Genomic DNA, 72089 nt, shown 5'->3' on the forward strand with positions numbered 1-72089 from the left:
GGGAATCAGAGGCGGGGAATCAGATATGGGGAATCAGAGGTGGGGAATCAGAGGCAGGGAATCAGAAACGGGGAATCAGAGGCGGGCAATCATAACTGGCGAATCAGAGGAGGGGAATCAGTGGTGGGGAATCAGAGGCAGGGAATCAGATATGGTGAATCAGAGGTGGGGAATCAGAGCGGGGAATCAGAGGCAGGGAATCAGACACGGGGAATCAGAGGCGGTGAATCAGGGATGGGGAATCAGAGGCCGGGAATCAGAGGTGGGGAATCAGAGACCGGGAATCAGAGATGGGGAATCAGAGGAGGGGAATCAGATATGGGGAATCAGAGGCGGGGAATCAGAGGCGGGGAAACAGAGGCGGTGAATCAGATATTGGGAATCAGAGGTGGCGAATCGGAGGTAGCGAATCAGAGATGGGGAAGCAGAGGTGGGGAATCAGATGTGATGAATTAGAGATGGGGAATCAGAGGCGTGGTATCAGAGGTGCCAATCAGAGGCGGGGAAACAGAGGCGGGGAATCAGATATGGGGAAACAGAGGCGAGGAATCAGAGGCAGGGAAACAGAGGCGGGGAATCAGATATGTGGAATCAGAGGTGGGGAATTAGAGGTTGCGAATCAGAGGCAGGGAATCAGAGGTGGGGTATCAGAGGCGGGGAATCAGAGGCAGGGAATCGGATGTGCGGAATCAGAGATGGGGAATCAGAGGTGGGGAATCAGAGGTGGTGAATAAGAGATGGGGAATCAAAGGCGGGGAATCAGAGGCACGGAATCAGACACGGGGAATCAGAGGCGGGGAATCATAGCTGCAGAATCAGAGGAGGGGAATCAGAGATGGGTAATCAGAGGCGGGAAATCAGATATGGGGAATCAGAGGCGGGGAATCAGAGGAGGGGAAACAAAGGCGGTGAATCAGATATGGGGAATCAGAGGCGGGGAATCAGATAATGGGAATCAGAGGTGGGGAATCTGAGCTGGGGAATCAGAGGCGGGGAATCAGAGTTTGGGAATCAGAGGAGGGGAATCAGAGTTTGGGAATCAGAGGAGGGGAATCAGATATGGGGAAACAGAGGCCGGGAATCAGAGGCAGGGAAACAGAGGCGGGGAATCAGATATGGGGAATCAGAGGTGGGGAATTAGAGGTTGCGAATCAGAGGCCGGGAATCAGAGGCGGGGAATCAGAGGCGGGGAATCAGAGGCAGGGAATCGGATGTGCGGAATCAGAGGCAGGGAATCAGATGCGGGGAATCAGAGGCGGGGAATCAGAGCTGGGGAATCAGAGGCGGGGAATCAGTGTTGGGGTATCAGAGGCATGGAATTAGATATGGGGAAACAGAGGCGGGGAATCAGAGGCGGGGAAACAGAGGCCGGGAATCAGATATGGGGAATCAGAGGTGGGGAATCAGAGGCAGGGAATCAGATGTGCGGAATCAGAGATGGGGAATCAGAGGCGGGGAATGAGATATGGGGAATCAGAGGCGGGGAATCAGAGGCGGGGATACAGACGTGGGGAATCTGATATGGGGAATCAGATGTGGCGAATCAATGGCGGTGAATCAGAGATGGAGAATCAGACGCGGGGAATCAGAGGCAGGGAATAAAACACGGGGAATCAGAGGCGGGGAATCAGAGCTGGGGAATCAGAGGCGGGGAATCAGAGTTGGGGAAGCAGAGGCGGGGAATCAGAGGCGGGGAAACAGAGGCAGGGAATCAGAGGCGGGAAAACATTGGCGGGGAATCAGATATGGGGAATCAGATGTGGGGAATCAGAGGTTGGGAATCAGAGGCAGGGAATCAGAGGCGGGGAGTCAAAGGCGGGGAATCAGAGGCGGGGTATCAGAGGTGGCGAATCAGAGGCAGGGAAACAGAGGCGGGGAATCAGATATGGGGAATCAGAGGTGGGGATTTAGGGGCGGGGAATCAGTGGCAGGGAATCAGAGGCCGGGAATCAGTGGCCTGGAATCAGATGCCGGGAATAAGAGGACTTGGAATCAGAGGTGGGGAATCAGAGTTCGGGAATCAGAGATGTGGAATCAGAGGCGGGGAATGAGATATGGGGAATCAGAGGCGGGGAATCAGAGGTGGGAAAACAGAGGCGGGGAATCAGAATTGGGGAATCAGAGATGTGGAATCAGAGATGGGGAATCAGAGGCGGGGAATCATACGCGGGGAATCAGAGGTGGTGAATCAGAGATGGGGAATCAGAGGGGGGGAATCAGAGGCAGGGAATCAGAATCGGGGAACCAGAGGATGGGAATCATAGCTGGCAAATCAGAGGCGGGGAATCAGAGGTGGGGAATTAGAGGCGGGGAATCAGATATGGGGAATCAGAGGTGGTGAATCAGAGATGGGGAAACAGAGGCGGGGAATCAGAGGCAGGGAATCAGATGCGTGGAACCAGAGGATGGGAATCATAGCTGGCAAATCAGAGGCGGGGAATCAGAGGTGGGTATCAGAGGCGGGGAATCAGATATGGGGAATCAGAGGTGGGGATTCAGAGGCGGGGAAACAGAGGCGGGGAATCAGATATGTTGGATCAGAGGTGGGGAATCAGAGGTGGGGAATCATAGCTGGGGAATCAGAGGCGGGGAATCAGAGTTGGGGAATCAGAGGCAGGGAATCAGATATGGGGAATCAGAGGTGGGGAATCAGAGGCGGGGAAAAAGAGGAGGGGAATCAGATATGGGGTATCAGAGGTGGGGAATCAGGGGCGGGGAATCAGTGGCAGGGAATCAGAGGAGGGGATTCAGAGGCGGGGAATCAGAGGCAGGGAATCAGACACTGGGAATCAGAGGCGGTGAATCAGGGATGGGGAATCAGAGGCCGGGAAACAGAGGTGGGGAATCAGAGACCGGGAATCAGAGATGGGGAATCAGAGGCGGGGAATCAGATATGGGGAATCAAAGGCGGGGAATCAGAGGCGGGGAAACAGAGGCGGTGAATCAGATATTGGGAATCAGAGGTGGCGAATCAGAGGTAGAGAATCAGAGATGGGGAAGCAGAGGTGGGGAATCAAATGTGATGAATTAGAGATGGGGAATCAGAGGCGGGGTATCAGAGGTGCCAATCAGAGGTGGGGAAACAGAGGCGGGGAATCAGAGGTTGTGAATCAGAGATGGGGAATCAGAGGGGGGGAATCAGAGGCAGGGAATCAGATGCGGGGAACCAGAGGATGGGAATGATAGCTGGCAAATCAGAGGCGGGGAATCAGATATGGCGAATCAGAGGTGGGGAATTAGAGGTTGCGAATCAGAGGCAGGGAATCAGAGGCGGGGAATCAGAGGCGGGGAATCAGAGGCAGGGAATCGGATGTGCGGAATCAGAGATGGGGAATCAGAGGTGGGGAATCAGATGTGGTGAATCAGAGATGGGGAATCAGAGGCGGGGAATCAGAGGCAGGGAATCAGACACGGGGAATCAGAGGCGGGGAATCTTAGTTGGCGAATCAGAGGAGGGGAATCAGAGGTGGGGAATCAGAGGCGGGGAATCAGATATGGGGAATCAGAGGTGGGGAATCAGAGGCGGAGAAACAGAGGCGGGGAATCAGATATGGGGTATCAGAGGTGGGGAATCAGGGGCGGGGAATCAGTGGCAGGGAATCAGAGGAGGGGATTCAGAGGCGGGGAATCAGAGGCAGGGAATCAGACACTGGGAATCAGAGGCGGTGAATAAGGGATGGGGAATGAGAGGCCGGGAAACAGAGGTGGGGAATCAGAGACCGGGAATCAGAGATGGGGAATCAGAGGCGGGGAATCAGATATGGGGAATCAGAGGCGGGGAATCAGAAGCGGGGAAACAGAGGCGGTGAATCAGATATTCGGAATCAGAGGTTGCGAATCAGAGGTAGAGAATCAGAGATGGGGAAGCAGAGGTGGGGAATCAGATGTGATGAATTAGAGATGGGGAATCAGAGGCGGGGTATCAGAGGTGCCAATCAGAGGCGGTGAAACAGAGGCGGCGAATCAGATATGGGGAAACAGAGGCGGGGAATCAGAGGCAGGGAAACAGAGGCGGGGAATCAGATATGGGGAATCAGAGGTGGGGAATAACAGGTTGCGAATCAGAGGCAGGGAATCAGAGGCGGGGAATCAGAGGCGGGGAATCAGAGGCAGGGAATCGGATGTGCAGAATCAGAGATGGGGAATCAGAGGTGGGGAATCAGAGGTGGTGAATCAGAGATGGGGAATCAAAGGCGTGGAATCAGAGGCAGGGTCATACACGGGGAATCAGAGGCGGGGAATCAGATGCGGGGAACCAGAGGAGGGGAATCATAGCTGGCGAATCAGAGGCGGGGAATCAGAGGTGGGGAATCATAGGCGGGGAATCAGATATGGGGAATCAGAGGTGGGGAATCAGAGGCGGGGAAACAGAGGCGGGGAATCAGATATGTTGGATCAGAGGTGGGGAATCAGAGGCGGGGAATCAGAGCTGGGGAATCAGAGGCGGGGAATCAGAGTTGGGGAATCAGAGGCAGGGAATCAGATATGGGGAATCAGAGGTGGGGAATCAGAGGCGGGGAAACAGAGGCGGGGAATCAGATATGGGGTATCAGAGGTGGGGAATCAGGGGCGGGGAATCAGTGGCAGGGAATCAGAGGAGGGGATTCAGAGGCGGGGAATCAGAGGCAGGGAATCAGACACTGGGAGTCAGAGGCGGTGAATCAGGGATTGGGAATCAGAGGCCGGGAAACAGAGGTGGGGAATCAGAGACCGGGAATCAGAGATGGGGAATCAGAGGCGGGGAATAAGATATGGGGAATCAGAGGCGGTGAATCAGATATTGGGAATCAGAGGTGGCGAATCAGAGGTAGAGAATCGGAGATGGGGAAGCAGAGGTGGGGAATCAGATGTGATGAATTAGAGATGGGGAATCAGAGGCGGGGTATCAGAGGTGCCAATCAGAGGCGGGGAAACAGAGGCGGGGAATCAGAGGCAGGGAATCAGAGGCGGGGAATCAGAGGCGGGGAATCAGAGGCAGGGAATCGGATGTGCGGAATCAGAGATGGGGTATCAGAGGTGGTGAATCAGAGGTGGTGAGTCAGAGATGGGGAATCAGAGGCGGGGAATCAGAGGCAGGGAATCAGAAACGGGGAATCAGAGGCGGGCAATCATAACTGGCGAATCAGAGGAGGGGAATCAGTGGTGGGGAATCAGAGGCGGGGAATCAGATATGGTGAATCAGAGGTGGGGAATCAGAGGCGGGGAAACAGAGGCCGGGAATCAGATATGTTGTATCAGAGGTGGGGAATCAGAGGCGGGAAATCAGAGCTGGGGAATCAGAGGCGGGGAAATCAGAGTTGGGGAATCAGAGTCCGGGAATCAGAGATGGGAAATCAGAGGAGGGGAATCAAATATGGGGAATCAGAGGCGGGGAATCAGAGTTTTTGGAATCAGAGTCCGGGAATCAGAGATGGGGAATCAGAGGCGGGGAATCAAATATGGGGAATCAGAGGCGGGGAATCAGAGGCGGGGAAACAGAGGCGATGAATCAGATATGGGCAATCAGAGGTGGCGAATCAGAGGTAGAGAATCAGAGATGGGGAAGCAGAGGTGGTGAATCAGAGGCGGGAAATCAGAGCTGGGGAATCAGAGGCGGGGAATCAGAGTTGGGGAATCAGAGTCCGGGAATCAGAGGCGGGGAAACAGAGGCGGTGAATCAGATATGGGGAATCAGAGGTGGCGAATCAGAGGTTGAGAATCAGAGATGGGGAAGCAGAGGTGGGGAATCAGATGTGATGAATTAGAGATGGGGAATCAGAGGCAGGGTATCAGAGGCGCCCAATCAGAGGCGGGGAATCAGAGGCGTGGAATCAGATATGGGAAATCAGAGGTGGGGAATCAGAGGCGGGGAATCAGAGGCGGGGAAACAGAGGCAGGGAATCAGATGCGGGGAACCAGAGGATGGGAATCATAGCTGGCAAATCAGAGGCGGGGAATCAGAGGTGGGGAATCAGAGGCGGGGAATCAGATATGGGGAATCAGAGGTGGGGAATCAGAGGCAGGGAATCAGAAACGGGGAATCAGAGGCGGGCAATCATAACTGGCGAATCAGAGGAGGGGAATCAGTGGTGGGGAATCAGAGGCAGGGAATCAGATATGGTGAATCAGAGGTGGGGAATCAGAGCGGGGAATCAGAGGCAGGGAATCAGACACGGGGAATCAGAGGCGGTGAATCAGGGATGGGGAATCAGAGGCCGGGAATCAGAGGTGGGGAATCAGAGACCGGGAATCAGAGATGGGGAATCAGAGGAGGGGAATCAGATATGGGGAATCAGAGGCGGGGAATCAGAGGCGGGGAAACAGAGGCGGTGAATCAGATATTGGGAATCAGAGGTGGCGAATCGGAGGTAGCGAATCAGAGATGGGGAAGCAGAGGTGGGGAATCAGATGTGATGAATTAGAGATGGGGAATCAGAGGCGTGGTATCAGAGGTGCCAATCAGAGGCGGGGAAACAGAGGCGGGGAATCAGATATGGGGAAACAGAGGCGAGGAATCAGAGGCAGGGAAACAGAGGCGGGGAATCAGATATGTGGAATCAGAGGTGGGGAATTAGAGGTTGCGAATCAGAGGCAGGGAATCAGAGGTGGGGTATCAGAGGCGGGGAATCAGAGGCAGGGAATCGGATGTGCGGAATCAGAGATGGGGAATCAGAGGTGGGGAATCAGAGGTGGTGAATAAGAGATGGGGAATCAAAGGCGGGGAATCAGAGGCACGGAATCAGACACGGGGAATCAGAGGCGGGGAATCATAGCTGCAGAATCAGAGGAGGGGAATCAGAGATGGGTAATCAGAGGCGGGAAATCAGATATGGGGAATCAGATGCGGGGAATCAGAGGCGGGGAAACAGAGGCGGTGAATCAGATATGGGGAATCAGAGGCGGGGAATCAGATAATGGGAATCAGAGGTGGGGAATCTGAGCTGGGGAATCAGAGGCGGGGAATCAGAGTTTGGGAATCAGAGGAGGGGAATCAGAGTTTGGGAATCAGAGGAGGGGAATCAGATATGGGGAAACAGAGGCCGGGAATCAGAGGCAGGGAAACAGAGGCGGGGAATCAGATATGGGGAATCAGAGGTGGGGAATTAGAGGTTGCGAATCAGAGGCCGGGAATCAGAGGCGGGGAATCAGAGGCGGGGAATCAGAGGCAGGGAATCGGATGTGCGGAATCAGAGGCAGGGAATCAGATGCGGGGAATCAGAGGCGGGGAATCAGAGCTGGGGAATCAGAGGCGGGGAATCAGTGTTGGGGTATCAGAGGCATGGAATTAGATATGGGGAAACAGAGGCGGGGAATCAGAGGCGGGGAAACAGAGGCCGGGAATCAGATATGGGGAATCAGAGGTGGGGAATCAGAGGCAGGGAATCAGATGTGCGGAATCAGAGATGGGGAATCAGAGGCGGGGAATGAGATATGGGGAATCAGAGGCGGGGAATCAGAGGCGGGGATACAGACGCGGGGAATCTGATATGGGGAATCAGATGTGGCGAATCAATGGCGGTGAATCAGAGATGGAGAATCAGACGCGGGGAATCAGAGGCAGGGAATAAAACACGGGGAATCAGAGGCGGGGAATCAGAGCTGGGGAATCAGAGGCGGGGAATCAGAGTTGGGGAAGCAGAGGCGGGGAATCAGAGGCGGGGAAACAGAGGCGGGGAATCAGAGGCGGGAAAACATTGGCGGGGAATCAGATATGGGGAATCAGATGTGGGGAATCAGAGGTTGGGAATCAGAGGCAGGGAATCAGAGGCGGGGAGTCAAAGGCGGGGAATCAGAGGCGGGGTATCAGAGGTGGCGAATCAGAGGCAGGGAAACAGAGGCGGGGAATCAGATATGGGGAATCAGAGGTGGGGATTTAGGGGCGGGGAATCAGTGGCAGGGAATCAGAGGCCGGGAATCAGTGGCCTGGAATCAGATGCCGGGAATAAGAGGACTTGGAATCAGAGGTGGGGAATCAGAGTTCGGGAATCAGAGATGGGGAATCAGAGGCGGGGAATGAGATATGGGGAATCAGAGGCGGGGAATCAGAGGTGGGGAAACAGAGGCGGGGAATCAGAATTGGGGAATCAGAGATGTGGAATCAGAGATGGGGAATCAGAGGCGGGGAATCAGACGCGGGGAATCAGAGGTGGTGAATCAGAGATGGGGAATCAGAGGGGGGGAATCAGAGGCAGGGAATCAGAATCGGGGAACCAGAGGATGGGAATCATAGCTGGCAAATCAGAGGCGGGGAATCAGAGGTGGGGAATTAGAGGCGGGGAATCAGATATGGGGAATCAGAGGTGGTGAATCAGAGATGGGGAAACAGAGGCGGGGAATCAGAGGCAGGGAATCAGATGCGTGGAACCAGAGGATGGGAATCATAGCTGGCAAATCAGAGGCGGGGAATCAGAGGTGGGTATCAGAGGCGGGGAATCAGATATGGGGAATCAGAGGTGGGGATTCAGAGGCGGGGAAACAGAGGCGGGGAATCAGATATGTTGGATCAGAGGTGGGGAATCAGAGGTGGGGAATCATAGCTGGGGAATCAGAGGCGGGGACTCAGAGTTGGGGAATCAGAGGCAGGGAATCAGATATGGGGAATCAGAGGTGGGGAATCAGAGGCGGGGAAAAAGAGGAGGGGAATCAGATATGGGGTATCAGAGGTGGGGAATCAGGGGCGGGGAATCAGTGGCAGGGAATCAGAGGAGGGGATTCAGAGGCGGGGAATCAGAGGCAGGGAATCAGACACTGGGAATCAGAGGCGGTGAATCAGGGATGGGGAATCAGAGGCCGGGAAACAGAGGTGGGGAATCAGAGACCGGGAATCAGAGATGGGGAATCAGAGGCGGGGAATCAGATATGGGGAATCAAAGGCGGGGAATCAGAGGCGGGGAAACAGAGGCGGTGAATCAGATATTGGGAATCAGAGGTGGCGAATCAGAGGTAGAGAATCAGAGATGGGGAAGCAGAGGTGGGGAATCAAATGTGATGAATTAGAGATGGGGAATCAGAGGCGGGGTATCAGAGGTGCCAATCAGAGGTGGGGAAACAGAGGCGGGGAATCAGAGGTTGTGAATCAGAGATGGGGAATCAGAGGGGGGGAATCAGAGGCAGGGAATCAGATGCGGGGAACCAGAGGATGGGAATGATAGCTGGCAAATCAGAGGCGGGGAATCAGATATGGCGAATCAGAGGTGGGGAATTAGAGGTTGCGAATCAGAGGCAGGGAATCAGAGGCGGGGAATCAGAGGCGGGGAATCAGAGGCAGGGAATCGGATGTGCGGAATCAGAGATGGGGAATCAGAGGTGGGGAATCAGATGTGGTGAATCAGAGATGGGGAATCAGAGGCGGGGAATCAGAGGCAGGGAATCAGACACGGGGAATCAGAGGCGGGGAATCTTAGTTGGCGAATCAGAGGAGGGGAATCAGAGGTGGGGAATCAGAGGCGGGGAATCAGATATGGGGAATCAGAGGTGGGGAATCAGAGGCGGAGAAACAGAGGCCGGGAATCAGATATGTTGTATCAGAGGTGGGGAATCAGAGGCGGGAAATAAGAGCTGGGGAATCAGAGGCGGGGAATCAGAGTTGGGGAATCAGAGTCCGGGAATCAGAGATGGGGAATCAGAGGCGGGGAATCAAATATGGGGAATCAGAGGCGGGGAATCAGAAGCGGGGAAACAGAGGCGGTGAATCAGATATTCGGAATCAGAAGTTGCGAATCAGAGGTAGAGAATCAGAGATGGGGAAGCAGAGGTGTGGAATCAGATGTGATGAATTAGAGATGGGGAATCAGAGGCGGGGTATCAGAGGTGCCAATCAGAGGCGGTGAAACAGAGGCGGGGAATCAGATATGGGGAAACAGAGGCGGGGAATCAGAGGCAGGGAAACAGAGGCGGGGAATCAGATATGGGGAATCAGAGGTGGGGAATAACAGGTTGCGAATCAGAGGCAGGGAATCAGAGGCGGGGAATCAGAGGCGGGGAATCAGAGGCAGGGAATCGGATGTGCAGAATCAGAGATGGGGAATCAGAGGTGGGGAATCAGAGGTGGTGAATCAGAGATGGGGAATCAAAGGCGTGGAATCAGAGGCAGGGTCAGACACGGGGAATCAGAGGCGGGGAATCAGATGCGGGGAACCAGAGGAGGGGAATCATAGCTGGCGAATCAGAGGCGGGGAATCAGAGGTGGGGAATCATAGGCGGGGAATCAGATATGGGGAATCAGAGGTGGGGAATCTGAGGCGGGGAAACAGAGGCGGGGAATCAGATATGTTGGATCAGAGGTGGGGAATCAGAGGCGGGGAATCAGAGCTGGGGAATCAGAGGCGGGGAATCAGAGTTGGGGAATCAGAGGCAGGGAATCAGATATGGGGAATCAGAGGTGGGGAATCAGAGGCGGGGAAACAGAGGCGGGGAATCAGATATGGGGTATCAGAGGTGGGGAATCAGGGGCGGGGAATCAGTGGCAGGGAATCAGAGGAGGGGATTCAGAGGCGGGGAATCAGAGGCAGGGAATCAGACACTGGGAGTTAGAGGCGGTGAATCAGGGATTGGGAATCAGAGGCCGGGAAACAGAGGTGGGGAATCAGAGACCGGGAATCAGAGATGGGGAATCAGAGGCGGGGAATCAGATATGGGGAATCAGAGGCGGGGAATCAGAGGCAGGGAAACAGAGGCGGTAAATCAGATATTGGGAAGCAGAGGTGGGGAATCAGATGTGATGAATTAGAGATGGGGAATCAGAGGCGGGGTATCAGAGGTGCCAATCAGAGGCGGGGAAACAGAGGCGGGGAATCAGATATGGGGAATCAGAGGTGGGGAATAAGAGGTTGCGAATCAGAGGCAGGGAATCAGAGGCGGGGAATCAGAGGCGGGGAATCAGAGGCAGGGAATCGGATGTGCGGAATCAGAGATGGGGTATCAGAGGTGGTGAATCAGAGGTGGTGAGTCAGAGATGGGGAATCAGAGGCGGGGAATCAGAGGCAGGGAATCAGAAACGGGGAATCAGAGGCGGGCAATCATAACTGGCGAATCAGAGGAGGGGAATCAGTGGTGGGGAATCAGAGGCGGGGAATCAGATATGGGGAATCAGAGGTGGGGATTCAGAGGCGGGGAAACAGAGGCGGGGAATCAGATATGTTGGATCAGAGGTGGGGAATCAGAGGTGGGGAATCAGAGCTGGGGAATCAGAGGCGGGGAATCAGAATTGGGGAATCAGAGATGGGGAATCAGAGATGGGGAATCAGAGGCGGGGAATCAGACGCGGGGAATCAGAGGTGGTGAATCAGAGATGGGGAATCAGAGGGGGGGAATCAGAGGCGGGGAATCAGATGCGGGGAACCAGAGGATGGGAATCATATCTGGCAAATCAGAGGCGGGGAATCAGAGGTGGGTATCAGAGGCGGGGAATCAGATATGGGGAATCAGAGGTGGGGATTCAGAGGCGGGGAAACAGAGGCGGGGAATCAGATATGTTGGATCAGAGGTGGGGAATCAGAGGTGGGGAATCATAGCTGGGGAATCAGAGGCGGGGAATCAGAGTTGGGGAATCAGAGGCAGGGAATCAGATATGGGGAAACAGAGGTGGGGAATCAGAGGCGGGGAAACAGAGGAGGGGAATCAGATATGGGGTATCAGAGGTGGGGAATCAGGGGCGGGGAATCAGTGGCAGGGAATCAGAGGAGGGGAATCAGAGGCGGGGAATCAGAGGCAGGGAATCGGATGTGCAGAATCAGAGATGGGGAATCAGAGGTGGGGAATCAGAGGTGGTGAATCAGAGATGGGGAATCAAAGGCGTGGAATCAGAGGCAGGGTCAGACACGGGGAATCAGAGGCGGGGAATCAGATGCGGGGAACCAGAGGAGGGGAATCATAGCTGGCGAATCAGAGGCGGGGAATCAGAGGTGGGGAATCATAGGCGGGGAATCAGATATGGGGAATCAGAGGTGGGGAATCTGAGGCGGGGAAACAGAGGCGGGGAATCAGATATGTTGGATCAGAGGTGGGGAATCAGAGGCGGGGAATCAGAGCTGGGGAATCAGAGGCGGGGAATCAGAGTTGGGGAATCAGAGGCAGGGAATCAGATATGGGGAATCAGAGGTGGGGAATCAGAGGCGGGGAAACAGAGGCGGGGAATCAGATATGGGGTATCAGAGGTGGGGAATCAGGGGCGGGGAATCAGTGGCAGGGAATCAGAGGAGGGGATTCAGAGGCGGGGAATCAGAGGCAGGGAATCAGACACTGGGAGTTAGAGGCGGTGAATCAGGGATTGGGAATCAGAGGCCGGGAAACAGAGGTGGGGAATCAGAGACCGGGAATCAGAGATGGGGAATCAGAGGCGGGGAATCAGATATGGGGAATCAGAGGCGGGGAATCAGAGGCAGGGAAACAGAGGCGGTAAATCAGATATTGGGAAGCAGAGGTGGGGAATCAGATGTGATGAATTAGAGATGGGGAATCAGAGGCGGGGTATCAGAGGTGCCAATCAGAGGCGGGGAAACAGAGGCGGGGAATCAGATATGGGGAATCAGAGGTGGGGAATAAGAGGTTGCGAATCAGAGGCAGGGAATCAGAGGCGGGGAATCAGAGGCGGGGAATCAGAGGCAGGGAATCGGATGTGCGGAATCAGAGATGGGGTATCAGAGGTGGTGAATCAGAGGTGGTGAGTCAGAGATGGGGAATCAGAGGCGGGGAATCAGAGGCAGGGAATCAGAAACGGGGAATCAGAGGCGGGCAATCATAACTGGCGAATCAGAGGAGGGGAATCAGTGGTGGGGAATCAGAGGCGGGGAATCAGATATGGGGAATCAGAGGTGGGGATTCAGAGGCGGGGAAACAGAGGCGGGGAATCAGATATGTTGGATCAGAGGTGGGGAATCAGAGGTGGGGAATCAGAGCTGGGGAATCAGAGGCGGGGAATCAGAATTGGGGAATCAGAGATGGGGAATCAGAGATGGGGAATCAGAGGCGGGGAATCAGACGCGGGGAATCAGAGGTGGTGAATCAGAGATGGGGAATCAGAGGGGGGGAATCAGAGGCGGGGAATCAGATGCGGGGAACCAGAGGATGGGAATCATATCTGGCAAATCAGAGGCGGGGAATCAGAGGTGGGTATCAGAGGCGGGGAATCAGATATGGGGAATCAGAGGTGGGGATTCAGAGGCGGGGAAACAGAGGCGGGGAATCAGATATGTTGGATCAGAGGTGGGGAATCAGAGGTGGGGAATCATAGCTGGGGAATCAGAGGCGGGGAATCAGAGTTGGGGAATCAGAGGCAGGGAATCAGATATGGGGAAACAGAGGTGGGGAATCAGAGGCGGGGAAACAGAGGAGGGGAATCAGATATGGGGTATCAGAGGTGGGGAATCAGGGGCGGGGAATCAGTGGCAGGGAATCAGAGGAGGGGATTCGGAGGCGGGGAATCAGAGGCAGGGAATCAGACACTGGGAATCAGAGGCGGTGAATCAGGGATGGGGAATCAGAGGCCGGGAAACAGAGGTGGGGAATCAGAGACCGGGAATCAGAGATGGGGAATCAGAGGCGGGGAATCAGATATGGGGAATCAGAGGCGTGGTATCAGAGGTGCCAATCAGAGGCGGGGAAACAGAGGCGGGGAATCAGATATGGGGAAACAGAGGCGAGGAATCAGAGGCAGGGAAACAGAGGCGGGGAATCAGATATGTGGAATCAGAGGTGGGGAATTAGAGGTTGCGAATCAGAGGCAGGGAATCAGAGGTGGGGTATCAGAGGCGGGGAATCAGAGGCAGGGAATCGGATGTGCGGAATCAGAGATGGGGAATCAGAGGTGGGGAATCAGAGGTGGTGAATAAGAGATGGGGTATCAAAGGCGGGGAATCAGAGGCACGGAATCAGACACGGGGAATCAGAGGCGGGGAATCATAGCTGCAGAATCAGAGGAGGGGAATCAGAGATGGGTAATCAGAGGCGGGAAATCAGATATGGGGAATCAGAGGCGGGGAATCAGAGGCGGGGAAACAAAGGCGGTGAATCAGATATGGGGAATCAGAGGCGGGGAATCAGATAATGGGAATCAGAGGTGGGGAATCTGAGCTGGGGAATCAGAGGCGGGGAATCAGAGTTTGGGAATCAGAGGAGGGGAATCAGAGTTTTGGAATCAGAGGAGGGGAATCAGATATGGGGAAACAGAGGCCGGGAATCAGAGGCAGGGAAACAGAGGCGGGGAATCAGATATGGGGAATCAGAGGTGGGGAATTAGAGGTTGCGAATCAGAGGCCGGGAATCAGAGGCGGGGAATCAGAGGCGTGGAATCAGAGGCAGGGAATCGGATGTGCGGAATCAGAGGCAGGGAATCAGATGCGGGGAATCAGAGGCGGGGAATCAGAGCTGGGGAATCAGAGGCGGGGAATCAGTGTTGGGGTATCAGAGGCATGGAATTAGATATGGGGAAACAGAGGCGGGGAATCAGAGGCGGGGAAACAGAGGCCGGGAATCAGATATGGGGAATCAGAGGTGGGGAATCAGAGGCAGGGAATCAGATGTGCGGAATCAGAGATGGGGAATCAGAGGCGGGGAATGAGATATGGGGAATCAGAGGCGGGGAATCAGAGGCGGGGATACAGACGCGGGGAATCTGATATGGGGAATCAGATGTGGCGAATCAATGGCGGTGAATCAGAGATGGAGAATCAGACGCGGGGAATCAGAGGCAGGGAATAAAACACGGGGAATCAGAGGCGGGGAATCAGAGCTGGGGAATCAGAGGCGGGGAATCAGAGTTGGGGAAGCAGAGGCGGGGAATCAGAGGCGGGGAAACAGAGGCGGGGAATCAGAGGCGGGAAAACATTGGCGGGGAATCAGATATGGGGAATCAGATGTGGGGAATCAGAGGTTGGGAATCAGAGGCAGGGAATCAGAGGCGGGGAGTCAAAGGCGGGGAATCAGAGGCGGGGTATCAGAGGTGGCGAATCAGAGGCAGGGAAACAGAGGCGGGGAATCAGATATGGGGAATCAGAGGTGGGGATTTAGGGGCGGGGAATCAGTGGCAGGGAATCAGAGGCCGGGAATCAGTGGCCTGGAATCAGATGCCGGGAATAAGAGAACTTGGAATCAGAGGTGGGGAATCAGAGTTCGGGAATCAGAGATGGGGAATCAGAGGCGGGGAATGAGATATGGGGAATCAGAGGCGGGGAATCAGAGGTGGGAAAACAGAGGCGGGGAATCAGAATTGGGGAATCAGAGATGTGGAATCAGAGATGGGGAATCAGAGGCGGGGAATCAGACGCGGGGAATCAGAGGTGGTGAATCAGAGATGGGGAATCAGAGGGGGGGAATCAGAGGCAGGGAATCAGAATCGGGGAACCAGAGGATGGGAATCATAGCTGGCAAATCAGAGGCGGGGAATCAGAGGTGGGGAATTAGAGGCGGGGAATCAGATATGGGGAATCAGAGGTGGTGAATCAGAGATGGGGAAACAGAGGCGGGGAATCAAAGGCAGGGAATCAGATGCGTGGAACCAGAGGATGGGAATCATAGCTGGCAAATCAGAGGCGGGGAATCAGAGGTGGGTATCAGAGGCGGGGAATCAGATATGGGGAATCAGAGGTGGGGATTCAGAGGCGGGGAAACAGAGGCGGGGAATCAGATATGTTGGATCAGAGGTGGGGAATCAGAGGTGGGGAATCATGGCTGGGGAATCAGAGGCGGGGAATCAGAGTTGGGGAATCAGAGGCAGGGAATCAGATATGGGGAATCAGAGGTGGGGAATCAGAGGCGGGGAAAAAGAGGAGGGGAATCAGATATGGGGTATCAGAGGTGGGGAATCAGGGGCGGGGAATCAGTGGCAGGGAATCAGAGGAGGGGATTCAGAGGCAGGGAATCAGAGGCAGGGAATCAGACACTGGGAATCAGAGGCGGTGAATCAGGGATGGGGAATCAGAGGCCGGGAAACAGAGGTGGGGAATCAGAGACCGGGAATCAGAGATGGGGAATCAGAGGCGGGGAATCAGATATGGGGAATCAAAGGCGGGGAATCAGAGGCGGGGAAACAGAGGCGGTGAATCAGATATTGGGAATCAGAGGTGGCGAATCAGAGGTAGAGAATCAGAGATGGGGAAGCAGAGGTGGGGAATCAAATGTGATGAATTAGAGATGGGGAATCAGAGGCGGGGTATCAGAGGTGCCAATCAGAGGTGGGGAAACAGAGGCGGGGAATCAGAGGTGGTGAATCAGAGATGGGGAATCAGAGGGGGGGAATCAGAGGCAGGGAATCAGATGCGGGGAACCAGAGGATGGGAATGATAGCTGGCAAATCAGAGGCGGGGAATCAGATATGGCGAATCAGAGGTGGGGAATTAGACGTTGCGAATCAGAGGCAGGGAATCAGAGGCGGGGAATCAGAGGCGGGGAATCAGAGGCAGGGAATCGGATGTGCGGAATCAGAGATGAGGAATCAGAGGTGGGGAATCAGATGTGGTGAATCAGAGATGGGGAATCAGAGGCGGGGAATCAGAGGCAGGGAATCAGACACGGGGAATCAGAGGCGGGGAATCTTAGCTGGCGAATCAGAGGAGGGGAATCAGAGGTGGGGAATCAGAGGCGGGGAATCAGATATGGGGAATCAGAGGTGGGGAATCAGAGGCGGAGAAACAGAGGCCGGGAATCAGATATGTTGTATCAGAGGTGGGGAATCAGAGGTAGAGATTCAGAGATGGGGAAGCAGAGGTGGGGAATCAAATGTGATGAATTAGAGATGGGGAATCAGAGGCGGGGTATCAGAGGTGCCAATCAGAGGCGGGGAAACAGAGGCGGGGAATCAGAGGTGGTGAATCAGAGATGGGGAATCAGAGGGGGGGAATCAGAGGCAGGGAATCAGATGCGGGAAACCAGAGGATGGGAATGATAGCTGGCAAATCAGAGGAGGGGAATCAGATATGGCGAATCAGAGGTGGGGAATTAGAGGTTGCGAATCAGAGGCAGGGAATCAGAGGCGGGGAATCAGAGGCGGGGAATCATAGGCAGGGAATCGGATGTGCGGAATCAGAGATGGGGAATCAGAGGCGGGGAATCAGAGGCAGGGAATCAGACACGGGGAATCAGAGGCGGGGAATCTTAGCTGGCGAATCAGAGGAGGGGAATCAGAGGTGGGGAATCAGAGGCGGGGAATCAGATATGGGGAATCAGAGGTGGGGAATCAGAGGCGGAGAAACAGAGGCCGGGAATCAGATATGTTGTATCAGAGGTGGGGAATCAGAGGTAGAGATTCAGAGATGGGGAAGCAGAGGTGGGGAATCAAATGTGATGAATTAGAGATGGGGAATCAGAGGCGGGGTATCAGAGGTGCCAATCAGAGGCGGGGAAACAGAGGCGGGGAATCAGAGGTGGTGAATCAGAGATGGGGAATCAGAGGGGGGGAATCAGAGGCAGGGAATCAGATGCGGGAAACCAGAGGATGGGAATGATAGCTGGCAAATCAGAGGAGGGGAATCAGATATGGCGAATCAGAGGTGGGGAATTAGAGGTTGCGAATCAGAGGCAGGGAATCAGAGGCGGGGAATCAGAGGCGGGGAATCATAGGCAGGGAATCGGATGTGCGGAATCAGAGATGGGGAATCAGAGGTGGGGAATCAGATGTGGTGAATCAGAGATGGGGAATCAGAGGCGGGGAATCAGAGGCAGGGAATCAGACACGGGGAATCAGAGGCGGGGAATCTTAGCTGGCGAATCAGTGGAGGGGAATCAGAGGTGCGGAATCAGAGGCGGGGAATCAGATATGGGGAATCAGAGGTGGGGAATCAGAGGCGGAGAAACAGAGGCCGGGAATCAGATATGTTGTATCAGAGGTGGGGAATCAGATGCGGGAAATCAGAGCTGGGGAATCAGAGGCGGGGAATCAGAGGCGGTGAATAAGGGATGGGGAATGAGAGGCCGGGAAACAGAGGTGGGGAATCAGAGACCGGGAATCAGAGATGGGGAATCAGAGGCGGGGAATCAGATATGGGGAATCAGAGGCGGGGAATCAGAAGCGGGGAAACAGAGGCGGTGAATCAGATATTCGGAATCAGAGGTTGCGAATCAGAGGTAGAGAATCAGAGATGGGGAAGCAGAGGTGGGGAATCAGATGTGATGAATTAGAGATGGGGAATCAGAGGCGGGGTATCAGAGGTGCCAATCAGAGGCGGTGAAACAGAGGCGGGGAATCAGAGGCAGGGAAACAGAGGCGGGGAATCAGATATGGGGAATCAGAGGTGGGGAATAACAGGTTGCGAATCAGAGGCAGGGAATCAGAGGCGGGGAATCAGAGGCGGGGAATCAGAGGCAGGGAATCGGATGTGCAGAATCAGAGATGGGGAATCAGAGGTGGGGAATCAGAGGTGGTGAATCAGAGATGGGGAATCAAAGGCGTGGAATCAGAGGCAGGGTCAGACACGGGGAATCAGAGGCGGGGAATCAGATGCGGGGAACCAGAGGAGGGGAATCATAGCTGGCGAATCAGAGGCGGGGAATCAGAGGTGGGGAATCATAGGCGGGGAATCAGATATGGGGAATCAGAGGTGGGGAATCAGAGGCGGGGAAACAGAGGCGGGGAATCAGATATGTTGGATCAGAGGTGGGGAATCAGAGGCGGGGAATTAGAGCTGGGGAATCAGAGGCGGGGAATCAGAGTTGGGGAATCAGAGGCAGGGAATCAGATATGGGGAATCAGAGGTGGGGAATCAGAGGCGGGGAAACAGAGGCGGGGAATCAGATATGGGGTATCAGAGGTGGGGAATCAGGGGCGGGGAATCAGTGGCAGGGAATCAGAGGAGGGGATTCAGAGGCGGGGAATCAGAGGCAGGGAATCAGACACTGGGAGTCAGAGGCGGTGAATCAGGGATTGGGAATCAGAGGCCGGGAAACAGAGGTGGGGAATCAGAGACCGGGAATCAGAGATGGGGAATCAGAGGCGGGGAATAAGATATGGGGAATCAGAGGCGGTGAATCAGATATTGGGAATCAGAGGTGGCGAATCAGAGGTAGAGAATCGGAGATGGGGAAGCAGAGGTGGGGAATCAGATGTGATGAATTAGAGATGGGGAATCAGGGGCGGGGTATCAGAGGTGCCAATCAGAGGCGGGGAAACAGAGGCGGGGAATCAGAGGCAGGGAATCAGAGGCGGGGAATCAGAGGCGGGGAATCAGAGGCAGGGAATCGGATGTGCGGAATCAGAGATGGGGTATCAGAGGTGGTGAATCAGAGGTGGTGAGTCAGAGATGGGGAATCAGAGGCGGGGAATCAGAGGCAGGGAATCAGAAACGGGGAATCAGAGGCGGGCAATCATAACTGGCGAATCAGAGGAGGGGAATCAGTGGTGGGGAATCAGAGGCGGGGAATCAGATATGGTGAATCAGAGGTGGGGAATCAGAGGCGGGGAAACAGAGGCCGGGAATCAGATATGTTGTATCAGAGGTGGGGAATCAGAGGCGGGAAATCAGAGCTGGGGAATCAGAGGCGGGGAAATCAGAGTTGGGGAATCAGAGTCCGGGAATCAGAGATGGGAAATCAGAGGAGGGGAATCAAATATGGGGAATCAGAGGCGGGGAATCAGAGTTTTTGGAATCAGAGTCCGGGAATCAGAGATGGGGAATCAGAGGCGGGGAATCAAATATGGGGAATCAGAGGCGGGGAATCAGAGGCGGGGAAACAGAGGCGATGAATCAGATATGGGCAATCAGAGGTGGCGAATCAGAGGTAGAGAATCAGAGATGGGGAAGCAGAGGTGGTGAATCAGAGGCGGGAAATCAGAGCTGGGGAATCAGAGGCGGGGAATCAGAGTTGGGGAATCAGAGTCCGGGAATCAGAGATGAGGAATCAGAGGCGGGGAATCAAATATGGGGAATCAGAGGCGGGGAATCAGAGGCGGGGAAACAGAGGCGGTGAATCAGATATGGGGAATCAGAGGTGGCGAATCAGAGGTTGAGAATCAGAGATGGGGAAGCAGAGGTGGGGAATCAGATGTGATGAATTAGAGATGGGGAATCAGAGGCAGGGTATCAGAGGCGCCCAATCAGAGGCGGGGAATCAGAGGCGTGGAATCAGATATGGGAAATCAGAGGTGGGGAATCAGAGGCGGGGAAACAGAGGCGGGGAATCAGATATGGGGAAACAAAGGTGGGGAATCAGAGGCGGGGAAACAGAGGCGGGGAATCAGATATGGGGATTCAGAGGTGGGGAATCAGAGGTTGGGAATCAGAGGCAGGGAATCAGAGGCGGGGAATCAGAGGCAGGGAATCAGATGCGGGGAATCAGAGGCGGGGAATCAGAGCTGGGGAATCAGAGGCGGGGAATCATTGTTGCGGTATCAGAGGCATGGAATTAGATATGGGGAAACAGAGGCGGGGAATCAGAGGCGGGGAAACAGAGGCCGGGAATCAGATATGGGGAATCAGAGGTGGGGAATCAGAGGCAGGGAATCAGATGTGCGGAATCAGAGATGGGGAATCAGAGGCGGGGAATGAGATATGGGGAATCAGAGGCGGGGAATCAGAGGCGGGGATACAGAGGCGGGGAATCTGATATGGGGAATCAGATGTGGCGAATCAAAGGCGGTGAATCAGAGATGGAGAATCAGACGCGGGGAATCAGAGGCAGGGAATAAAACACGGGGAATCAGAGGCGGGGAATCAGAGCTGGGGAATCAGAGGCGGGGAATCAGAGTTGGGGAAGCAGAGGCGGGGAATCAGAGGCGGGGAAGCAGAGGCGGGGAATCAGAGGCGGGGAAACAGAGGCGGGGAATCAGATATGGGGAATCAGATGTGGGGAATCAGAGGTTGGGAATCAGAGGCAGGGAATCAGAGGCGGGGAGTCAGAGGCGGGGAATCAGAGGCGGGGTATCAGAGGTGGCGAATCAGAGGCAGGGAAACAGAGGCGGGGAATCAGATATGGGGAATCAGAGGTGGGGATTTAGGGGTGGGGAATCAGTGGCAGGGAATCTGATGCCGGGAATAAGAGGACTTGGAATCAGAGGTGCGGAATCAGAGTTCGGGAATCAGAGATGGGGAATCAGAGGCGGGGAATGAGATATGGGGAATCAGAGGCGGGGAATCAGAGGTGGGGAAACAGAGGCGGGGAATCAGAATTGGGGAATCAGAGATGTGGAATCAGAGATGGGGAATCAGAGGCGGGGAATCAGACGCGGGGAATCAGAGGTGGTGAATCAGAGATGGGGAATCAGAGGGGGGGAATCAGAGGCAGGGAATCAGATGCGGGGAACAAGAGGATGGGAATCATAGCTGGCAAATCAGAGGCGGGGAATCAGAGGTGGGGAATCAGAGGCGGGGAATCAGATATGGGGAATCAGAGGTGGGGATTCAGAGGTGGGGAAACAGAGGCGGGGAATCAGATATGTTGGATCAGAGGTGGGGAATCAGAGGTGGGGAATCAGAGCTGGGGAATCAGAGGCGGGGAATCAGAATTGGGGAATCAGAGATGGGGAATCAGAGATGGGGAATCAGAGGCGGGGAATCAGACGCGGGGAATCAGAGGTGGTGAATCAGAGATGGGGAATCAGAGGGGGGGAATCAGAGGCAGGGAATCAGATGCGGGCAACGAGAGGATGGGAATCATAGCTGGCAAATCAGAGGCGGGGAATCAGAGGTGGGTATCAGAGGCGGGGAATCAGATATGTTGGATCAGAGGTGGGGAATCAGAGGCGGGGAAGCAGAGGCGGGGAATCAGAGGCGGGGAAACAGAGGCGGGGAATCAGATATGGGGAATCAGATGTGGGGAATCAGAGGTTGGGAATCAGAGGCAGGGAATCAGAGGCGGGGAGTCAGAGGCGGGGAATCAGAGGCGGGGTATCAGAGGTGGCGAATCAGAGGCAGGGAAACAGAGGCGGGGAATCAGATATGGGGAATCAGAGGTGGGGATTTAGGGGCGGGGAATCAGTGGCAGGGAATCTGATGCCGGGAATAAGAGGACTTGGAATCAGAGGTGCGGAATCAGAGTTCGGGAATCAGAGATGGGGAATCAGAGGCGGGGAATGAGATATGGGGAATCAGAGGCGGGGAATCAGAGGTGGGGAAACAGAGGCGGGGAATCAGAATTGGGGAATCAGAGATGTGGAATCAGAGATGGGGAATCAGAGGCGGGGAATCAGACGCGGGGAATCAGAGGTGGTGAATCAGAGATGGGGAATCAGAGGGGGGGAATCAGAGGCAGGGAATCAGATGCGGGGAACCAGAGGATGGGAATCATAGCTGGCAAATCAGAGGCGGGGAATCAGAGGTGGGGAATCAGAGGCGGGGAATCAGATATGGGGAATCAGAGGTGGGGATTCAGAGGCGGGGAAACAGAGGCGGGGAATCAGATATGTTGGATCAGAGGTGGGGAATCAGAGGTGGGGAATCAGAGCTGGGGAATCAGAGGCTGGGAATCAGAATTGGGGAATCAGAGATGGGGAATCAGAGATGGGGAATCAGAGGCGGGGAATCAGACGCGGGGAATCAGAGGTGGTGAATCAGAGATGGGGAATCAGAGGGGGGGAATCAGAGGCAGGGAATCAGATGCGGGGAACCAGAGGATGGGAATCATAGCTGGCAAATCAGAGGCTGGGAATCAGAGGTGGGTATCAGAGGCGGGGAATCAGATATGGGGAATCAGAGGTGGGGATTCAGAGGCGGGGAAACAGAGGCGGGGAATCAGATATGTTGGATCAGAGGTGGGGAATCAGAGGTGGGGAATCATAGCTGGGGAATCAGAGGCGGGGAATCAGAGTTGGGGAATCAGAGGCAGGGAATCAGATATGGGGAATCAGAGGTGGGGAATCAGAGGCGGGGAAACAGAGGAGGGGAATCAGATATGGGGTATCAGAGGTGGGGAATCAGGGGCGGGGAATCAGTGGCAGGGAATCAGAGGAGGGGATTCAGAGGCGGGGAATCAGAGCAGGGAATCAGACACTGGGAATCAGAGGCGGTGAATCAGGGATGGGGAATCAGAGGCCGGGAAACAGAGGTGGGGAATCAGAGACCGGGAATCAGAGATGGGGAATCAGAGGCGGGGAATAAGATATGGGGAATCAAAGGCGGGGAATCAGAGGTGGGGAATCAGAGGTAGAGAATCAGAGATGGGGAAGCAGAGGTGGGGAATCAAATGTGATGAATCAGAGATGGGGAATCAGAGGCGGTGTATCAGAGGTGCCAATCAGAGGCGGGGAAACAGAGGCGGGGAATCAGAGGTGGTGAATCAGAGATGGGGAATCAGAGGGGGGGAATCAGAGGCAGGGAATCAGATGCGGGGAACCAGAGGATGGGAATCATAGCTGGCAAATCAGAGGCGGGGAATCAGATATGGCGAATCAGAGGTGGGGAATTAGAGGTTGCGAATCAGAGGCAGGGAATCAGAGGCGGGGAATCAGAGGCGGGGAATCAGAGGCAGGGAATCGGATGTGCGGAATCAGAGATGGGGAATCAGAGGTGGGGAATCAGATGTGGTGAATCAGAGATGGGGAATCAGAGGCGGGGAATCAGAGGCAGGGAATCAGACACGGGGAATCAGAGGCGGGGAATCTTAGCTGGCGAATCAGAGGAGGGGAATCAGAGGTGGAGAATCAGAGGCGGGGAATCAGATATGGGGAATCAGAGGTGGGGAATCAGAGGCGGAGAAACAGAGGCCGGGAATCAGATATGTTGTATCAGAGGTGGGGAATAAGAGGCGGGAAATCAGAGCTGGGGAATCAGAGGCGGGGAATCAGAGTTGGGGAATCAGAGTCCGGGAATCAGAGATGGGGAATCAGAGGCGGGGAATCAAATATGGGGAATCAGAGGCGGGGAATCAGAGGCGGGGAATCAGAGGCGGTGAATCAGATATGGGGAATCAGAGGTGGCGAATCAGAGGTTGAGAATCAGAGATGGGGAAGCAGAGGTGGGGACTCAGATGTGATGAATTAGAGATGGGGAATCAGAGGCGGGGTATCAGAGGCGGCCAATCAGAGGCGGGGAATCAGAGGCGTGGAATCAGATATGGGAAATCAGAGGTGGGGAATCAGAGGCGGGGAAACAGAGGCGGGGAATCAGATATGGGGTATCAGAGGTGGGGAATCAGGGGCGGGGAATCAGTGGCAGGGAATCAGAGGAGGGGATTCAGAGTCGGGGAATCAGAGGCAGGGAATCAGACACTGGGAATCAGAGGCGGTGAATCAGATATGGGGAATCAGAGGCGGGGAATCAGAAGCGGGGAAACAGAGGCGGTGAATCAGATATTCGGAATCAGAGGTTGCGAATCAGAGGTAGAGAATCAGAGATGGGGAAGCAGAGGTGGGGAATCAGATGTGATGAATTAGAGATGGGGAATCAGAGGCGGGGTATCAGAGGTGCCAATCAGAGGCGGTGAAACAGAGGCGGGGAATCAGATATGGGGAAACAGAGGCGGGGAATCAGAAATGGGGAATCAGAGGTGGGGAATAACAGGTTGCGAATCAGAGGCAGGGAATCAGAGGCGGGGAATCAGAGGCGGGGAATCAGAGGCAGGGAATCGGATGTGCAGAATCAGAGATGGGGAATCAGAGGTGGGGAATCAGAGGTGGTGAATCAGAGATGGGGAATCAAAGGCGTGGAATCAGAGGCAGGGTCAGACACGGGGAATCAGAGGCGGGGAATCAGATGCGGGGAACCAGAGGAGGGGAATCATAGCTGGCGAATCAGAGGCGGGGAATCAGAGGTGGGGAATCATAGGCGGGGAATCAGATATGGGGAATCAGAGGTGGGGAATCAGAGGCGGGGAAACAGAGGCTGGGAATCAGATATGTTGGATCAGAGGTGGGGAATCAGAGGCGGGGAATCAGAGCTGGGGAATCAGAGGCGGGGAATCAGAGTTGGGGAATCAGAGGCAGGGAATCAGATATGGGGAATCAGAGGTGGGGAATCAGAGGAGCGGAAACAGAGGCGGGGAATCAGATATGGGGTATCAGAGGTGGGGAATCAGGGGCGGGGAATCAGTGGCAGGGAATCAGAGGAGGGGATTCAGAGGCGGGGAATCAGAGGCAGGGAATCAGACACTGGGAGTCAGAGGCGGTGAATCAGGGATTGGGAATCAGAGGCCGGGAAACAGAGGTGGGGAATCAGAGACCGGGAATCAGAGATGGGGAATCAGAGGCGGGGAATCAGATATGGGGAATCAGAGGCGGGGAATCAGAGGCAGGGAAACAGAGGCGGTGAATCAGATATTGGGTATCAGAGGTGGCGAATCAGAGGTAGAGAATCGGAGATGGGGAAGCAGAGGTGGGGAATCAGATGTGATGAATTAGAGATGGGGAATCAGAGGCGGGGTATCAGAGGTGCCAATCAGAGGCGGGGAAACAGAGGCGGGGAATCAGATATGGGGATCAGAGGTGGGGAATAAGAGGTTGCGAATCAGAGGCAGGGAATCAGAGGCGGGGAATCAGAGGCAGGGAATCAGAGGCAGGGAATCGGATGTGCGGAATCAGAGATGGGGTATCAGAGGTGGTGAATCAGAGGTGGTGAATCAGAGATGGGGAATCAGAGGCGGGGAATCAGAGGCAGGGTATCAGAAACGGGGAATCAGAGGCGGGCAATCATAACTGGCGAATCAGAGGAGGGGAATCAGTGGTGGGGAATCAGAGGCGGGGAATCAGATATGGTGAATCAGAGGTGGGGAATCAGAGGCGGGGAAACAGAGGCAGGGAATCAGATGCGGGGAACCAGAGGATGGGAATCATAGCTGGCAAATCAGAGGCGGGGAATCAGAGGTGGGGAATCATAGGCGGGGAATCAGATATGGGGAATCAGAGGTGGGGAATCAGAGGCGGGGAAACAGAGGCTGGGAATCAGATATGTTGGATCAGAGGTGGGGAATCAGAGGCGGGGAATCAGGGGCGGGGATTCAGTGGCAGGGAATCAGAGGAGGGGATTCAGAGGTGGGGAATCAGAGGCAGGGAATCAGACACTGGGAATCAGAGGCGGTGAATCAGGGATGGGGAATCAGAGGCCGGGAAACAGAGGTGGGGAATCAGAGACCGGGAATTAGAGATGGGGAATCAGAGGCGGGGTATCAGAGGTGCCAATCAGAGGCGGGGAAACAGAGGCGGGGAATCAGATATGGGGAATCAGAGGTGGGGAATAAGAGGTTGCGAATCAGAGGCAGGGAATCAGAGGCGGGGAATCAGAGGCGGGGAATCAGAGGCAGGGAATCGGATGTGCGGAATCAGAGATGGGGTATCAGAGGTGGTGAATCAGAGGTGGTGAGTCAGAGATGGGGAATCAGAGGCGGGGAATCAGAGGCAGGGAATCAGAAACGGGGAATCAGAGGCGGGCAATCATAACTGGCGAATCAGAGGAGGGGAATCAGTGGTGGGGAATCAGAGGCGGGGAATCAGATATGGTGAATCAGAGGTGGGGAATCAGAGCGGGGAATCAGAGGCAGGGAATCAGACACGGGGAATCAGAGGCGGTGAATCAGGGATGGGGAATCAGAGGCCGGGAATCAGAGGTGGGGAATCAGAGACCGGGAATCAGAGATGGGGAATCAGAGGAGGGGAATCAGATATGGGGAATCAGAGGCGGGGAATCAGAGGCGGGGAAACAGAGGCGGTGAATCAGATATTGGGAATCAGAGGTGGCGAATCGGAGGTAGCGAATCAGAGATGGGGAAGCAGAGGTGGGGAATCAGATGTGATGAATTAGAGATGGGGAATCAGAGGCGGGGTATCAGAGGTGCCAATCAGAGGCGGGGAAACAGAGGCGGGGAATCATAGGTGGTGAATCAGAGATGGGGAATCAGAGGGGGGGAATCAGAGGCAGGGAATCAGATGCGGGGAACCAGAGGATGGGAATCATAGCTGGCAAATCAGAGGCGGGGAATCAGATATGGCGAATCAGAGGTGGGGAATTAGAGGTTGCGAATCAGAGGCAGGGAATCAGAGGCGGGGAATCAGAGGCGGGGAATCAGAGGCAGGGAATCGGATGTGCGGAATCAGAGATGGGGAATCAGAGGTGGGGAATCAGATGTGGTGAATCAGAGATGGGGATTTAGGGGCGGGGAATCAGTGGCAGGGAATCAGAGGCCGGGAATCAGTGGCCGGGAATCAGATGCCGGGAATAAGAGGACTTGGAATCAGAGGTGGGGAATCAGAGTGCGGGAATCAGAGATGGGGAATCAGAGGCGGGGAATGAGATATGGGGAATCAGAGGCGGGGAATCAGAGGTGGGGAAACAGAGGCGGGGAATCAGAATTGGGGAATCAGAGATGTGGAATCAGAGATGGGGAATCAGAGGCGGGGAATCAGACGCGGGGAATCAGAGGTGGTGAATCAGAGATGGGGAATCAGAGGGGGGGAATCAGAGGCAGGGAATCAGATGCGGGGAACCAGAGGATGGGAATCATAGCTGGCAAATCAGAGGCGGGGAATCAGAGGTGGGGAATCAGAGGCGGGGAATCAGATATGGGGAATCAGAGGTGGGGATTCAGAGGCGGGGAAACAGAGGCGGGGAATCAGATATGTTGGATCAGAGGTGGGGAATCAGAGGTGGGGAATCAGAGCTGGGGAATCAGAGGCGGGGAATCAGAATTGGGGAATCAGAGATGGGGAATCAGAGATGGGGAATCAGAGGCGGGGAATCAGACGCGGGGAATCAGAGGTGGTGAATCAGAGATGGGGAATCAGAGGGGGGGAATCAGAGGCAGGGAATCAGATGCGGGGAACCAGAGGATGGGAATCATAGCTGGTAAATCAGAGGCGGGGAATCAGAGGTGGGTATCAGAGGCGGGGAATCAGATATGGGGAATCAGAGGTGGGGATTCAGAGGCGGGGAAACAGAGGCGGGGAATCAGATATGTTGGATCAGAGGTGGGGAATCAGAGGTGGGGAATCATAGCTGGGGAATCAGAGGCGGGGAATCAGAGTTGGGGAATCAGAGGCAGGGAATCAGATATGGGGAATCAGAGGTGGGGAATCAGAGGCGGGGAAACAGAGGAGGGGAATCAGATATGGGGTATCAGAGGTGGGGAATCAGGGGCGGGGAATCAGTGGCAGGGAATCAGAGGAGGGGATTCAGAGGCGGGGAATCAGAGGCAGGGAATCAGACACTGGGAATCAGAGGCGGTGAATCAGGGATGGGGAATCAGAGGCCGGGAAACAGAGGTGGGGAATCAGAGACCGGGAATCAGAGATGGGGAATCAGAGGCGGTGAATCAGATATGGGGAATCAGAGGCGGGGAATCAGAGGCGGGGAAACAGAGGCGGTGAATCAGATATTGGGAATCAGAGGTGGCGAATCAGAGGTAGAGAATCAGAGATGGGGAAGCAGAGGTGGGGAATCAAATGTGATGAATTAGAGATGGGGAATCAGAGGCGGGGTATCAGAGGTGCCAATCAGAGGCGGGGAAACAGAGGCGGGGAATCATAGGTGGTGAATCAGAGATGGGGAATCAGAGGGGGGGAATCAGAGGCAGGGAATCAGATGCGGGGAACCAGAGGATGGGAATCATAGCTGGCAAATCAGAGGCGGGGAATCAGATATGGCGAATCAGAGGTGGGGAATTAGAGGTTGCGAATCAGAGGCAGGGAATCAGAGGCGGGGAATCAGAGGCGGGGAATCAGAGGCAGGGAATCGGATGTGCGGAATCAGAGATGGGGAATCAGAGGTGGGGAATCAGATGTGGTGAATCAGAGATGGGGAATCAGAGGCGGGGAATCAGAGGCAGGGAATCAGACACGGGGAATCAGAGGCGGGGAATCTTAGCTGGCGAATCAGAGGAGGGGAATCAGAGGTGGGGAATCAGAGGCGGGGAATCAGATATGGGGAATCAGAGGTGGGGAATCAGAGGCGGAGAAACAGAGGCCGGGAATCAGATATGTTGTATCAGAGGTGGGGAATCAGAGGCGGGAAATCAGAGCTGGGGAATCAGAGGCGGGGAATCAGAGTTGGGGAATCAGAGTCCAGGAATCAGAGATGGGGAATCAGAGGCGGGGAATCAAATATGGGGAATCAGAGGCGGGGAATCAGAGGTTGAGGATCAGAGATGGGGAAGCAGAGGTGGGGTCTCAGATGTGATGAATTAGAGATGGGGAATCAGAGGCGGGGTATCAGAGGCGGCCAATCAGAGGCGGGGAATCAGAGGCGTGGAATCAGATATGGGAAATCAGAGGTGGGGAATCAGAGGCGGGGAAACAGAGGCGGGGAATCAGATATGGGGTATCAGAGGTGGGGAATCAGGGGCGGGGAATCAGTGGCAGGGAATCAGAGGAGGGGATTCAGAGGCGGGGAATCAGAGGTGGGGAATGAGAGGCGGGGAAACAGAGGGTGGGAATCAGATATGGGGAATCAGAGGTGGGGAATCAGGGGCGGGGAATCAGTGGCAGGGAATCAGAGGAGGGGATTCAGAGCGGGGAATCAGAGGCAGGGAATCAGACACGGGGAATCAGAGGCGGTGAATCAGGGATGGGGAATCAGAGGCCGGGAATCAGAGGTGGGGAATCAGAGACCGGGAATCAGAGATGGGGAATCAGAGGCGGGGAATCAGATATGGGGAATCAGAGGTGGGGAATCAGAGGCGGGGAAACAGAGGCGGTGAATCAGATATTGGGAATCAGAGGTGGCGAATCGGAGGTAGCGAATCAGAGATGGGGAAGCAGAGGTGGGGAATCAGATGTGATGAATTAGAGATGGGGAATCAGAGGCGGGGTATCAGAGGTGCCAATCAGAGGCGGGGAAACAGAGGCGGGGAATCAGATATGGGGAAACAGAGGCGAGAAATCAGAGGCAGGGAAACAGAGGCGGGGAATCAGATATGTGGAATCAGAGGTGGGGAATTAGAGGTGGCGAATCAGAGGCAGGGAATCAGAGGCGGGGAATCAGAGGCGGGGAATCAGAGGCAGGGAATCGGATGTGCGGAATCAGAGATGGGGAATCAGAGGTGGGGAATCAGAGATGGGGAATCAAAGGCGGGGAATCAGAGGCAGGGAATCAGACACGGGGAATCAGAGGCGGGGAATCATAGCTGCAGAATCAGAGGAGGGGAATCAGAGATGGGGAATCAGAGGCGGGAAATCAGATATGGGGAATCAGAGGCGGGGAATCAGAGGCGGGGAAACAGAGGCGGTGAATCAGATATGGGGAATCAGAGGCGGGGAATCAGATATGGGGAATCAGAGGTGGGGAATCAGAGCTGGGGAATCAGAGGCGGGGAATCAGAGTTTGGGAATCAGAGGAGGGGAATCAGAGTTTGGGAATTAGAGGAGGGGAATCAGATATGGGGAAACAGAGGCCGGGAATCAGAGGCAGGGAAACAGAGGCGGGGAATCAGATATGGGGAATCAGAGGTGGGGAATTAGAGGTTGCGAATCAGAGGCCGGGAATCAGAGGCGGGGAATCAGAGGCGGGGAATCAGAGGCAGGGAATCGGATGTGCGGAATCAGAGATGGGGAATCAGAGGTGGGGAATCAGAGGTGGTGAATCAGAGAAGGGGAATCAGAGGCGGGGAATCAGAGGCAGGGGATCAGACGCAGGGAATCAGAAGCGGGGAATCATAGCTGGCGAATCAGAGTAGGGGAACCAGAGTTGCGGAATCAGAGGTGGGGAATCAGATATGGGGAAACAAAGGTGGGGAATCAGAAGCGGGGAAACAGAGGCGGGGAATCAGATATGGGGATTCAGAGGTGGGGAATTAGAGTTTGCGAATCAGAGGCCGGGAATCAGAGGCGGGGAATCAGATATGGGGAAACAAAGGTGGGGAATCAGAAGCGGGGAAACAGAGGCGGGGAATCAGATATGGGGATTCAGAGGTGGGGAATTAGAGTTTGCGAATCAGAGGACGGGAATCAGAGGCGGGGAATCAGAGGCGGGGAATCAGAGGCAGGGAATCGGATGTGCGGAATCAGAGATGGGGAATCAGAGGTGGGGAATCAGAGGTGGTGAATCAGAGAAGGGGAATCAGAGGCGGGGAATCAGAGGCAGGGGATCAGACGCAGGGAATCAGAAGCGGGGAATCATAGCTGGCGAATCAGAGTAGGGGAATCAGAGTTGCGGAATCAGAGGCGGGGAATCAGATATGGGGAAACAAAGGTGGGTAATCAGAGGCGGGGAATCAGAGGCGGGGAATCAGATATGGGGATTCAGAGGTGGGGAATCAGAGGTTGGGAATCAGAGGCAGGGATTAAGAGGCGGGGAATCAGAGGCAGGGAATCAGATGCGGGGAATCAGAGGCGGGGAATCAGAGCTGGGGAATCAGAGGCGGGGAATCAGTGTTGGGGTATCAGAGGCATGGAATTAGATATGGGGAAACAGAGGCGGGGAATCAGAGGCGGGGAAACAGAGGCCGGGAATCAGATATGGGGAATCAGAGGTGGGGAATCAGAGGCAGGGAATCAGATGTGCGGAATCAGAGATGGGGAATCAGAGGCGGGGAATGAGATATCGGGAATCAGAGGCGGGGAATCAGAGGCGGGGATACAGAGGCGGGGAATCTGATATGGGGAATCAGATGTGGCGAATCAAAGGCGGTGAATCAGAGATGGAGAATCAGACGCGGGGAATCAGAGGCAGGGAATAAAACACGGGGAATCAGAGGCGGGGAATCAGAGCTGGGGAATCAGAGGCGGGGAATCAGAGTTGGGGAAGCAGAGGCGGGGAATCAGAGGCGGGGAAACAGAGGCGGGGAATCAGAGGCGGGGAAACAGAGGCGTGGAATCAGATATGGGGAATCAGATGTGGGGAATCAGAGGTTGGGAATCAGAGGCAGGGAATCAGAGGCGGGGAGTCAGAGGCGGGGAATCAGAGGCGGGGTATCAGAGGTGGCGAATCAGAGGCAGGGAAACAGAGGCGGGGAATCAGATATGGGGAATCAGAGGTGGTGATTTAGGGGCGGGGAATCAGTGGCAGGGAATCAGAGGCCGGGAATCAGTGGCCGGGAATCAGATGCCGGGAATAAGAGGACTTGGAATCAGAGGTGGGGAATCAGAGTTCGGGAATCAGAGATGGGGAATCAGAGGCGGGGAATGAGATATGGGGAATCAGAGGCGGGGAATCAGAGGTGGGGAAACAGAGGCGGGGAATCAGAATTGGGGAATCAGAGATGTGGAATCAGAGATGGGGAATCAGAGGCGGGGAATCAGACGCGGGGAATCAGAGGTGGTGAATCAGAGATGGGGAATCAGAGGGGGGGAATCAGAGGCAGGGAATCAGATGCGGGGAACCAGAGGATGGGAATCATAGCTGGCAAATCAGAGGCGGGAAATCAGAGGTGGGGAATCAGAGGCGGGGAATCAGATATGGGGAATCAGAGGTGGGGATTCAGAGGCGGGGAAACAGAGGCGGGGAATCAGATATGTTGGATCAGAGGTGGGGAATCAGAGGTGGGGAATCAGAGCTGGGGAATCAGAGGCGGGGAATCAGAATTGGGGAATCAGAGATGGGGAATCAGAGATGGGGAATCAGAGGCGGGGAATCAGACGCGGGGAATCAGAGGTGGTGAATCAGAGATGGGGAATCAGAGGGGGGGAATCAGAGGCAGGGAATCAGATGCGGGGAACCAGAGGATGGGAATCATAGCTGGCAAATCAGAGGCGGGGAATCAGAGGTGGGTATCAGAGGCGGGGAATCAGATATGGGGAATCAGAGGTGGGGATTCAGAGGCGGGGAAACAGGGGCGGGGAATCAGATATGTTGGATCAGAGGTGGGGAATCAGAGGTGGGGAATCATAGCTGGGGAATCAGAGGCGGGGAATCAGAGTTGGGGAATCAGAGGCAGGGAATCAGATATGGGGAATCAGAGGTGGGGAATCAGAGGCGGGGAAACAGAGGAGGGGAATCAGATATGGGGTATCAGAGGTGGGGAATCAGGGGCGGGGAATCAGTGGCAGGGAATCAGAGGAGGGGATTCAGAGGCGGGGAATCAGAGGCAGGGAATCAGACACTGGGAATCAGAGGCGGTGAATCAGGGATGGGGAATCAGAGGCCGGGAAACAGAGGTGGGGAATCAGAGACCGGGAATCAGAGATGGGGAATCAGAGGCGGGGAATCAGATATGGGGAATCAGAGGCGGGGAATCAGAGGCGGGGAAACAGAGGCGGTGAATCAGATATTGGGAATCAGAGGTGGCGAATCAGAGGTAGAGAATCAGAGATGGGGAAGCAGAGGTGGGGAATCAAATGTGATGAATTAGAGATGGGGAATCAGAGGCGGGGTATCAGAGGTGCCAATCAGAGGCGGGGAAACAGAGTCGGGGAATCAGAGGTGGTGAATCAGAGATGGGGAATCAGAGGGGGGGAATCAGAGGCAGGGAATCAGATGCCGGGAACCAGAGGATGGGAATCATAGCTGGCAAATCAGAGTTGGGGAATCAGGTATGGCGAATCAGAGGTGGGGAATTAGAGGTTGCGAATCAGAGGCAGGGAATCAGAGGAGGGGAATCAGAGGCGGGGAATCAGCGGCAGGGAATCGGATGTGCGGAATCAGAGATGGGGAATCAGAGGTGGGGAATCAGATGTGGTGAATCAGAGATGGGGAATCAGAGGCGGGGAATCAGAGGCAGGGAATCAGACACGGGGAATCAGAGGCGGGGAATCTTAGCTGGCGAATCAGAGGAGGGGAATCAGAGGTGGGGAATCAGAGGCGGGGAATCAGATATGGGGAATCAGAGGTGGGGAATCAGAGGCGGAGAAACAGAGGCCGGGAATCAGATATGTTGTATCAGAGGTCGGGAATCAGAGGCGGGAAATCAGAGCTGGGGAATCAGAGGCGGGGAATCGGAGTTGGGGAATCAGAGTCCGGGAATCAGAGATGGGGAATCAGAGGCGGGGAATCAAATATGGGGAATCAGAGGCGGGGAATCAGAGGCGGGGAAACAGAGGCGGTGAATCAGATATGGGGAATCAGAGGTGGCGAATCAGAGGTTGTGAATCAGAGATGGGGAAGCAGAGGTGGGGACTCAGATGTGATGAATTAGAGATGGGGAATCAGAGGCGGGGTATCAGAGGTGGCCAATCAGAGGCGGGGAATAAGAGGCGTGGAATCAGATATGGGAAATCAGAGGTGGGGAATCAGAGGCGGGGAAACAGAGGCGGGGAATCAGATATGGGGTATCAGAGGTGGGGAATCAGGGGCGGGGAATCAGTGGCAGGGAATCAGAGGAGGGGATTCAGAGGCGGGGAATCAGAGGCAGGGAATCAGACACTCGGAATCAGAGGCGGTGAATCAGGGATGGGGAATGAGAGGCCAGGAAACAGAGGTGGGGAATCAGAGACCGGGAATCAGAGATGGGGAATCAGAGGCGGGGAATCAGATATGGGGAATCAGAGGCGGGGAATCAGAAGCGGGGAAACAGAGGCGGTGAATCAGATATTCGGAATCAGAGGTTGCGAATCAGAGGTAGAGAATCAGAGATGGGGAAGCAGAGGTGGGGAATCAGATGTGATGAATTAGAGATGGGGAATCAGTGGCGGGGTATCAGAGGTGCCAATCAGAGGCGGTGAAACAGAGGCGGGGAATCAGATATGGGCAAACAGAGGCGGGGAATCAGAGGCAGGGAAACAGAGGCGGGGAATCAGATATGGGGAATCAGAGGTGGGGAATAACAGGTTGCGAATCAGAGGCAGGGAATCAGAGGCGGGGAATCAGAGGCGGGGAATCAGAGGCAGGGAATCGGATGTGCAGAATCAGAGATGGGGAATCAGAGGTGGGGAATCAGAGGTGGTGAATCAGAGATGGGGAATCAAAGGCGTGGAATCAGAGGCAGGGTCAAACACGGGGAATCAGAGGCGGGGAATCAGATGCGGGGAACCAGAGGAGGGGAATCATAGCTGGCGAATCAGAGGCGGGGAATCAGAGATGGGGAATCATGGGCGGGGAATCAGATATGGGGAATCAGAGGTGGGGAATCAGAGGCGGGGAAACAGAGGCGGGGAATCAGATATGTTGGATCAGAGGTGGGGAATCAGAGGCGGGGAATCAGAGCTGGGGAATCAGAGGCGGGGAATCAGAGTTGGGGAATCAGAGGCAGGGAATCAGATATGGGGAATCAGAGGTGGGGAATCAGAGGCGGGGAAACAGAGGCGGGGAATCAGATATGGGGTATCAGAGGTGGGGAATCAGGGGCGGGGAATCAGTGGCAGGGAATCAGAGGAGGGGATTCAGAGGCGGGGAATCAGAGGCAGGGAATCAGACACTGGGAGTCAGAGGCGGTGAATCAGGGATTGGGAATCAAAGGCCGGGAAACAGAGGTGGGGAATCAGAGACCGGGAATCAGAGATGGGGAATCAGAGGCGCGGAATCAGATATGGGGAATCAGAGGCGGGGAATCAGAGGCAGGGAAACAGAGGCGGTGAATCAGATATTGGGAATCAGAGGTGGCGAATCAGAGGTAGAGAATCGGAGATGGGGAAGCAGAGGTGGGGAATCAGATGTGATGAATTAGAGATGGGGAATCAGAGGCGGGGTATCAGAGGTGCCAATCAGAGGCGGGGAAACAGAGGCGGGGAATCAGATATGGGGAATCAGAGGTGGGGAATAAGAGGTTGCGAATCAGAGGCAGGGAATCAGAGGCGGGGAATCAGAGGCGGGGAATCAGAGGCAGGGAATCGGATGTGCGGAATCAGAGATGGGGTATCAGAGGTGGTGAATCAGAGGTGGTGAGTCAGAGATGGGGAATCAGAGGCGGGGAATCAGAGGCAGGGAATCAGAAACGGGGAATCAGAGGCGGGCAATCATAACTGGCGAATCAGAGGAGGGGAATCAGTGGTGGGGAATCAGAGGCGGGGAATCAGATATGGTGAATCAGAGGTGGGGAATCAGAGGCGGGGAAACAGAGGCAGGGAATCAGATGCGGGGAACCAGAGGATGGGAATCATAGCTGGCAAATCAGAGGCGGGGAATCAGAAGTGGGGAATCAGAGGCGGGGAATCAGATATGGGGAATCAGAGGTGGGGAATGAGAGGCGGGGAAACAGAGGGTGGGAATCAGATATGGGGAATCAGAGGTGGGGAATCAGAGGCAGGGAATCAGAAACGGGGAATCAGAGGCGGGCAATCATAACTGGCGAATCAGAGGAGGGGAATCAGTGGTGGGGAATCAGAGGCGGGGAATCAGATATGGTGAATCAGAGGTGGGGAATCAGAGCGGGGAATCAGAGGCAGGGAATCAGACACGGGGAATCAGAGGCGGTGAATCAGGGATGGGGAATCAGAGGCCGGGAATCAGAGGTGGGGAATCAGAGACCGGGAATCAGAGATGGGGAATCAGAGGAGGGGAATCAGATATGGGGAATCAGAGGCGGGGAAACAGAGGTGGTGAATCAGATATTGGGAATCAGAGGTGGCGAATCGGAGGTAGCGAATCAGAGATGGGGAAGCAGAGGTGGGGAATCAGATGTGATGAATTAGAGATGGGGAATCAGAGGCGGGGTATCAGAGGTGCCAATCAGAGGCGGGGAAACAGAGGCGGGGAATCAGATATGGGGAAACAGAGGCGAGGAATCAGAGGCAGGGAAACAGAGGCGGGGAATCAGATATGTGGAATCAGAGGTGGGGAATTAGAGGTTGCGAATCAGAGGCAGGGAATCAGAGGTGGGGTATCAGAGGCGGGGAATCAGAGGCAGGGAATCGGATGTGCGGAATCAGAGATGGGGAATCAGAGGTGGGGAATCAGAGGTGGTGAATAAGAGATGGGGAATCAAAGGCGGGGAATCAGAGGCACGGAATCAGACACGGGGAATCAGAGGCGGGGAATCATAGCTGCAGAATCAGAGGAGGGGAATCAGAGATGGGTAATCAGAGGCGGGAAATCAGATATGGGGAATCAGAGGCGGGGAATCAGAGGCGGGGAAACAGAGGCGGTGAATCAGATATGGGGAATCAGAGGCGGGGAATCAGATAATGGGAATCAGAGGTGGGGAATCTGAGCTTGGGAATCAGAGGCGGGGAATCAGAGTTTGGGAATCAGAGGAGGGGAATCAGAGTTTGGGAATCAGAGGAGGGGAATCAGATATGGGGAAACAGAGGCCGGGAATCAGAGGCAGGGAAACAGAGGCGGGGAATCAGAGGCGGGGAATCAGAGGCAGGGAATCGGATGTGCGGAATCAGAGGCAGGGAATCAGATGCGGGGAATCAGAGGCGGGGAATCAGAGCTGGGGAATCAGAGGCGGGGAATCAGTGTTGGGGTATCAGAGGCATGGAATTAGATATGGGGAAACACAGGCGGGGAATCAGAGGCGGGGAAACAGAGGCCGGGAATCAGATATGGGGAATCAGAGGTGGGGAATCAGAGGCAGGGAATCAGATGTGCGGAATCAGAGATGGGGAATCAGAGGCGGGGAATGAGATATGGGGAATCAGAGGCGGGGAATCAGAGGCGGGGATACAGAGGCGGGGAATCTGATATGGGGAATCAGATGTGGCGAATCAATGGCGGTGAATCAGAGATGGAGAATCAGACGCGGGGAATCAGAGGCAGGGAATAAAACACGGGGAATCAGAGGCGGGGAATCAGAGCTGGGGAATCAGAGGCGGGGAATCAGAGTTGGGGAAGCAGAGGCGGGGAATCAGAGGCGGGGAAACAGAGGCGGGGAATCAGAGGCGGGGAAACATAGGCGGGGAATCAGATATGGGGAATCAGATGTGGTGAATCAGAGGTTGGGAATCAGAGGCAGGGAATCAGAGGCGGGGAGTCAAAGGCGGGGAATCAGAGGCGGGGTATCAGAGGTGGCGAATCAGAGGCAGGGAAACAGAGGCGGGGAATCAGATATGGGGAATCAGAGGTGGGGATTTAGGGGCGGGGAATGAGTGGCAGGGAATCAGAGGCCGGGAATCAGTGGCCTGGAATCAGATGCCGGGAATAAGAGGACTTGGAATCAGAGGTGGTGAATCAGAGTTCGGGAATCAGAGATGGGGAATCAGAGGCGGGGAATGAGATATGGGGAATCAGAGGCGGGGAATCAGAGGTGGGGAAACAGAGGCGGGGAATCAGAATTGGGGAATCAGAGATGTGGAATCAGAGATGGGGAATCAGAGGCGGGGAATCAGACGCGGGGAATCAGAGGTGGTGAATCAGAGATGGGGAATCAGAGGGGGGGAATCAGAGGCAGGGAATCAGATGCGGGGAACCAGAGGATGGGAATCATAGCTGGCAAATCAGAGGCGGGGAATCAGAGGTGGGGAATTAGAGGCGGGGAATCAGATATGGGGAATCAGAGGTGGTGAATCAGAGATGGGGAAACAGAGGCGGGGAATCAGAGGCAGGGAATCAGATGCGTGGAACCAGAGGATGGGAATCATAGCTGGCAAATCAGAGGCGGGGAATCAGAGGTGGGTATCAGAGGCGGGGAATCAGATATGGGGAATCAGAGGTGGGGATTCAGAGGCGGGGAAACAGAGGCGGGGAATCAGATATGTTGGATCAGAGGTGGTGAATCAGAGGTGGGGAATCATAGCTGGGGAATCAGAGGCGGGGAATCAGAGTTGGGGAATCAGAGGCAGGGAATCAGATATGGGGAATCAGAGGTGGGGAATCAGAGGCGGGGAAAAAGAGGAGGGGAATCAGATATGGGGTATCAGAGGTGGGGAATCAGGGGCGGGGAATCAGTGGCAGGGAATCAGAGGAGGGGATTCAGAGGCGGGGAATCAGAGGCAGGGAATCAGACACTGGGAATCAGAGGCGGTGAATCAGGGATGGGGAATCAGAGGCCGGGAAACAGAGGTGGGGAATCAGAGAACGGGAATCAGAGATGGGGAATCAGAGGCGGGGAATCAGATATGGGGAATCAAAGGCGGGGAATCAGAGGCGGGGAAACAGAGGCGGTGAATCAGATATTGGGAATCAGAGGTGGCGAATCAGAGGTAGAGAATCAGAGATGGGGAAGCAGAGGTGGGGAATCAAATGTGATGAATTAGAGATGGGGAATCAGAGGCGGGGTATCAGAGGTGCCAATCAGAGGCGGGGAAACAGAGGCGGGGAATCAGAGGTGGTGAATCAGAGATGGGGAATCAGAGGGGGGGGAATCAGAGGCAGGGAATCAGATGCGGGGAACCAGAGGATGGGAATGATAGCTGGCAAATCAGAGGCGGGGAATCAGATATGGCGAATCAGAGGTGGGGAATTAGAGGTTGCGAATCAGAGGCAGGGAATCAGAGGCGGGGAATCAGAGGCGGGGAATCAGAGGCAGGGAATCGGATGTGCGGAATCAGAGATGGGGAATCAGAGGTGGGGAATCAGATGTGGTGAATCAGAGATGGGGAATCAGAGGCGGGGAATCAGAGGCAGGGAATCAGTCACGGGGAATCAGAGGCGGGGAATCTTAGCTGGCGAATCAGAGGAGGGGAATCAGAGGTGGGGAATCAGAGGCGGGGAATCAGATATGGGGAATCAGAGGTGGGGAATCAGAGGCGGAGAAACAGAGGCCGGGAATCAGATATGTTGTATCAGAGGTGGGGAATCAGAGGCGGGAAATAAGAGCTGGGGAATCAGAGGCGGGGAATCAGAGTTGGGGAATCAGAGTCCGGGAATCAGAGATGGGGAATCAGAGGCGGGGAATCAAATATGGGGAATCAGAGGCGGGGAATCAGAGGCGGGGAAACAGAGGCGGTGAATCAGATATGGGGAATCAGAGGTGGCGAATCAGAGGTTGAGAATCAGAGATGGGGAAGTAGAGGTGGGGACTCAGATGTGATGAATTAGAGATGGGGAATCAGAGGCGGGGTATCAGAGGCGGCCAATCAGAGGCGGGGAATCAGAGGCGTGGAATCAGATATGGGGTATCAGAGGTGGGGAATCAGGGGCGGGGAATCAGTGGCAGGGAATCAGAGGAGGGGATTCAGAGGCGGGGAATCAGAGGCAGGGAATCAGACACTGGGAATCAGAGGCGGTGAATCAGGGATGGGGAATGAGAGGCCGGGAAACAGAGGTGGGGAATCAGAGACCGGGAATCAGAGATGGGGAATCAGAGGCGGGGAATCAGATATGGGGAATCAGAGGCGGGGAATCAGAAGCGGGGAAACAGAGGCGGTGAATCAGATATTCGGAATCAGAAGTTGCGAATCAGAGGTAGAGAATCAGAGATGGGGAAGCAGAGGTGGGGAATCAGATGTGATGAATTAGAGATGGGGAATCAGAGGCGGGGTATCAGAGGTGCCAATCAGAGGCGGTGAAACAGAGGCGGGGAATCAGATATGGGGAAACAGAGGCGGGGAATCAGAGGCAGGGAAACAGAGGCGGGGAATCAGATATGGGGAATCAGAGGTGGGGAATAACAGGTTGCGAATCAGAGGCAGGTAATCAGAGGCGGGGAATCAGAGGCGGGGAATCAGAGGCAGGGAATCTGATGTGCAGAATCAGAGATGGGGAATCAGAGGTGGGGAATCAGAGGTGGTGAATCAGAGATGGGGAATCAAAGGCGTGGAATCAGAGGCAGGGTCTAGACACGGGGAATCAGAGGCGGGGAATCAGATGCGGGGAACCAGAGGAGGGGAATCATAGCTGGCGAATCAGAGGCGGGGAATCAGAGGTGGGGAATCATAGGCGGGGAATCAGATATGGGGAATCAGAGGTGGGGAATCAGAGGCGGGGAAACAGAGGCGGGGAATCAGATATGTTGGATCAGAGGTGGGGAATCAGAGGCGGGGAATCAGAGCTGGGGTATCAGAGGTGGGGAATCGGGGGCGGGGAATCAGTGGCAGGGAATCAGAGGAGGGGATTCAGAGGCGGGGAATCAGAGGCAGGGAATCAGACACTGGGAGTTAGAGGCGGTGAATCAGGGATTGGGAATCAGAGGCCGGGAAACAGAGGTGGGGAATCAGAGACCGGGAATCAGAGATGGGGAATCAGAGGCGGGGAATCAGATATGGGGAATCAGAGGCGGGGAATCAGAGGCAGGGAAACAGAGGCGGTAAATCAGATATTGGGAAGCAGAGGTGGGGAATCAGATGTGATGAATTAGAGATGGGGAATCAGAGGCGGGGTATCAGAGGTGCCAATCAGAGGCGGGGAAACAGAGGCGGGGAATCAGATATGGGGAATCAGAGGTGAGGAATAAGAGGTTGCGAATCAGAGGCAGGGAATCAGAGACGGGGAATCAGAGGCGGGGAATCAGAGGCAGGGAATCGGATGTGCGGAATCAGAGATGGGGTATCAGAGGTGGTGAATCAGAGGTGGTGAGTCAGAGATGGGGAATCAGAGGCGGGGAATCAGAGGCAGGGAATCAGAAACGGGGAATCAGAGGCGGGCAATCATAACTGGCGAATCAGAGGAGGGGAATCAGTGGTGGGGAATCAGAGGCGGGGAATCAGATATGGTGAATCAGAGGTGGGGAATCAGAGGCGGGGAAACAGAGGCAGGGAATCCGATGCGGGGAACCAGAGGATGGGAATCATAGCTGGCAAATCAGAGGCGGGGAATCAGAGGTGGGGAATCAGAGGCGGGGAATCAGATATGGGGAATCAGAGGTGGGGATTCAGAGGCGGGGAAACAGAGGCGGGGAATCAGATATGTTGGATCAGAGGTGGGGAATCAGAGGTGGGGAATCAGAGCTGGGGAATCAGAGGCGGGGAATCAGAATTGGGGAATCAGAGATGGGGAATCAGAGATGGTGAATCAGAGGCGGGGAATCAGACGCGGGGAATCAGAGGTGGTGAATCAGAGATGGGGAATCAGAGGGGGGGAATCAGAGGCGGGGAATCAGATGCGGGGAACCAGAGGATGGGAATCATATCTGGCAAATCAGAGGCGGGGAATCAGAGGTGGGTATCAGAGGCGGGGAATCAGATATGGGGAATCAGAGGTGGGGATTGAGAGGCGGGGAAACAGAGGCGGGGAATCAGATATGTTGGATCAGAGGTGGGGAATCAGAGGTGGGGAATCATAGCTGGGGAATCAGAGGCCGGGAATCAGAGTTGGGGAATCAGAGGCAGGGAATCAGATATGGGGAAACAGAGGTGGGGAATCAGAGGCGGGGAAACAGAGGAGGGGAATCAGATATGGGGTATCAGAGGTGGGGAATCAGGGGCGGGGAATCAGTGGCAGGGAATCAGAGGAGGGGATTCAGAGGCGGGGAATCAGAGGCAGGGAATCAGACACTGGGAATCAGAGGCGGTGAATCAGGGATGGGGAATCAGAGGCCGGGAAACTGAGGTGGGGAATCAGAGACCGGGAATCAGAGATGGGGATTCAGAGGCGGGGAATCAGATATGGGGAATCAGAGGCGGGGAATCAGAGGCGGGGAAACAGAGGCGGTGAATCAGATATTGGGAATCAGAGGTGGCGAATCAGAGGTAGAGAATCAGAGATGGGGAAGCAGAGGTGGGGAATCAAATGTGATGAATTAGAGATGGGGAATCAGAGGCGGGGTATCAGAGGTGCCAATCAGAGGCGGGGAAACAGAGGCGGGGAATCAGAGGTGGTGAATCAGGCATGGGGAATCAGAGGGGGGGAATCAGAGGCAGGGAATCAGATGCGGGAAACCAGAGGATGGGAATGATAGCTGGCAAATCAGAGGCGGGGAATCAGATATGGCGAATCAGAGGTGGGGAATTAGAGGTTGCGGATCAGAGGCAGGGAATCAGAGGCGGGGAATCAGAGGCGGGGAATCATAGGCAGGGAATCGGATGTGCGGAATCAGAGATGGGGAATCAGAGGTGGGGAATCAGATGTGGTGAATCAGAGATGGGGAATCAGAGGCGGGGAATCAGAGGCAGGGAATCAGACACGGGGAATCAGAGGCGGGGAATCTTAGCTGGCGAATCAGTGGAGGGGAATCAGAGGTGGGGAATCAGAGGCGGGGAATCAGATATGGGGAATCAGAGGTGGGGAATCAGAGGCGGAGAAACAGAGGCCGGGAATCAGATATGTTGTATCAGAGGTGGGGAATCAGATGCGGGAAATCAGAGCTGGGGAATCAGAGGCGGGGAATCAGAGTAGGGGAATCAGAGTCCGGGAATCAGAGATGGGGAATAAGAGGCGGGGAATCAAATATGGAGAATCAGAGGCGGGGAATCAGAGGCGGGGAAACAGAGGCGGTGAATCAGATATGGGGAATCAGAGGTGGCGAATCAGAGGTTGAGAATCAGAGATGGGGAAGCAGAGGTGGTGACTCAGATGTGATGAATTAGAGATGGGGAATCAGAGGCGGGGTATCAGAGGCGGCCAATCAGAGGCGGGGAATCAGAGGCGTGGAATCAGATATGGGAAATCAGAGGTGGGGAATCAGAGGCGGGGAAACAGAGGCGGGGAATCAGATATGGGGTATCAGAGGTGGGGAATCAGGGGCGGGGAATCAGTGGCAGGGAATCAGAGGAGGGGATTCAGAGGCGGGGAATCAGAGGCAGGGAATCAGACACTGGGAATCAGAGGCGGTGAATCAGGGATGGGGAATGAGAGGCCGGGAAACAGAGGTGGGGAATCAGAGACCGGGAATCAGAGATGGGGAATCAGAGGCGGGGAATCAGATATGGGGAATCAGAGGCGGGGAATCAGAAGCGGGGAAACAGAGGCGGTGAATCAGATATTCGGAATCAGAGGTTGCGAATCAGAGGTAGAGAATCAGAGATGGGGAAGCAGAGGTGGGGAATCAGATGTGATGAATTAGAGATGGGGAATCAGAGGCGGGGTATCAGAGGTGCCAATCAGAGGCGGTGAAACAGAGGCGGCGAATCAGATATGGGGAAACAGAGGCGGGGAATCAGAGGCAGGGAAACAGAAGCGGGGAATCAGATATGGGGAATCAGAGGTGGGGAATAACAGGTTGCGAATCAGAGGCAGGGAATCAGAGGCGGGGAATCAGAGGCTGGGAATCAGAGTCAGGGAATCGGATGTGCAGAATCAGAGATGGGGAATCAGAGGTGGGGAATCAGAGGTGGTGAATCAGAGATGGGGAATCAAAGGCGTGGAATCAGAGGCAGGGTCAGACACGGGGAATCAGAGGCGGGGAATCAGATGCGGGGAACCAGAGGAGGGGAATCATAGCTGGCGAATCAGAGTCGGGGAATCAGAGGTGGGGAATCATAGGCGGGGAATCAGATATGGGGAATCAGAGGTGGGGAATCAGAGGCGGGGAAACAGAGGCGGGGAATCAGATATGTTGGATCAGAGGTGGGGAATCAGAGGCGGGGAATCAGAGCTGGGGAATCAGAGGCGGGGAATCAGAGTTGGGGAATCAGAGGCAGGGAATCAGATATGGGGAATCAGAGGTGGGGAATCAGAGGCGGGGAATCAGTGGCAGGGAATCAGAGGAGGGGATTCAGAGGCGGGGAATCAGAGGCAGGGAATCAGACACTGGGAGTCAGAGGCGGTGAATCAGGGATTGGGAATCAGAGGCCGGGAAACAGAGGTGGGGAATCAGAGACCGGGAATCAGAGATGGGGAATCAGAGGCGGGGAATAAGATATGGGGAATCAGAGGCGTTGAATCAGATATTGGGAATCAGAGGTGGCGAATCAGAGGTAGAGAATCGGAGATGGGGAAGCAGAGGTGGGGAATCAGATGTGATGAATTAGAGATGGGGAATCAGAGGCGGGGTATCAGAGGTGCCAATCAGAGGCGGGGAAACAGAGGCGGGGAATCAGAGGCAGGGAATCAGAGGCGGGGAATCAGAGGCGGGGAATCAGAGGCAGGGAATCGGATGTGCGGAATCAGAGATGGGGTATCAGAGGTGGTGAATCAGAGGTGATGAGTCAGAGATGGGGAATCAGAGGCGGGGAATCAGAGGCAGGGAATCAGAAACGGGGAATCAGAGGCGGGCAATCATAACTGGCGAATCAGAGGAGGGGAATCAGTGGTGGGGAATCAGAGGTGGGGAATCAGATATGGTGAATCAGAGGTGGGGAATCAGAGGCGGGGAAACAGAGGCCGGGAATCAGATATGTTGTATCAGAGGTGGGGAATCAGAGGCGGGAAATCAGAGCTGGGGAATCAGAGGCGGGGAAATCAGAGTTGGGGAATCAGAGTCCGGGAATCAGAGATGGGAAATCAGAGGAGTGGAATCAAATATGGGGAATCAGAGCCGGGGAATCAGAGTTTTTGGAATCAGAGTCCGGGAATCAGAGATGGGGAATCAGAGGCGGGGAATCAAATATGAGGAATCAGAGGCGGGGAATCAGAGGCGGGGAAACAGAGGCGATGAATCAGATATGGGCAATCAGAGGTGGCGAATCAGAGGTAGAGAATCAGAGATGGGGAAGCAGAGGTGGGGAATCAGAGGCGGGAAATCAGAGCTGGGGAATCAGAGGCGGGGAATGAGAGTTGGGGAATCAGAGTCCGGGAATCAGAGATGAGGAATCAGAGGCGGGGAATCAAATATGGGGAATCAGAGGCGGGGAATCAGAGGCGGGGAAACAGAGGCGGTGAATCAGATATGGGGAATCAGAGGTGGCGAATCAGAGGTTGAGAATCAGAGATGGGGAAGCAGAGGTGGGGAATCAGATGTAATGAATTAGAGATGGGGAATCAGAGGCAGGGTATCAGAGGCGCCCAATCAGAGGCGGGGAATCAGAGGCGTGGAATCAGATATGGGAAATCAGAGGTGGGGAATCAGAGGCGGGGAAACAGAGGCGGGGAATCAGATATGGGGAAACAAAGGTGGGGAATCAGAGGCGGGGAAACAGAGGCGGGGAATCAGATATGGGGATTCAGAGGTGGGGAATCAGAGGTTGGGAATCAGAGGCAGGGAATCAGAGGCGGGGAATCAGAGGCAGGGAATCAGATGCGGGGAATCAGAGGCGGGGAATCAGAGCTGGGGAATCAGAGGCGGGGAATCAGTGTTGCGGTATCAGAGGCATGGAATTAGATATGGGGAAACAGAGGCGGGGAATCAGAGGCGGGGAAACAGAGGCCGGGAATCAGATATGGGGAATCAGAGGTGGGGAATCAGAGGCAGGGAATCAGATGTGCGGAATCAGAGATGGGGAATCAGAGGCGGGGAATGAGATATGGGGAATCAGAGGCGGGGAATCAGAGGCGGGGATACAGAGGCGGGGAATCTGATATGGGGAATCAGATGTGGCGAATCAAAGGCGGTGAATCAGAGATGGAGAATCAGACGCGGGGAATCAGAGGCAGGGAATAAAACACGGGGAATCAGAGGCGGGGAATCAGAGCTGGGGAATCAGAGGCGGGGAATCAGAGTTGGGGAAGCAGAGGCGGGGAATCAGAGGCGGGGAAGCAGAGGCGGGGAATCAGAGGCGGGGAAACAGAGGCGGGGAATCAGATATGGGGAATCAGATGTGGGGAATCAGAGGTTGGGAATCAGAGGCAGGGAATCAGAGGCGGGGAGTCAGAGGCGGGGAATCAGAGGCGGGGTATCAGAGGTGGCGAATCAGAGGCAGGGAAACAGAGGCGGGGAATCAGATATGGGGAATCAGAGGTGGGGATTTAGGGGCGGGGAATCAGTCGCAGGGAATCTGATGCCGGGAATAAGAGGACTTGGAATCAGAGGTGCGGAATCAGAGTTCGGGAATCAGAGATGGGGAATCAGAGGCGGGGAATGAGATATGGGGAATCAGAGGCGGGGAATCAGAGGTGGGGAAACAGAGGCGGGGAATCAGAATTGGGGAATCAGAGATGTGGAATCAGAGATGGGGAATCAGAGGCGGGGAATCAGACGCGGGGAATCAGAGGTGGTGAATCAGAGATGGGGAATCAGAGGGGGGGAATCAGAGGCAGGGAATCAGATGCGGGGAACCAGAGGATGTGAATCATAGCTGGCAAATCAGAGGCGGGGAATCAGAGGTGGGGAATCAGAGGCGGGGAATCAGATATGGGGAATCAGAGGTGGGGATTCAGAGGCGGGGAAACAGAGGCGGGGAATCAGATATGTTGGATCAGAGGTGGGGAATCAGAGGTGGGGAATCAGAGCTGGGGAATCAGAGGCGGGGAATCAGAATTGGGGAATCAGAGATGGGGAATCAGAGATGGGGAATCAGAGGCGGGGAATCAGACGCGGGGAATCAGAGGTGGTGAATCAGAGATGGGGAATCAGAGGGGGGGAATCAGAGGCAGGGAATCAGATGCGGGGAACCAGAGGATGGGAATCATAGCTGGCAAATCAGAGGCGGGGAATCAGAGGTGGGTATCAGAGGCGGGGAATCAGATGTGTTGGATCAGAGGTGGGGAATCAGAGGCGGGGAAGCAGAGGCGGGGATTCAGAGGCGGGGAAACAGAGGCGGGGAATCAGATATGGGGAATCAGATGTGGGGAATCAGAGGTTGGGAATCAGAGGCAGGGAATCAGAGGCGGGGAGTCAGAGGCGGGGAATCAGAGGCGGGGTATCAGAGGTGGCGAATCAGAGGCAGGGAAACAGAGGCGGGGAATCAGATATGGGGAATCAGAGGTGGGGATTTAGGGGCGGGGAATCAGTGGCAGGGAATCTGATGCCGGGAATAAGAGGACTTGGAATCAGAGGTGCGGAATCAGAGTTCGGGAATCAGAGATAGGGAATCAGAGGCGGGGAATGAGATATGGGGAATCAGAGGCGGGGAATCAGAGGTGGGGAAACAGAGGCGGGGAATCAGAATTGGGGAATCAGAGATGTGGAATCAGAGATGGGGAATCAGAGGCGGGGAATCAGACGCGGGGAATCAGAGGTCGTGAATCAGAGATGGGGAATCAGTGGGGGGGAATCAGAGGCAGGGAATCAGATGCGGGGAACCAGAGGATGGGAATCATAGCTGGCAAATCAGAGGCGGGGAATCAGAGGTGGGGAATCAGAGGCGGGGAATCAGATATGGGGAATCAGAGGTGGGGAATCAGAGGCGGGAAATCAGAGCTGGGGAATCAGAGGCGGGGAAATCAGAGTTGGGGAATCAGAGTCCGGGAATCAGAGATGGGAAATCAGAGGAGTGGAATCAAATATGGGGAATCAGAGGCGGGGAATCAGAGTTTTTGGAATCAGAGTCCGGGAATCAGAGATGGGGAATCAGAGGCGGGGAATCAAATATGGGGAATCAGAGGCGGGGAATCAGAGGCGGGGAAACAGAGGCGATGAATCAGATATGGGCAATCAGAGGTGGCGAATCAGAGGTAGAGAATCAGAGATGGGGAAGCAGAGGTGGGGAATCAGAGGCGGGAAATCAGAGCTGGGGAATCAGAGGCGGGGAATGAGAGTTGGGGAATCAGAGTCCGGGAATCAGAGATGAGGAATCAGAGGCGGGGAATCAAATATGGGGAATCAGAGGCGGGGAATCAGAGGCGGGGAAACAGAGGCGGTGAATCAGATATGGGGAATCAGAGGTGGCGAATCAGAGGTTGAGAATCAGAGATGGGGAAGCAGAGGTGGGGAATCAGATGTAATGAATTAGAGATGGGGAATCAGAGGCAGTGTATCAGAGGCGCCCAATCAGAGGCGGGGAATCAGAGGCGTGGAATCAGATATGGGAAATCAGAGGTGGGGAATCAGAGGCGGGGAAACAGAGGCGGGGAATCAGATATGGGGAAACAAAGGTGGGGAATCAGAGGCGGGGAAACAGAGGCGGGGAATCAGATATGGGGATTCAGAGGTGGGGAATCAGAGGTTGGGAATCAGAGGCAGGGAATCAGAGGCGGGGAATCAGAGGCAGGGAATCAGATGCGGGGAATCAGAGGCGGGGAATCAGAGCTGGGGAATCAGAGGCGGGGAATCAGTGTTGCGGTATCAGAGGCATGGAATTAGATATGGGGAAACAGAGGCGGGGAATCAGAGGCGGGGAAACAGAGGCCGGGAATCAGATATGGGGAATCAGAGGTGGGGAATCAGAGGCAGGGAATCAGATGTGCGGAATCAGAGATGGGGAATCAGAGGCGGGGAATGAGATATGGGGAATCAGAGGCGGGGAATCAGAGGCGGGGATACAGAGGCGGGGAATCTGATATGGGGAATCAGATGTGGCGAATCAAAGGCGGTGAATCAGAGATGGAGAATCAGACGCGGGGAATCAGAGGCAGGGAATAAAACACGGGGAATCAGAGGCGGGGAATCAGAGCTGGGGAATCAGAGGCGGGGAATCAGAGTTGGGGAAGCAGAGGCGGGGAATCAGAGGCGGGGAAGCAGAGGCGGGGAATCAGAGGCGGGGAAACAGAGGCGGGGAATCAGATATGGGGAATCAGATGTGGGGAATCAGAGGTTGGGAATCAGAGGCAGGGAATCAGAGGCGGGGAGTCAGAGGCGGGGAATCAGAGGCGGGGTATCAGAGGTGGCAAATCAGAGGCAGGGAAACAGAGGCGGGGAATCAGATATGGGAAATCAGAGGTGGGGATTTAGGGGCGGGGAATCAGTCGCAGGGAATCTGATGCCGGGAATAAGAGGACTTGGAATCAGAGGTGCGGAATCAGAGTTCGGGAATCAGAGATGGGGAATCAGAGGCGGGGAATGAGATATGGGGAATCAGAGGCGGGGAATCAGAGGTGGGGAAACAGAGGCGGGGAATCAGAATTGGGGAATCAGAGATGTGGAATCAGAGATGGGGAATCAGAGGCGGGGAATCAGACGCGGGGAATCAGAGGTGGTGAATCAGAGATGGGGAATCAGAGGGGGGGAATCAGAGGCAGGGAATCAGATGCGGGGAACCAGAGGATGGGAATCATAGCTGGCAAATCAGAGGCGGGGAATCAGAGGTGGGGAATCAGAGGCGGGGAATCAGATATGGGGAATCAGAGGTGGGGATTCAGAGGCGGGGAAACAGAGGCGGGGAATCAGATATGTTGGATCAGAGGTGGGGAATCAGAGGTGGGGAATCAGAGCTGGGGAATCAGAGGCGGGGAATCAGAATTGGGGAATCAGAGATGGGGAATCAGAGATGGGGAATCAGAGGCGGGGAATCAGACGCGGGGAATCAGAGGTGGTGAATCAGAGATGGGGAATCAGAGGGGGGGAATCAGAGGCAGGGAATCAGATGCGGGGAACCAGAGGATGGGAATCATAGCTGGCAAATCAGAGGCGGGGAATCAGAGGTGGGTATCAGAGGCGGGGAATCAGATGTGTTGGATCAGAGGTGGGGAATCAGAGGCGGGGAAGCAGAGGCGGGGATTCAGAGGCGGGGAAACAGAGGCGGGGAATCAGATATGGGGAATCAGATGTGGGGAATCAGAGGTTGGGAATCAGAGGCAGGGAATCAGAGGCGGGGAGTCAGAGGCGGGGAATCAGAGGCGGGGTATCAGAGGTGGCGAATCAGAGGCAGGGAAACAGAGGCGGGGAATCAGATATGGGGAATCAGAGGTGGGGATTTAGGGGCGGGGAATCAGTGGCAGGGAATCTGATGCCGGGAATAAGAGGACTTGGAATCAGAGGTGCGGAATCAGAGTTCGGGAATCAGAGATAGGGAATCAGAGGCGGGGAATGAGATATGGGGAATCAGAGGCGGGGAATCAGAGGTGGGGAAACAGAGGCGGGGAATCAGAATTGGGGAATCAGAGATGTGGAATCAGAGATGGGGAATCAGAGGCGGGGAATCAGACGCGGGGAATCAGAGGTCGTGAATCAGAGATGGGGAATCAGAGGGGGGGAATCAGAGGCAGGGAATCAGATGCGGGGAACCAGAGGATGGGAATCATAGCTGGCAAATCAGAGGCGGGGAATCAGAGGTGGGGAATCAGAGGCGGGGAATCAGATATGGGGAATCAGAGGTGGGGATTCAGAGGCGGGGAAACAGAGGCGGGGAATCAGATATGTTGGATCAGAGGTGGGCAATCAGAGGTGGGGAATCAGAGCTGGGGAATCAGAGGCGGGGAATCAGAATTGGGGAATCAGAGATGGGGAATCAGAGATGGGGAATCAGAGGCGGGGAATCAGACGCGGGGAATCAGAGGTGGTGAATCAGAGATGGGGAATCAGAGGGGGGGAATCAGAGGCAGGGAATCAGATGCGGGGAACCAGAGGATGGGAATCATAGCTGGCAAATCAGAGGCGGGGAATCAGAGGTGGGTATCAGAGGCGGGGAATCAGATATGGGGAATCAGAGGTGGGGATTCAGAGGCGGAGAAACAGAGGCGGGGAATCAGATATGTTGGATCAGAGGTGGGGAATCAGAGGTGGGGAATCATAGCTGAAGAATCAGAGGCGGGGAATCAGAGTTGGGGAATCAGAGGCAGGGAATCAGATATGGGGAATCAGAGGTGGGGAATCAGAGGCGGGGAAACAGAGGAGGGGAATCAGATATGGGGTATCAGAGCTGGGGAATCAGGGGCGGGGAATCAGTGGCAGGGAATCAGAGGAGGGGATTCAGAGGCGGGGAATCAGAGCAGGGAATCAGACACTGGGAATCAGAGGCGGTGAATCAGGGATGGGGAATCAGAGGCCGGGAAACAGAGGTGGGGAATCAGAGACCGGGAATCAGAGATGGGTAATCAGAGGCGGGGAATAAGATATGGGGAATCAAAGGCGGGGAATCAGAGGTGGGGAATCAGAGGTAGAGAATCAGAGATGGGGAAGCAGAGGTGGGGAATCAAATGTGATGAATTAGAGATGGGGAATCAGAGGCGGTGTATCAGAGGTGCCAATCAGAGGCGGGGAAACAGAGGCGGGGAATCAGAGGTGGTGAATCAGAGATGGGGAATCAGAGGGGGGGAATCTGAGGCAGGGAATCAGATGCGGGGAACCAGAGGATGGGAATCATAGCTGGCAAATCAGAGGCGGGGAATCAGATATGGCGAATCAGAGGTGGGGAATTAGAGGTTGCGAATCAGAGGCAGGGAATCAGAGGCGGGGAATCAGAGGCGGGGAATCAGAGGCAGGGAATCGGATGTGCGGAATCAGAGATGGGGAATCAGAGGTGGGGAATCAGATGTGGTGAATCAGAGATGGGGAATCAGAGGCGGGGTATCAGAGGCAGGGAATCAGACACGGGGAATCAGAGGCGGGGAATCTTAGCTGGCGAATCAGAGGAGGGGAATCAGAGGTGGAGAATCAGAGGCGGGGAATCAGATATGGGGAATCAGAGGTGGGGAATCAGAGGCGGAGAAACAGAGGCCGGGAATCAGATATGTTGTATCAGAGGTGGGGAATCAGAGGCGGGAAATCAGAGCTGGGGAATCAGAGGCGGGGAATCAGAGTTGGGGAATCAGAGTCCGGGAATCAGAGATGGGGAATCAGAGGCGGGGAAACAGAGGCGGGGAATCAGATATGGGGTATCAGAGGTGGGGAATCAGGGGCGGGGAATCAGTGGCAGGGAATCAGAGGAGGGGATTCAGAGGCGGGGAATCAGAGGCAGGGAATCAGACACTGGGAATCAGAGGCGGTGAATCAGATATGGGGAATCAGAGGCGGGGAATCAGAAGCGGGGAAACAGAGGCGGTGAATCAGATATTCGGAATCAGAGGTTGCGAATCAGAGGTAGAGAATCAGAGATGGGGAAGCAGAGGTGGGGAATCAGATGTGATGAATTAGAGATGGGGAATCAGAGGCGGGGTATCAGAGGTGCCAATCAGAGGCGGTGAAACAGAGGCGGGGAATCAGATATGGGGAAACAGAGGCGGGGAATCAGAGGCAGGGAAACAGAGGCGGGGAATCAGAAATGGGGAATCAGAGGTGGGGAATAACAGGTTGCGAATCAGAGGCAGGGAATCAGAGGCGGGGAATCAGAGGCGGGGAATCAGAGGCAGGGAATCGGATGTGCAGAATCAGAGATGGGGAATCAGAGGTGGGGAATCAGAGGTGGTGAATCAGAGATGGGGAATCAAAGGCGTGGAATCAGAGGCAGGGTCAGACACGGGGAATCAGAGGCGGGGAATCAGATGCGGGGAACAAGAGGAGGGGAATCATAGCTGGCGAATCAGAGGCAGGGAATCAGAGGTGGGGAATCATAGGCGGGGAATCAGATATGGGGAATCAGAGGTGGGGAATCAGAGGCGGGGAAACAGAGGCGGGGAATCAGATATGTTGGATCAGAGGTGGGGAATCAGAGGCGGGGAATCAGAGCTGGGGAATCAGAGGCGGGGAATCAGAGTTGGGGAATCAGAGGCAGGGAATCAGATATGGGGAATCAGAGGTGGGGAATCAGAGGCGGGGAATGAGATATGGGGAATCAGAGGTGGGGAATCAGAGGCAGGGAATCAGATGTGCGGAATCAGAGATGGGGAATCAGAGGCGGGGAATGAGATATGGGGAATCAGAGGCGGGGAATCAGAGGCGGGGATACAGAGGCGGGGAATCTGATATGGGGAATCAGATGTGGCGAATCAAAGGCGGTGAATCAGAGATGGAGAATCAGACGCGGGGAATCAGAGGCAGGGAATAAAACACGGGGAATCAGAGGCGGGGAATCAGAGCTGGGGAATCAGAGGCGGGGAATCAGAGTTGGGGAAGCAGAGGCGGGGAATCAGAGGCGGGGAAGCAGAGGCGGGGAATCAGAGGCGGGGAAACAGAGGCGGGGAATCAGATATGGGGAATCAGATGTGGGGAATCAGAGGTTGGGAATCAGAGGCAGGGAATCAGAGGCGGGGAGTCAGAGGCGGGGAATCAGAGGCGGGGTATCAGAGGTGGCGAATCAGAGGCAGGGAAACAGAGGCGGGGAATCAGATATGGGGAATCAGAGGTGGGGATTTAGGGGCGGGGAATCAGTCGCAGGGAATCTGATGCCGGGAATAAGAGGACTTGGAATCAGAGGTGCGGAATCAGAGTTCGGGAATCAGAGATGGGGAATCAGAGGCGGGGAATGAGATATGGGGAATCAGAGGCGGGGAATCAGAGGTGGGGAAACAGAGGCGGGGAATCAGAATTGGGGAATCAGAGATGTGGAATCAGAGATGGGGAATCAGAGGCGGGGAATCAGACGCGGGGAATCAGAGGTGGTGAATCAGAGATGGGGAATCAGAGGGGGGGAATCAGAGGCAGGGAATCAGATGCGGGGAACCAGAGGATGGGAATCATAGCTGGCAAATCAGAGGCGGGGAATCAGAGGTGGGGAATCAGAGGCGGGGAATCAGATATGGGGAATCAGAGGTGGGGATTCAGAGGCGGGGAAACAGAGGCGGGGAATCAGATATGTTGGATCAGAGGTGGGGAATCAGAGGTGGGGAATCAGAGCTGGGGAATCAGAGGCGGGGAATCAGAATTGGGGAATCAGAGATGGGGAATCAGAGATGGGGAATCAGAGGCGGGGAATCAGACGCGGGGAATCAGAGGTGGTGTATCAGAGATGGGGAATCAGAGGGGGGGAATCAGAGGCAGGGAATCAGATGCGGGGAACCAGAGGATGGGAATCATAGCTGGCAAATCAGAGGCGGGGAATCAGAGGTGGGTATCAGAGGCGGGGAATCAGATGTGTTGGATCAGAGGTGGGGAATCAGAGGCGGGGAAGCAGAGGCGGGGATTCAGAGGCGGGGAAACAGAGGCGGGGAATCAGATATGGGGAATCAGATGTGGGGAATCAGAGGTTGGGAATCAGAGGCAGGGAATCAGAGGCGGGGAGTCAGAGGCGGGGAATCAGAGGCGGGGTATCAGAGGTGGCGAATCAGAGGCAGGGAAACAGAGGCGGGGAATCAGATATGGGGAATCAGAGGTGGGGATTTAGGGGCGGGGAATCAGTGGCAGGGAATCTGATGCCGGGAATAAGAGGACTTGGAATCAGAGGTGCGGAATCAGAGTTCGGGAATCAGAGATAGGGAATCAGAGGCGGGGAATGAGATATGGGGAATCAGAGGCGGGGAATCAGAGGTGGGGAAACAGAGGCGGGGAATCAGAATTGGGGAATCAGAGATGTTGAATCAGAGATGGGGAATCAGAGGCGGGGAATCAGACGCGGGGAATCAGAGGTCGTGAATCAGAGATGGGGAATCAGTGGGGGGGAATCAGAGGCAGGGAATCAGATGCGGGGAACCAGAGGATGGGAATCATAGCTGGCAAATCAGAGGCGGGGAATCAGAGGTGGGGAATCAGAGGCGGGGAATCAGATATGGGGAATCAGAGGTGGGGAATCAGAGGCGGGAAATCAGAGCTGGGGAATCAGAGGCGGGGAAATCAGAGTTGGGGAATCAGAGTCCGGGAATCAGAGATGGGAAATCAGAGGAGTGGAATCAAATATGGGGAATCAGAGGCGGGGAATCAGAGTTTTTGGAATCAGAGTCCGGGAATCAGAGATGGGGAATCAGAGGCGGGGAATCAAATATGGGGAATCAGAGGCGGGGAATCAGAGGCGGGGAAACAGAGGCGATGAATCAGATATGGGCAATCAGAGGTGGCGAATCAGAGGTAGAGAATCAGAGATGGGGAAGCAGAGGTGGGGAATCAGAGGCGGAAAATCAGAGCTGGGGAATCAGAGGCGGGGAATGAGAGTTGGGGAATCAGAGTCCGGGAATCAGAGATGAGGAATCAGAGGCGGGGAATCAAATATGGGGAATCAGAGGCGGGGAATCAGAGGCGGGGAAACAGAGGCGGTGAATCAGATATGGGGAATCAGAGGTGGCGAATCAGAGGTTGAGAATCAGAGATGGGGAAGCAGAGGTGGGGAATCAGATGTAATGAATTAGAGATGGGGAATCAGAGGCAGTGTATCAGAGGCGCCCAATCAGAGGCGGGGAATCAGAGGCGTGGAATCAGATATGGGAAATCAGAGGTGGGGAATCAGAGGCGGGGAAACAGAGGCGGGGAATCAGATATGGGGAAACAAAGGTGGGGAATCAGAGGCGGGGAAACAGAGGCGGGGAATCAGATATGGGGATTCAGAGGTGGGGAATCAGAGGTTGGGAATCAGAGGCAGGGAATCAGAGGCGGGGAATCAGAGGCAGGGAATCAGATGCGGGGAATCAGAGGCGGGGAATCAGAGCTGGGGAATCAGAGGCGGGGAATCAGTGTTGCGGTATCAGAGGCATGGAATTAGATATGGGGAAACAGAGGCGGGGAATCAGAGGCGGGGAAACAGAGGCCGGGAATCAGATATGGGGAATCAGAGGTGGGGAATCAGAGGCAGGGAATCAGATGTGCGGAATCAGAGATGGGGAATCAGAGGCGGGGAATGAGATATGGGGAATCAGAGGCGGGGAATCAGAGGCGGGGATACAGAGGCGGGGAATCTGATATGGGGAATCAGATGTGGCGAATCAAAGGCGGTGAATCAGAGATGGAGAATCAGACGCGGGGAATCAGAGGCAGGGAATAAAACACGGGGAATCAGAGGCGGGGAATCAGAGCTGGGGAATCAGAGGCGGGGAATCAGAGTTGGGGAAGCAGAGGCGGGGAATCAGAGGCGGGGAAGCAGAGGCGGGGAATCAGAGGCGGGGAAACAGAGGCGGGGAATCAGATATGGGGAATCAGATGTGGGGAATCAGAGGTTGGGAATCAGAGGCAGGGAATCAGAGGCGGGGAGTCAGAGGCGGGGAATCAGAGGCGGGGTATCAGAGGTGGCGAATCAGAGGCAGGGAAACAGAGGCGGGGAATCAGATATGGGAAATCAGAGGTGGGGATTTAGGGGCGGGGAATCAGTCGCAGGGAATCTGATGCCGGGAATAAGAGGACTTGGAATCAGAGGTGCGGAATCAGAGTTCGGGAATCAGAGATGGGGAATCAGAGGCGGGGAATGAGATATGGGGAATCAGAGGCGGGGAATCAGAGGTGGGGAAACAGAGGCGGGGAATCAGAATTGGGGAATCAGAGATGTGGAATCAGAGATGGGGAATCAGAGGCGGGGAATCAGACGCGGGGAATCAGAGGTGGTGAATCAGAGATGGGGAATCAGAGGGGGGGAATCAGAGGCAGGGAATCAGATGCGGGGAACCAGAGGATGGGAATCATAGCTGGCAAATCAGAGGCGGGGAATCAGAGGTGGGGAATCAGAGGCGGGGAATCAGATATGGGGAATCAGAGGTGGGGATTCAGAGGCGGGGAAACAGAGGCGGGGAATCAGATATGTTGGATCAGAGGTGGGGAATCAGAGGTGGGGAATCAGAGCTGGGGAATCAGAGGCGGGGAATCAGAATTGGGGAATCAGAGATGGGGAATCAGAGATGGGGAATCAGAGGCGGGGAATCAGACGCGGGGAATCAGAGGTGGTGAATCAGAGATGGGGAATCAGAGGGGGGGAATCAGAGGCAGGGAATCAGATGCGGGGAACCAGAGGATGGGAATCATAGCTGGCAAATCAGAGGCGGGGAATCAGAGGTGGGTATCAGAGGCGGGGAATCAGATATGGGGAATCAGAGGTGGGGATTCAGAGGCGGAGAAACAGAGGCGGGGAATCAGATATGTTGGATCAGAGGTGGGGAATCAGAGGTGGGGAATCATAGCTGAAGAATCAGAGGCGGGGAATCAGAGTTGGGGAATCAGAGGCAGGGAATCAGATATGGGGAATCAGAGGTGGGGAATCAGAGGCGGGGAAACAGAGGAGGGGAATCAGATATGGGGTATCAGAGCTGGGGAATCAGGGGCGGGGAATCAGTGGCAGGGAATCAGAGGAGGGGATTCAGAGGCGGGGAATCAGAGCAGGGAATCAGACACTGGGAATCAGAGGCGGTGAATCAGGGATGGGGAATCAGAGGCCGGGAAACAGAGGTGGGGAATCAGAGACCGGGAATCAGAGATGGGGAATCAGAGGCGGGGAATAAGATATGGGGAATCAAAGGCGGGGAATCAGAGGTGGGGAATCAGAGGTAGAGAATCAGAGATGGGGAAGCAGAGGTGGGGAATCAAATGTGATGAATTAGAGATGGGGAATCAGAGGCGGTGTATCAGAGGTGCCAATCAGAGGCGGGGAAACAGAGGCGGGGAATCAGAGGTGGTGAATCAGAGATGGGGAATCAGAGGGGGGGAATCTGAGGCAGGGAATCAGATGCGGGGAACCAGAGGATGGGAATCATAGCTGGCAAATCAGAGGCGGGGAATCAGATATGGCGAATCAGAGGTGGGGAATTAGAGGTTGCGAATCAGAGGCAGGGAATCAGAGGCGGGGAATCAGAGGCGGGGAATCAGAGGCAGGGAATCGGATGTGCGGAATCAGAGATGGGGAATCAGAGGTGGGGAATCAGATGTGGTGAATCAGAGATGGGGAATCAGAGGCGGGGTATCAGAGGCAGGGAATCAGACACGGGGAATCAGAGGCGGGGAATCTTAGCTGGCGAATCAGAGGAGGGGAATCAGAGGTGGAGAATCAGAGGCGGGGAATCAGATATGGGGAATCAGAGGTGGGGAATCAGAGGCGGAGAAACAGAGGCCGGGAATCAGATATGTTGTATCAGAGGTGGGGAATCAGAGGCGGGAAATCAGAGCTGGGGAATCAGAGGCGGGGAATCAGAGTTGGGGAATCAGAGTCCGGGAATCAGAGATGGGGAATCAGAGGCGGGGAATCAAATATGGGGAATCAGAGGCGGGGAATCAGAGGCGGGGAATCAGAGGCGGTGAATCAGATATGGGGAATCAGAGGTGGCGAATCAGAGGTTGAGAATCAGAGATGGGGAAGCAGAGGTGGGGACTCAGATGTGATGAATTAGAGATGGGGAATCAGAGGCGGGGTATCAGAGGCGGCCAATCAGAGGCGGGGAATCAGAGGCGTGGAATCAGATATGGGAAATCAGAGGTGGGGAATCAGAGGCGGGGAAACAGAGGCGGGGAATCAGATATGGGGTATCAGAGGTGGGGAATCAGGGGCGGGGAATCAGTGGCAGGGAATCAGAGGAGGGGATTCAGAGGCGGGGAATCAGAGGCAGGGAATCAGACACTGGGAATCAGAGGCGGTGAATCAGATATGGGGAATCAGAGGCGGGGAATCAGAAGCGGGGAAACAGAGGCGGTGAATCAGATATTCGGAATCAGAGGTTGCGAATCAGAGGTAGAGAATCAGAGATGGGGAAGCAGAGGTGGGGAATCAGATGTGATGAATTAGAGATGGGGAATCAGAGGCGGGGTATCAGAGGTGCCAATCAGAGGCGGTGAAACAGAGGCGGGGAATCAGATATGGGGAAACAGAGGCGGGGAATCAGAGGCAGGGAAACAGAGGCGGGGAATCAGAAATGGGGAATCAGAGGTGGGGAATAACAGGTTGCGAATCAGAGGCAGGGAATCAGAGGCGGGGAATCAGAGGCGGGGAATCAGAGGCAGGGAATCGGATGTGCAGAATCAGAGATGGGGAATCAGAGGTGGGGAATCAGAGGTGGTGAATCGGAGATGGGGAATCAAAGGCGTGGAATCAGAGGCAGGGTCAGACACGGGGAATCAGAGGCGGGGAATCAGATGCGGGGAACAAGAGGAGGGGAATCATAGCTGGCGAATCAGAGGCAGGGAATCAGAGGTGGGGAATCATAGGCGGGGAATCAGATATGGGGAATCAGAGGTGGGGAATCAGAGGCGGGGAAACAGAGGCGGGGAATCAGATATGTTGGATCAGAGGTGGGGAATCAGAGGCGGGGAATCAGAGCTGGGGAATCAGAGGCGGGGAATCAGAGTTGGGGAATCAGAGGCAGGGAATCAGATATGGGGAATCAGAGGTGGGGAATCAGTGGCGCGGAAACAGAGGCGGGGAATCAGATATGGGGTATCAGAGGTGGGGAATCAGGGGCGGGGAATCAGTGGCAGGGAATCAGAGGAGGGGATTCAGAGGCGGGGAATCAGAGGCAGGGAATCAGACACTGGGAGTCAGAGGCGGTGAATCAGGGATTGGGAATCAGAGGCTGGGAAACAGAGGTGGGGAATCAGAGACCGGGAATCAGAGATGGGGAATCAGAGGCGGGGAATCAGATATGTGGAATCAGAGGCGGGGAATCAGAGGCAGGGAAACAGAGGCGGTGAATCAGATATTGGGTATCAGAGGTGGCGAATCAGAGGTAGAGAATCGGAGATGGGGAAGCAGAGGTGGGGAATCAGATGTGATGAATTAGAGATGGGGAATCAGAGGCGGGGTATCAGAGGTGCCAATCAGAGGCGGGGAAACAGAGGCGGGGAATCAGATATGGGGATCAGAGGTGGGGAATAAGAGGTTGCGAATCAGAGGCAGGGAATTAGAGGCGGGGAATCAGAGGCAGGGAATCAGAGGCAGGGAATCGGATGTGCGGAATCAGAGATGGGGTATCAGAGGTGGTGAATCAGAGGTGGTGAATCAGAGATGGGGAATCAGAGGCGGGGAATCAGAGGCAGGGTATCAGAAACGGGGAATCAGAGGCGGGCAATCATAACTGGCGAATCAGAGGAGGGGAATCAGTGGTGGGGAATCAGAGGCGGGGAATCAGATATGGTGAATCAGAGGTGGGGAATCAGAGGCGGGGAAACAGAGGCAGGGAATCAGATGCGGGGAACCAGAGGATGGGAATCATAGCTGGCAAATCAGAGGCGGGGAATCAGAGGTGGGGAATCAGAGGCAGGGAATCAGATGCGGGGAACCAGAGGATGGGAATCATAGCTGGCAAATCAGAGGCGGGGAATCAGAGGTGGGTATCAGAGGCGGGGAATCAGATATGGGGAATCAGAGGTGGGGATTCAGAGGCGGGGAAACAGAGGCGGGGAATCAGATATGTTGGATCAGAGGTGGGGAATCAGAGGTGGGGAATCATAGCTGGGGAATCAGAGGCGGGGAATCAGAGTTGGGGAATCAGAGGAAGGGAATCAGATATGGGGAATCAGAGGTGGGGAATCAGAGGCGGGGAAACAGAGGAGGGGAATCAGATATGGGGTATCAGAGGTGGGGAATCAGGGGCGGGGAATCAGTGGCAGGGAATCAGAGGAGGGGATTCAGAGGCGGGGAATCAGAGGCAGGGAATCAGACACTGGGAATCAGAGGCGGTGAATCAGGGATGGGGAATCAGAGGCCGGGAAACAGAGGTGGGGAATCAGAGACCGGGAATTAGAGATGGGGAATCAGAGGCGGGGTATCAGAGGTGCCAATCAGAGGCGGGGAAACAGAGGCGGGGAATCAGATATGGGGAATCAGAGGTGGGGAATAAGAGGTTGCGAATCAGAGGCAGGGAATCAGAGGCGGGGAATCAGAGGCGGGGAATCAGAGGCAGGGAATCGGATGTGCGGAATCAGAGATGGGGTATCAGAGGTGGTGAATCAGAGGTGGTGAGTCAGAGATGGGGAATCAGAGGCGGGGAATCAGAGGCAGGGAATCAGAAACGGGGAATCAGAGGCGGGCAATCATAACTGGCGAATCAGAGGAGGGGAATCAGTGGTGGGGAATCAGAGGCGGGGAATCAGATATGGTGAATCAGAGGTGGGGAATCAGAGGCGGGGAAACAGAGGCAGGGAATCAGATGCGGGGAACCAGAAGATGGGAATCATAGCTGGCAAATCAGAGGCGGGGAATAAGAGGTGGGGAATCAGAGGCGGGGAATCAGATATGGGGAATCAGAAGTGGGGAATGAGAGGCGGGGAAACAGAGGGTGGGAATCAGATATGGGGAATCAGAGGTGGGGAATCAGAGGCAGGGAATCAGAAATGGGGAATCAGAGGCGGGCAATCATAACTGGCGAATCAGAGGAGGGGAATCAGTGGTGGGGAATCAGAGGCGGGGAATCAGATATGGTGAATCAGAGGTGGGGAATCAGAGCGGGGAATCAGAGGCAGGGAATCAAACACGGGGAATCAGAGGCGGTGAATCAGGGATGGGGAATCAGAGGCCGGGAATCAGATGTGGGGAATCAGAGACCGGGAATCAGAGATGGGGAATCAGAGGAGGGGAATCAGATATGGGGAATCAGAGGCGGGGAATCAGAGGCGGGGAAACAGAGGCGGTGAATCAGATATTGGGAATCAGAGGTGGCGAATCGGAGGTAGCGAATCAGAGATGGGGAAGCAGAGGTGGGGAATCAGATGTGATGAATTAGAGATGGGGAATCAGAGGCGGGGTATCAGAGGTGCCAATCAGAGGCGGGGAAACAGAGGCGGGGAATCAGATATGGGGAAACAGAGGCGAGGAATCAGAGGCAGGGAAACAGAGGCGTGGAATCAGATATGTGGAATCAGAGGTGGGGAATTAGAGGTTGCAAATCAGAGGCAGGGAATCAGAGGTGGGGTATCAGAGGCGGGGAATCAGAGGCAGGGAATCGGATGTGCGGAATCAGAGATGGGGAATCAGAGGTGGGGAATCAGAGGTGGTGAATAAGAGATGGGGAATCAAAGGAGGGGAATCAGAGGCAGGGAATCAGACACGGAGAATCAGAGGCGGGGAATCAGAGGCGGGGATACAGAGGCGGGGAATCTGATATGGGGAATCAGATGTGGCGAATCAAAGGCGGTGAATCAGAGATGGAGAATCAGACGCGGGGAATCAGAGGCAGGGAATAAAACACGGGGAATCAGAGGCGGGGAATCAGAGCTGGGGAATCAGAGGCGGGGAATCAGAGTTGGGGAAGCAGAGGCGGGGAATCAGAGGCGGGGAAACAGAGGCGGGGAATCAGAGGCGGGGAAACCGAGGCGGGGAATCAGATATGGGGAATCAGATGTGGGGAATCAGAGGTTGGGAATCAGAGGCAGGGAATCAGAGGCGGGGAGTCAAAGGCGGGGAATCTGAGGCGGGGTATCAGAGGTGGCGAATCAGAGGCAGGGAAACAGAGGCGGGGAATCAGATATGGGGAATCAGAGGTGGGGATTTAGGGGCGGGGAATCAATGGCAGGGAATCAGAGGCCGGGAATCAGTGGCCGGGAATCAGATGCCGGGAATAAGAGGACTTGGAATCAGAGGTGGGGAATCAGAGTTCGGGAATCAGAGATGGGGAATCAGAGGCGGGGAATGAGATATGGGGAATCAGAGGCGGGGAATCAGAGGTGGGGAAACAGAGGCGGGGAATCAGAATTGGGGAATCAGAGATGTGGAATCAGAGATGGGGAATCAGAGGCGGGGAATCAGACGCGGGGAATCAGAGGTGGTGAATCAGAGATGGGGAATCAGAGGGGGGGAATCAGAGGCAGGGAATCAGATGCGGGGAACCAGAGGATGGGAATCATAGCTGGCAAATCAGAGGCGGGGAATCAGAGGTGGGGAATCAGAGGCGGGGAATCAGATATGGGGAATCAGAGGTGGTGAATCAGAGATGGGGAAACAGAGGCGGGGAATCAGAGGCAGGGAATCAGATGCGGGGAACCAGAGGATGGGAATCATAGCTGGCAAATCAGAGGCGGGGAATCAGAGGTGGGTATCAGAGGCGGGGAATCAGATATGGGGAATCAGAGGTGGGGATTCAGAGGCGGGGAAACAGAGGCGGGGAATCAGATATGTTGGATCAGAGGTGGGGAATCAGAGGTGGGGAATCATAGCTGGGGAATCAGAGGCGGGGAATCAGAGTTGGGGAATCAGAGGCAGGGAATCAGATATGGGGAATCAGAGGTGGGGAATCAGAGGCGGGGAAACAGAGGAGGGGAATCAGATATGGGGTATCAGAGGTGGGGAATCAGGGGCGGGGAATCAGTGGCAGGGAATCAGAGGAGGGGATTCAGAGGCGGGGAATCAGAGGCAGGGAATCAGACACTGGGAATCAGAGGCGGTGAATCAGGGATGGGGAATCAGAGGCCGGGAAACAGAGGTGGGGAATCAGAGACCGGGAATCAGAGATGGGGAATCAGAGGCGGGGAATCAGATATGGGGAATCAAAGGCGGGGAATCAGAGGCGGGGAAACAGAGGCGGTGAATCAGATATTGGGAATCAGAGGTGGCGAATCAGAGGTAGAGAATCAGAGATGGGGAAGCAGAGGTGGGGAATCAAATGTGATGAATTAGAGATGGGGAATCAGAGGCGGGGTATCAGAGGTGCCAATCAGAGGCGGGGAAACAGAGGCGGGGAATCAGAAGTGGTGAATCAGAGATGGGGAATCAGAGGGGGGGAATCAGAGGCAGGGAATCAGAGGCAGGGAATCAGATGCGGGGAACCAGAGGATGGGAATGATAGCTGGCAAATCAGAGGCGGGGAATCAGATATGGCGAATCAGAGGTGGGGAATTAGAGGTTGCGAATCAGAGGCAGGGAATCAGAGGCGGGGAATCAGAGGCGGGGAATCAGAGGCAGGGAATCGGATGTGCGGAATCAGAGATGGGGAATCAGAGGTGGGGAATCAGATGTGGTGAATCAGAGATGGGGAATCATAGGCGGGGAATCAGAGGCAGGGAATCAGACACGGGGAATCAGAGGCGGGGAATCTTAGCTGGCGAATCAGAGGAGGGGAATCAGAGGTGGGGAATCAGAGGCGGGGAATCAGATATGGGGAATCAGAGGTGGGGAATCAGAGGCGGAGAAACAGAGGCCGGGAATCAGATATGTTGTATCAGAGGTGGGGAATCAGAGGCGGGAAATCAGAGCTGGGGAATCAGAGGCGGGGAATCAGAGTTGGGGAATCAGAGTCCGGGAATCAGAGATGGGGAATCAGAGGCGGGGAATCAAATATGGGGAATCAGAGGCGGGGAATCAGAGGCGGGGAAACAGAGGCGGTGAATCAGATATGGGGAATCAGAGGTGGCGAATCAGAGGTTGAGAATCAGAGATGGGGAAGCAGAGGTGGGGACTCAGATGTGATGAATTAGAGATGGGGAATCAGAGGCGGGGTATCAGAGGCGGCCAATCAGAGGCGGGGAATCAGAGGCGTGGAATCAGATATGGGAAATCAGAGGTGGGGAATCAGAGGCGGGGAAACAGAGGCGTGGAATCAGTTATGGGGTATCAGAGGTGGGGAATCAGGGGCGGGGAATCAGTGGCAGGGAAACAGAGGAGGGGATTCAGAGGCGGGGAATCAGAGGCAGGGAATCAGACACTGGGAATCAGAGGCGGTGAATCAGGGATGGGGAATGAGAGGCCGGGAAACAGAGGTGGGGAATCAGAGACCGGGAATCAGAGATGGGGAATCAGAGGCGGGGAATCAGATATGGGGAATCAGAGGCGGGGAATCAGAAGCGGGGAAACAGAGGCGGTGAATCAGATATTCGGAATCAGAGGTTGCGAATCAGAGGTAGAGAATCAGAGATGGGGAAGCAGAGGTGGGGAATCAGATGTGATGAATTAGAGATGGGGAATCAGAGGCGGGGTATCAGAGGTGCCAATCAGAGGCGGTGAAACAGAGGCGGGGAATCAGATATGGGGAAACAGAGGCGGGGAATCAGAGGCAGGGAAACAGAGGCGGGGAATCAGATATGGGGAATCAGAGGTGGGGAATAACAGGTTGCGAATCAGAGGCAGGGAATCAGAGGCGGGGAATCAGAGGCGGGGAATCAGAGGCAGGGAATCGGATGTGCAGAATCAGAGATGGGGAATCAGAGGTGGGGAATCAGAGGTGGTGAATCAGAGATGGGGATTCAAAGGCGTGGAATCAGAGGCAGGGTCAGACACGGGGAATCAGAGGCGGGGAATCAGATGCGGGGAACCAGAGGAGGGGAATCATAGCTGGCGAATCAGAGGCGGGGAATCAGAGGTGGGGAATCATAGGCGGGGAATCAGATATGGGGAATCAGAGGTGGGGAATCAGAGGCGGGGAAACAGAGGCGGGGAATCAGATATGTTGGATCAGAGGTGGGGAATCAGAGGCGGGGAATCAGAGCTGGGGAATCAGAGGCGGGGAATCAGAGTTGGGGAATCAGAGGCAGGGAATCAGATATGGGGAATCAGAGGTGGGGAATCAGAGGCGGGGAAACAGAGGCGGGGAATCAGATATGGGGTATCAGAGGTGGGGAATCAGGGGCGGGGAATCAGTGGCAGGGAATCAGAGGAGGGGATTCAGAGGCGGGGAATCAGAGGCAGGGAATCAGACACTGGGAGTTAGAGGCGGTGAATCAGGGATTGGGAATCAGAGGCCGGGAAACAGAGGTGGGGAATCAGAGACCGGGAATCAGAGATGGGGAATCAGAGGCGGGGAATCAGTGTTGGGGTATCAGAGGCATGGAATTAGATATGGGGAAACAGAGGCGGGGAATCAGAGGCGGGGAAACAGAGGCCGGGAATCAGATATGGGGAATCAGAGGTGGGGAATCAGAGGCAGGGAATCAGATGTGCGGATTCAGAGATGGGGAATCAGAGGCGGGGAATGAGATATGGGGAATCAGAGGCGGGGAATCAGAGGCGGGGATACAGAGGCGGGGAATCTGATATGGGGAATCAGATGTGGCGAATCAAAGGCGGTGAATCAGAGATGGAGAATCAGACGCGGGGAATCAGAGGCAGGGAATAAAACACGGGGAATCAGAGGCGGGGAATCAGAGCTGGGGAATCAGAGGCGGGGAATCAGAGTTGGGGAAGCAGAGGCGGGGAATCAGAGGCGGGGAAACAGAGGCGGGGAATCAGAGGCGGGGAAACCGAGGCGGGGAATCAGATATGGGGAATCAGATGTGGGGAATCAGAGGTTGGGAATCAGAGGCAGGGAATCAGAGGCGGGGAGTCAAAGGCGGGGAATCTGAGGCGGGGTATCAGAGGTGGCGAATCAGAGGCAGGGAAACAGAGGCGGGGAATCAGATATGGGGAATCAGAGGTGGGGATTTAGGGGCGGGGAATCAGTGGCAGGGAATCAGAGGCCGGGAATCAGTGGCCGGGAATCAGATGCCGGGAATAAGAGGACTTGGAATCAGAGGTGGGGAATCAGAGTTCGGGAATCAGAGATGGGGAATCAGAGGCGGGGAATGAGATATGGGGAATCAGAGGCGGGGAATCAGAGGTGGGGAAACAGAGGCGGGGAATCAGAATTGGGGAATCAGAGATGTGGAATCAGAGATGGGGAATCAGAGGCGGGGAATCAGACGCGGGGAATCAGAGGTGGTGAATCAGAGATGGGGAATCAGAGGGGGGGAATCAGAGGCAGGGAATCAGATACGGGGAACCAGAGGATGGGAATCATAGCTGGCAAATCAGAGGCGGGGAATCAGAGGTGGGGAATCAGAGGCGGGGAATCAGATATGGGGAATCAGAGGTGGTGAATCAGAGATGGGGAAACAGAGGCGGGGAATCAGAGGCAGGGAATCAGATGCGGGGAACCAGAGGATGGGAATCATAGCTGGCAAATCAGAGGCGGGGAATCAGAGGTGGGTATCAGAGGCGGGGAATCAGATATGGGGAATCAGAGGTGGGGATTCAGAGGCGGGGAAACAGAGGCGGGGAATCAGATATGTTGGATCAGAGGTGGGGAATCAGAGGTGGGGAATCATAGCTGGGGAATCAGAGGCGGGGAATCAGAGTTGGGGAATCAGAGGCAGGGAATCAGATATGGGGAATCAGAGGTGGGGAATCAGAGGCGGGGAAACAGAGGAGGGGAATCAGATATGGGGTATCAGAGGTGGGGAATCAGGGGCAGGGAATCAGTGGCAGGGAATCAGAGGAGGGGATTCAGAGGCGGGGAATCAGAGGCAGGGAATCAGACACTGGGAATCAGAGGCGGTGAATCAGGGATGGGGAATCAGAGGCCGGGAAACAGAGGTGGGGAATCAGAGACCGGGAATCAGAGATGGGGAATCAGAGGCGGGGAATCAGATATGGGGAATCAAAGGCGGGGAATCAGAGGCGGGGAAACAGAGGCGGTGAATCAGATATTGGGAATCAGAGGTGGCGAATCAGAGGTAGAGAATCAGAGATGGGGAAGCAGAGGTGGGGAATCAAATGTGATGAATTAGAGATGGGGAATCAGAGGCGGGGTATCAGAGGTGCCAATCAGAGGCGGGGAAACAGAGGCGGGGAATCAGAAGTGGTGAATCAGAGATGGGGAATCAGAGGGGGGGAATCAGAGGCAGGGAATCAGATGCGGGGAACCAGAGGATGGGAATGATAGCTGGCAAATCAGAGGCGGGGAATCAGATATGGCGAATCAGAGGTGGGGAATTAGAGGTTGCGAATCATAGGCAGGGAATCAGAGGCGGGGAATCAGAGGCGGGGAATCAGAGGCAGGGAATCGGATGTGCGGAATCAGAGATGGGGAATCAGAGGTGGGGAATCAGATGTGGTGAATCAGAGATGGGGAATCATAGGCAGGGAATCAGAGGCAGGGAATCAGACACGGGGAATCAGAGGCGGGGAATCTTAGCTGGCGAATCAGAGGAGGGGAATCAGAGGTGGGGAATCAGAGGCGGGGAATCAGATATGGGGAATCAGAGGTGGGGAATCAGAGGCGGAGAAACAGAGGCCGGGAATCAGATATGTTGTATCAGAGGTGGGGAATCAGAGGCGGGAAATCAGAGCTGGGGAATCAGAGGCGGGGAATCAGAGTTGGGGAATCAGAGTCCGGGAATCAGAGATGGGGAATCAGAGGCGGGGAATCAAATATGGGGAATCAGAGGCGGGGAATCAGAGGCGGGGAAACAGAGGCGGTGAATCAGATATGGGGAATCAGAGGTGGCGAATCAGAGGTTGAGAATCAGAGATGGGGAAGCAGAGGTGGGGACTCAGATGTGATGAATTAGAGATGGGGAATCAGAGGCGGGGTATCAGAGGCGGCCAATCAGAGGCGGGGAATCAGAGGCGTGGAATCAGATATGGGAAATCAGAGGTGGGGAATCAGAGGCGGGGAAACAGAGGCGTGGAATCAGATATGGGGTATCAGAGGTGGGGAATCAGGGGCGGGGAATCAGTGGCAGGGAATCAGAGGAGGGGATTCAGAGGCGGGGAATCAGAGGCAGGGAATCAGACACTGGGAATCAGAGGCGGTGAATCAGGGATGGGGAATGAGAGGCCGGGAAACAGAGGTGGGGAATCAGAGACCGGGAATCAGATATGGGGAATCAGAGGCGGGGAATCAGAAGCGGGGAAACAGAGGCGGTGAATCAGATATTCGGAATCAGAGGTTGCGAATCAGAGGTAGAGAATCAGAGATGGGGAAGCAGAGGTGGGGAATCAGATGTGATGAATTAGAGATGGGGAATCAGAGGCGGGGTATCAGAGGTGCCAATCAGAGGCGGTGAAACAGAGGCGGGGAATCAGATATGGGGAAACAGAGGCGGGGAATCAGAGGCAGGGAAACAGAGGCGGGGAATCAGATATGGGGAATCAGAGGTGGGGAATAACAGGTTGCGAATCAGAGGCAGGGAATCAGAGGCGGGGAATCAGAGGCGGGGAATCAGAGGCAGGGAATCGGATGTGCAGAATCAGAGATGGGGAATCAGAGGTGGGGAATCAGAGGTGGTGAATCAGAGATGGGGAATCAAAGGCGTGGAATCAGAGGCAGGGTCAGACACGGGGAATCAGAGGCGGGGAATCAGATGCGGGGAACCAGAGGAGGGGAATCATAGCTGGCGAATCAGAGGCGGGGAATCAGAGGTGGGGAATCATAGGCGGGGAATCAGATATGGGGAATCAGAGGTGGGGAATCAGAGGCGGGGAAACAGAGGCGGGGAATCAGATATGTTGGATCAGAGGTGGGGAATCAGAGGCGGGGAATCAGAGCTGGGGAATCAGAGGCGGGGAATCAGAGTTGGGGAATCAGAGGCAGGGAATCAGATATGGGGAATCAGAGGTGGGGAATCAGAGGCGGGGAAACAGAGGCGGGGAATCAGATATGGGGTATCAGAGGTGGGGAATCAGGGGCGGGGAATCAGTGGCAGGGAATCAGAGGAGGGGATTCAGAGGCGGGGAATCAGAGGCAGGGAATCAGACACTGGGAGTTAGAGGCGGTGAATCAGGGATTGGGAATCAGAGGCCGGGAAACAGAGGTGGGGAATCAGAGACCGGGAATCAGAGATGGGGAATCAGAGGCGGGGAATCAGATATGGGGAATCAGAGGTGGGGAATCAGAGGCAGGGAAACAGAGGCGGTGAATCAGATATTGGGAATCAGAGGTGGCGAATCAGAGGTAGAGAATCGGAGATGGGGAAGCAGAGGTGGGGAATCAGATGTGATGAATTAGAGATGGGGAATCAGAGGCGGGGTATCAGAGGTGCCAATCAGAGGCGGGGAAACAGAGGCGGGGAATCAGATATGGGGAATCAGAGGTGGGGAATAAGAGGTTGCGAATCAGAGGCAGGGAATCAGAGGCGGGGAATCAGAGGCGGGGAATCAGAGGCAGGGAATCGGATGTGCGGAATCAGAGATGGGGTATCAGAGGTGGTGAATCAGAGGTGGTGAGTCAGAGATGGGGAATCAGAGGCGGGGAATCAGAGGCAGGGAATCAGAAACGGGGAATCAGAGGCGGGCAATCATAACTGGCGAATCAGAGGAGGGGAATCAGTGGTGGGGAATCAGAGGCGGGGAATCAGATATGGTGAATCAGAGGTGGGGAATCAGAGGCGGGGAAACAGAGGCAGGGAATCAGATGCGGGGAACCAGAGGATGGGAATCATAGCTGGCAAATCAGAGGCGGGGAATCAGAGGTGGGGAATCAGAGGCGGGGAATCAGATATGGGGAATCAGAGGTGGGGATTCAGAGGCGGGGAAACAGAGGCGGGGAATCAGATATGTTGGATCAGAGGTGGGGAATCAGAGCTGGGGAATCAGAGCTGGGGAATCAGAGGCGGGGAATCAGAATTGGGGAATCAGAGATGGGGAATCAGAGATGGGGAATCAGAGGCGGGGAATCAGACGCGGGGAATCAGAGGTGGTGAATCAGAGATGGGGAATCAGAGGGGGGGAATCAGAGGCAGGGAATCAGATGCGGGGAACCAGAGGATGGGAATCATAGCTGGCAAATCAGAGGCGGGGAATCAGAGGTGGGTATCAGAGGCGGGGAATCAGATATGGGGAATCAGAGGTGGGGATTCAGAGGCGGGGAAACAGAGGCGGGGAATCAGATATGTTGGATCAGAGGTGGGGAATCAGAGGTGGGGAATCATAGCTGGGGAATCAGAGGCGGGGAATCAGAGTTGGGGAATCAGAGGCAGGGAATCAGATATGGGGAATCAGAGGTGGGGAATCAGAGGCGGGGAAACAGAGGAGGGGAATCAGATATGGGGTATCAGAGGTGGGGAATCAGGGGCGGGGAATCAGTGGCAGGGAATCAGAGGAGGGGATTCAGAGGCGGGGAATCAGAGGCAGGGAATCAGACACTGGGAATCAGAGGCGGTGAATCAGGGATGGGGAATCAGAGGCCGGGAAACAGAGGTGGGGAATCAGAGACCGGGAATCAGAGATGGGGAATCAGAGGCGGGGAATCAGATATGGGGAATCAGAGGCGGGGAATCAGAGGCGGGGAAACAGAGGCGGTGAATCAGATATTGGGAATCAGAGGTGGCGAATCAGAGGTAGAGAATTAGAGATGGGGAAGCAGAGGTGGGGAATCAAATGTGATGAATTAGAGATGGGGAATCAGAGGCGGGGTATCAGAGGTGCCAATCAGAGGTGGGGAAACAGAGGCGGGGAATAAGAGGTGGTGAATCAGAGATGGGGAATCAGAGGGGGGGAATCAGAGGCAGGGAATCAGATGCAGGGAACCAGAGGATGGGAATGATAGCTGGCAAATCAGAGGCGGGGAATCAGATATGGCGAATCAGAGGTGGGGAATTAGAGGTTGCGAATCAGAGGCAGGGAATCAGAGGCGGGGAATCAGAGGCGGGGAATCAGAGGCAGGGAATCGGATGTGCGGAATCAGAGATGGGGAATCAGAGGTGGGGAATCAGATGTGGTGAATCAGAGATGGGGAATCAGAGGCGGGGAATCAGAGGCAGGGAATCAGACACGGGGAATCAGAGGCGGGGAATCTTAGCTGGCGAATCAGTGGAGGGGAATCAGAGGTGGGGAATCAGAGGCGGGGAATCAGATATGGGGAATCAGAGGTGGGGAATCAGAGGCGGAGAAACAGAGGCCGGGAATCAGTTATGTTGTATCAGAGGTGGGGAATCAGAGGCAGGAAATCAGAGCTGGGGAATCAGAGGCGGGGAATCAGAGTTGGGGAATCAGAGTCCGGGAATCAGAGATGGGGAATCAGAGGCGGGGAATCAAATATGGGGAATCAGAGGCGGGGAATCAGAGGCGGGGAAACAGAGGCGGTGAATCAGATATGGGGAATCAGAGGTGGCGAATCAGAGGTTGAGAATCAGAGATGGGGAAGTAGAGGTGGTGACTCAGATGTGATGAATTAGAGATGGGGAATCAGAGGCGGGGTATCAGAGGCGGCCAATCAGAGGCGGGGAATCAGAGGCGTGGAATCAGATATGGGAAATCAGAGGTGGGGAATCAGAGGCGGGGAAACAGAGGCGGGGAATCAGATATGGGGTATCAGAGGTGGGGAATCAGGGGCGGGGAATCAGTGGCAGGGAATCAGAGGAGGGGATTCAGAGGCGGGGAATCAGAGGCAGGGAATCAGACACTGGGAATCAGAGGCGGTGAATCAGGGATGGGGAATGAGAGGCCGGGAAACAGAGGTGGGGAATCAGAGACCGGGAATCAGAGATGGGGA

This window comes from Narcine bancroftii, chromosome 2 (assembly GCF_036971445.1).
Source record: "Narcine bancroftii isolate sNarBan1 chromosome 2, sNarBan1.hap1, whole genome shotgun sequence".
In the NCBI taxonomy this organism is placed as follows: domain Eukaryota; kingdom Metazoa; phylum Chordata; class Chondrichthyes; order Torpediniformes; family Narcinidae; genus Narcine; species Narcine bancroftii.